The sequence below is a fragment of the Mustela nivalis genome (assembly GCF_964662115.1).
Source record: "Mustela nivalis genome assembly, chromosome: 16".
NCBI lineage: Eukaryota > Metazoa > Chordata > Mammalia > Carnivora > Mustelidae > Mustela > Mustela nivalis.
In genome coordinates this window covers 24,449,680-24,521,768 of record NC_139035.1, presented here as the reverse complement: position 1 = coordinate 24,521,768, position 72,089 = coordinate 24,449,680, and the positions used below count along the sequence as shown (strand labels likewise).

The following is a 72,089-nucleotide window of genomic DNA, read 5'->3' as shown; positions in this document are numbered from 1 at the left end:
AAAAACTAAAACCACATGCACACAAAACAAAAATAAGCATTTTTATAAGAACACACATGTGCTCGACTCTGTCCCTGTAACAACAAAGGAGCCCCAGAGAGCATGTAAAGAACAAGCATGGGTGTGTTCCAATAAAATTTTATTTACCAAAACAGGTGGTGAGCAGGATTTGGCTCATGGACTATAGTTTGCTGCATTAAAGGATTCTTTGTTATGAAGACTTTGTTTACAGATACAAAAATCTTGTTATGTGGCCTGAAAAATTCCAGTGTACTTTAGTGAGCAAGAGAATAAAGAACAAAAACCATCTCAAAAAATCCTTGGGTTTAATGTCTCAGACTCCAGGCAAGAAGAGGAGATAGAGTTGAAATGATCGCTAGGTAGAGTTATTCTTACTGAAACTCCACTAGTTTTTTAAATTGCTACTTCCATGGGAGCTACCAAATCCAAAAAAGAGGCAGAAGCTGGTCAGAGTTCTATTATTAGAATTCTTATATAAGCAGAAAATGACAGATACCAGGATTCCATATTATAGTCCTACAATCCTATAAATACCATTTTCTTCTTCTGGGAAGCATGTCTGACCAAAACATATGAAACAATGTGACAGGCTAGTAAAAGAGAATAGAGGTTTAAATGTCAGCTAAAACAATGTTCATTTCCATAACAAATATAAAATAAAATCATTTGCACAACTCTTTGAGCCACCAAGTGAACCTCTTACAGGTTGAAGTTCATCCAGAAAATACTGTTGCAAAATATTTGCTTAAACACTGTAATATAGGAATTGTAAGATATTAAGGTTTGTTTGGTTCCTCCTCCCTGACACCTTCCCTGAACCAACTTCCACAGCCTGGTAAATCCATGTGTCTGAGGCCCAGATTTCCAAAATCAACATAACACTTTCCCACTCCCACCAAAAACTAAAATGTTACTGAAATGTCTGTCTTATAACTACAGTCTGCTTCGGTGAGGGGCATCTGGGTGGTTCAGTTGGTTAAGCGCCTGCCTTCGGCTCAGGTCATGATCCCAGGGCCCTGGGATCAAGTCCCACATCAGGCTTCCTGCTCAGTGGGGAGCCAACTTCTCCCTCTCTCTCTCCCTGCCAACCCCCGTGCTTGTGCCCTGTCAAATAAACAGGTAAAATCTTTTAAAAAAAATAGTAATAAAATAAAATAAAATCTGCTTCAATGAGTAGACTATAGGTCTGGCAATTCCGTTCGCCCCCAAACACTCCCAACAGATCCTCTTTTGTCCTTCACTTGTTCTGATATCTGTGAGATCCCTGCACTGTAGTGTTTCAAACACAGTATGTAGCCGGCCCTCAAATCACCACCGAGCTCAGCCACTGGGGCTCACAGAGGGAACAGCTGTGTGGCAATGACCCCCACATACAATGGTTCAAAGAGGGGAGGAACGAGTGCGGATGGCAGTGGTCTGGGGACATTCCTGGAAGAAGCCCACCTTTCTGTGGACAGAACGTCCTGGAACAAAGGCATCAAAGTATGAGTAGACGTCTGGCAGGGAAAAAATGGAATGATGGTTTCATTTTAACTACAACAAATTAGAAGGTGCACATTACCCCTGTTTAGGACAAAGAATTTTAAAAGTCTTCAGGATTTCTCACCAGCTACTTACTAACTTTTGTTTTTATCCACTTTTCTCACAACAGAAACCCCTGTCACAAGCATAGATGTTGCAATCATATTATTTACCAGTCAGGTATTTTAAAAGTAAAAAGGATTTCAGCTTTCTTAAACTGCCATGTCATCAAATTTTACAGCCTCACCCCAGCCACTGGATTCCCACTGACACTTATCCTATGTGAAACACAGCTGGGTCTTAAAATATATAAACCAAATCTTCTCTACTTCATCCCTTTTGCCTCGGCCACATTGTTTTCCACAAAACTTTTCTCAAATACATATAATGTATAATGGAGTACCTTTAATGTATAATAGAAACTGCATTCAAATACGCCAAGTCTTGAATTAGATAATGAGTCTACAAACCCAAGTTTTTCCATCCCTGTAACTAGACTTGAAGGTTGCCTCGTGAGAACAGTAGCCATTCATGTGAATATGAATGTGTTGCATGAATGTCTGTGTAACAATATGTAGAATAAGATTCTGCCTTCCTTAATCATCGCCTCAGCCACCCAGATGCCACCTCCATGTCCCAACTGTCTATGAAAGTGGACAACCACGAGGGTAAGTGTGGGAGCAGAGAGAACCACCAGAAACATAGCATGGACACTAACATGGTGGTCACTTGTGCAATCAGTGGAGCATTTCTGGATCTTCTCCCTTTCGGGCATACAGTATGTTTGCACGTCCTGACTCTGTAATCAGGGCAGGACCATGGGACTAGTTGTAGATTATATGGCACTTCTAGGTCAGAGTGGAAAATGGCCAGTGGGGGGCCTCCCAGAGTTTGTTCTCCTCTCTCTAACACAGCAGCCAGCACCATTCAGAGGGTACCTTCTACTCACCAATGATAAACGTCCCTACCAACTAGCAATGGACAAGTAAGTTAAACAAGATTTTTTCTGTGTTGTTTTTAGCTCTCAAGACTTAGGGGAATTTGTTACCGCCAAAATGTAGCACATCCTATTACAGTAGAGGAAGGAGTACACTATTTTCTCACTTCCATCTTATGTTCCTATCATCCTCCAAGCCAAAAGTGGGGGCTCAAAGAGAAGTATTTTTAGAGACTGAGGATACTAGCAAAAAGGGAGAATGGCCTCTTTTTCTCTGTTAGATTAACTGCGTATGTAACAGATTTGATGCCCATTTGACCAAGTGAAAAAATGAATGAGAAGTAGACAACAAGGAGGAGTAGAAGTTCAGTAGACTAAACAGCCACAGTAATTCCAAGGATGGGAGAGGTTCCTACTGTTGGGCCAAAGAGAAGACCTTCCAAGTTACCTGGGCTTTCTCTACCTAAGTGCAGAATGTCAAGACCACTGCATAAGCAACTGTTCATCTGGGTGTTCACATATGATGCCAGCTGTCCCTGCATGCAGACTCTCCCAGTTTCTATAATTGATTATTTGGGGCCCTCTCCTCCACTGTCACCAAAATAACTTCATTTGGCTGCATGGGATGGTAAGCAATAGTTAAAAAGGAGACATGTGTGTCCATTTGTTAATCTTGGCCATCTTTCTAACACGCTAGAAGATAAAAGGAATGCTGAAGAGAACCCTGCCTCTTCCTCACAGTAGATCCCTCCACCATGGTCAGTCCAGGAAATGGGACTAGCAAATTAAATAAGAATGTACTGGACCTTAATAATTGAAAGTGACCAAAAAGCTACAGGAAAACATCTATGATATCATTCTAAGAGAGGGAAGTTGGACAATATTGTCAAAAGCAGTAAGCAGAGAAAGGAAAATTGCTTCATGCTTGTACTGCAATGAGTCTGGAATGTTCACTAATAATTACATATTTAGCTGAAAATGATTAATTTTTTCCTAAAGCACTCAAGAACCCATACACCCAAATGAGTACTGTCATTCAAAGTAATCTGCAAGGCTACAACTCTTCATCCAGTAATGTTGCCATTGCTCAAAACATTTTTGAAATTGCCTTCAGAGTCAGTTTATGAACCAAAGAATAAAATATCTCTTTATAGCCACAGCTCAGCCCTCCTTGGGTTATTTCTTTATTTGCCCTCTCTCCCTCTCTTCTGACTTTATGCAGCCTAACTCCACAGTTCTCTCTCCTACTCCATCAAATAAGGCAAGTAAATTTCATGCTTACTCTACAAGAGTCATAGGTTGGGGGGATATAAAGGGTTAGAGAGATGAAGCAAGGAAGCAGAGGCAGTTTTATGAGGAGCAGCCCATTTGGATGTTGCCCACAGGAAAGCAGTAAATTGCTAACAAGGGCATTGCTGGCTGACCATCACAAATGTGATCCCAAAAGTTTAATTCCTCTGATTTTAAAAAAGCATCCATAGCCATAAAACAAGTCTCAATAAATTTAAAGGGATTCAAATCATACAGAGTATGTTCCACGACCACAGTGGAATTAAATTACAAATCAACAACAGAAAGACATATAGAAAATATCCCCCAAACATTTGGATACTAAATAACAGAGTTCTAAACAACCCATGGGAAAAATAAGAAATTAAAAGGGAAATTAGAAAGAATCCTGAACAGAATGAAAATGAAAACCCAACATACCAGAATTTGTGGGATTCTTCTAATATAATATTTAAAGGGATATTTATGGCAATAAACAAACACCTATATTAGAAAAGAAGAAAAGACATATATCAATGACCTCAGTTTTGAATTCAACAATCTAGAAAGAAAAGAGCAAATTAAGCCCAAAGTAAGCAGAAGAAAGTAAATAATAAAGTGAAAACAGGAATCAATGAAATAGGAAACAGGAAAACAACAGAAAAAAAAAAAAGCAATGAAACCAAAGACTGGGTCTTTGAAAAAAAAGAATCAATAACATTGATAAAACTCTCATAACACTGATCAGGAAAAAAAAAAAAGAAAGGAAACACTAACTGCCATATTGGGTATGAGAGGTGACATCACTATAAATTATACAGATAACCAAAAAATGATAAGAATATTATCAACATCTGTATGTCCATAAATCAACAAGTTAGATGAAATGGACAAAATCTTGAAAGATGCAAACTGTGAATCTCACTCAAGAGTAAATATGTAGAGTATAATTCATTAGAATAAAAATGATAAAGCATAAATAAATATGTAACCTGAATAGACATATTATTTTTAAGATTTTATTTATTTATTTGACAGACGGAGATCACAAGTAGGCAGACCAACAGCAGAGAGAGGAGGAAGCAGGCTCTCAGCAGGCTCCCCGCTGAGCAGAGAGCCTAATGTGGGGCTCAATCCCAGGACCCAGGGATTATGACCTGAGCCAAAGGTAGAGGCTTTAACCCACCCTTAGACCTATTTCTATTAAAGAAATTGAGTTTATACTTGAAAACCTTCCTACAAAGAAAATTCCAGGCTCAGATAACTCCACTGGTAAATTCTAACAAACACTAAAGAAAGAAATAACATCAATTCTAAGACAAACTTCCTCCAAAAAATTGCAGAAAGGAAATTCTTCTCAATTCAGGCTTATGAATCCCAGGATTTTGGCCTTTAAAAAAAAAAAAAGTGTCAAATGTCACTAGAAATTCCAACAAAAGAGACATCAGCCTAGCCATTTAGGTTTGATATTCAGGAGATCATTCATAGATTTTCGTAACACTTTCAGTAGATGGATGGGGATAATAGAGCTGATGGGTCAAGAGGGAAACATCACCCAGGAGTAAGAGATCACTGCTATTTCTACACAATCCCCAGCCCCAACCACAATCTGTGACAGAAGAGGAATATTTCTACCCCATTTCCTATCTGGATATAAACCACAGCAGATAAAATATTCTGAGCTTTGAGCCTATATAAATTCAGTCTTGGTCCTACATAAACCTCACCTATACTTATAAAGTAGCTTACTGAAAAATATGCTAAAGAAAGTCTCAGCCACAAATGGTCTCTCAGAACCTAGAGATTAGGGGAAAAGAAAATGTGGTGGTCAGGCAGTAGATGCTAAAAAGACTTAATTGACAAATTTAGAAACAAATAAATTACGGGGAGTAGATGGCACCCACCCAAGGGTCTGATGGAACTCAAGGATGAAATTGTGAAGCTGTTGGCCTCGCAGTTACAAATGGCCACATGCCATAGGAGTGGCAGACTGCCAGAGTGACTTCTCTCCAAGACAGAGGCTGCAGGGAGGGCAGGGCAGGCCTCCCAGCCTCTGAGGGGACAGAGTGTGGCCCAGGGAAACAAGCAACAGCTAGAAAGTGGGAGAATCATTGTGCTGTCTGTTCTGCCACTACCAAGACTTGTAATAAACCTGTGTCTCATTTTCAACTGCAAAAATGGGGATAAAATCTAACCACAGAAAACTGTTAGGAAGTTGAGAGGTAGGAACAGAAATTATTACACTTTATGTTGAAAAAAAAAAAAAAGACTGTGTCCACCTGTGGCATTCGTGTATTAAGAAGGATAATAACAAGTATTCTGTACCACTAAATGCCTACAGGAAAGGTGCATCTATCTCCAGTGAGTGCTCCTCTGTCACAACACTGTTAGCCATCTGCTTCTGTCTCTCCTCTCCCCCTGATTTTCATTACCTTGCATGTATCACCCTCCACCCCCGGCTACTCTTTGAGATACCTGTTTTCTACCTGAGACTCAATCCTATGCTCTTCGGTTTTATTCCCAACTTTGTGTCTCCACCACATTTCCTTGTTTCTGCTAGAGGTACAGCAGACTTACCCATGACCCAGACCTTGGACCTTCTTTTCTCCTCCACTAAACTCACAAGTGTGCACACACATGCACACACGCATACACACACACACACACACACACACACACACACACACACTAAACATTTTGCTAATTCTTGTCAATTCACTATCAAGGTGCCTCTGGAAACTACACCTTCGTATGATTCCTCCTGGGGCTAAACTCATTCAGCTCCTGCTCTCTCAGTCATTCTCTGAGAATTTACTGAGACCCTTCCATACGCCAGGTATCACAAAAGATGCTGAGGTTTTGACAGTGAATAAGATGTAAGTCTTGCTCAAAACTCATAGTTGAGAGCTGTTGGTTGAGGCTTTCTATAAAAAGGAGATTGATCACATTATGTGGCAAGTGTAGTGACCAAGGTAAGAAGAGGGAACTGAGGATAACAGAGGACATAGGAGAGCCGAGACATCTCCTCCAACACGAAGTGGTCAGAAGTCTCCTAGAGGAGGAGCTTCCTGAGCAGAAATCTTCCAAGTGGAGGATGTGGGGCCATAGGTATGCAGAGGAGACAGGAAGGGGTGTATGATGGAAAGAATTCCTGTCAGAAACTGCAGAAAACAGCATCAGTAAGGACGAATACCCACCATTTGCATCAACATGGGTGGAACTGGAGGAGAACACGCTGAGTGAGGTAAGTCAAGCAGAGAAAGACAATTGTCAATGGTTTCACTTATTTGTGGAACATGAAGAATAATAGCATGGAGGACACTAGGAAAAGGAAGGGGAAAACAAAGGGAGAAAAATTGGGGAGGAGGGAGCCAAATCATAAGAGACTATGGACTCCAGGTAACAAACTGAGGGTTGGGGGGGGATGGGTGAGCCTGGTGGTGGGCATTAAGGAGGGCACCGATTGCATGGAGCACTGGGTGTTACGCACAAACAATGAATGATGGAACACTACATCAAAAACTAATGATGTACTCTATAGTGACTAACATAACATAATAAAGAAAGGGAAAAAAATAAAAACTGCAGAAAAAGAATAAGTAAATACATAAATAAGAAGCAAAAAAAAAAAAAAAAACCCAAAACTATAGAAAACATTCAGGAAACCATAAGCATCTGAGGATGGTTGAAACACACCTTGTGAAGGAAGAGGCAAGACAGAAGTGTTAAGAGGGAAGCAGGAGCCAAATGTCTGGAGGGCTTGTACACTGTGGTATAGTACTTTCACTTTAGAAAGAAGGGAGAGGTTCTGTGCTGGAATGTGGCGTGCATTTTTTAATTTTTATTTTTTTAGTGCACTCACCCTGTCAGAGCCAAGCCCCACATCTCGGGGCCTGGAATCCTGCCTCAAATGCTCAGAGCATGTCGCCCACCCATCTCTGTCTCTGCATCCAGAGCATCCCAGCCTGCTGAATGCCTCTCCACCCTGTTGCTGCCCAGAGATAGAGCCTCTCTTTCAGGCCACAGATGAGTCCTGGGGTCCGAGATGCCCCTCTCCCTTTAGCAGACTGTCAGGACCTCTTGCCTTGGCAACTGTGCAGCCATATGACTCTACCTTCCTCAGTTGAGGGCCTTAAGATGGTTCATCCTCTTCTTTTCCTGTATTTCCAAGCAACTCGGTGTTGCTTCTCCCCTGATCCAGCTTCTGGCACTCCCATTTCTCCTAAATCCTTGCCCCATGTCTCTGGAAGTTCCATTCCTTCGATTTCCCTTGCACCCTCAATTTCATCAAATATCCCTTTACTCCCTTATCTTGACATGCTTGTCTCCTGAGAACAGTATTTCCCTTGTAACCATCTCAAGGGGAGGCTTCTTGTTTGTCCAACACCCCATGCCATTCAAGATTGGTAGCCAGGTCCAAATCCCTGTAACCAGCAAGTCCCAGATCATCACTCCATCCTCTTACATAATTCAGCCCAGCTCCCTTCCCTGAGGCAGCTAAGCGGTCCTTAGACTGGTCATCCACTGCCCTCATGGACACTGCATTTCATTCACTGAAATCTGTAGGTCCTCCCCCAAGTCTGCCACCAACCTAACCAGCCCCAAACACCCTGACTCCTGAGTAGTTCTTTGACTTTCTAACCTCCCAAGAACTTCCCTATCTAGTTTCTTATCTCCCACCAGAAACTTTATTTCCAGAGAGAGTACCCTATAATCATACAGCATGCCATCCGCCCAGTTCCTCATGCAGCAACTCCCATTCTACCAGTTCTTCTCCCTCACTGGGACGTCTAGTCCATGGACCTTGCTAATCTCTCAACTCCTCCCCACTTCCCATGCATGTTATACTCCATAATCCATTACGTGACTCATTCTTTGGCTGGCATGCTATTTTGAGTCTTTGTCGAACCAATTCTGTTAGCATTCCCATTTTCAGAAACCCACGCCAAAATGCCAAATGGGTTATTTCTCTATTATCAAAAGACTCCTAACCAGTATCTTCTTATCCTAATATTCTTCCCACCCTAAAACATCTAGTACCTCATTTCCTAAATCACTTGTCAATGGCTGAGCTTTGCTTACTCTACTATTCCGCTCACAAATTGTCAAGTGACACCCATTGCCTAGCAAAGTAACTTTACCCATCTGAGACCCATATTCTAGAACCTCCCCCAACCCCCCCCTCCTCTCTGGTCTTCTCCTTCTCCGCTGCTACCCATTTTTAGTATCCTCTAATCACCCTGATCTCCAACACACCACACTTTTCCTCCAAAGGCAGGGGCGTGTGTGTGCACGTATGTGTGTGTGTGTGTGTGTGTGTGTGTGTGCACGTGCATGTGTGTGCATGTGTGTGTATGTGTGTGTGTGTGTGTGTGTGTATGTGTCCTGAATTACTGCCATGCAGCCAGCTCAGTGCCATGCCTCCAAAGTCTTTCCAGCTTCCCCTGGAAGAGCCCAGGGGTACCACGACACCACATGGTACAGCCAGTGCCTAGTCTGCTGTCCTGCCCCAGTTCTGCCCACAATGTTGGCAACGTGCACCACATGCTGACACCTCCCCCAGCGACACAGCCATTTACCCTGTGTGATCCCACCCAGAGACTTCTTCTGCCTGTACCACTCTGAGCTGCTTCCTCAGCTTCCCTTCTCCCAACATACCCCAGGGAACTGTGATCCAAATTTGTAATCTTAAAAGAGAGTTTTTGGGTATTCCCAACATTTCACAGAATGTTTGTGTGAAATCCACATTTCACTTTCTGCTTGCAATCTCTCTTCATAGGAATCAGCCATAAGGCCATGGAGACTGGCTGACAGAGAAAATCCACACCAAGTTTTTCTCTGAGCCTTTTCCCCACCCCCACTCCCTATCTCTGTCACCACATCTTCCCTGGAGTTGATCACACACCCAGTCAGTAAATGGCTTTCTTTTCACGGTGAAGTTTTCTGTGAGGTTTGGCAGAAAACTCTAGTCAGTAATCCAAAGGCCAGGCTTCACCACTGGGGATCTCAAGAGAGCCACTTGGCTATTCGGAGGGGCCGGCCTCCACTGCCTTGTCTAGACCAGAGCTGTTGTGAGAACCATCCATATGACAGAGTGAAAATAAAGCTGTAAATCGTCAAATGTTACAGAAACGCAAGCCTCTCGAAGGCAGAGATCTTGGTGTCTAGCCTAGAGCAAATTAACTTTCCATACCTCGTTTTTTCCATCTATAAAATGGGCTAATAATGACCGTCCCATAAAGACCACTTTGAGAATGAAATGTACAGGAGAGGACTAATAGCGTATCATAAATCTAGATATGGTGTGATGGCCATGGTCATGGTGCTATTCCGTGAGAGAAGATAAAGATGGTAGCCCTACTGCACACCTAATGTAACACCGTATGTTAACCAGACTGGAATTAAAATTAAAAACCTAATTTTAAAAAAGATGATAGCTCTATCTTGAAACTTGAAGGTTTTAGTCTGGCTCTTCACTGATTTGCTGATCTTACCCAAAAGAAACAAAATACCAATTAGACTAGAAATCCTCCAAAGGGAGATTTCTTGTTACTTAGAAAACATGTGAAGACTTCCTAGTAAAGGAGTTTTACAATTCATCTACATTGTAATATTATCCAATATCCATAAAATATCATTATATGTAATGGCATATGTAATTTGAATGTTTCAAAATCTATTTAAGATATTACAAAAATTATATTGCTATTAAAAATATATCTGCAATGTTGTCGTATTATACAGACATACTTTTATAACATCAGTATAATTGTTCAGGACCAAGTTTAACTCCTTTTTTGTCTGGTATATTTTTGCCCAAGATTTAATTTGGGGAGGAACAGTCTGATATAAACAGAGCAGAAAAGGCACCACGTGGTAATTTCATATTTTCAGCACATTGTGTCTGGCCATACATTTTTAATATGATAAAATTGGCTTGTTCTGTAATATTTTGATTGGAGATTTATTCATACTGTTGCCATATTCTTTAAACAGATGTGCAGTAAATTTGATGAAAAAAACAAATCTCTTCCTCCTGCAACTAGGGCACTTGCTCATTTAAATAATATAGAACAATAGTCACTGTGGATGTTTCAGAAATACAGGGCATTCTACAAAGTTGAAGGCTTCAAAATGTGTGGTCACGGTTTTATTCCCAATTCACTGCAGGTCTTCGAAACATCCAACTGATGTATACTGCTCTATTTTCTACCGTAGTCACTCCTACTTGTATGGTCTCATGGTCAGTAGCAATACAAAATATCAGGAAGCAAGAACACTGGTCCTCTTAGTCAGTAATGGCAGCCCCACAGAGAGGGCTAAACAGACCATGCCCAGGGCCTAATCGAGGCTGCACAGAACAATGGAGAGGGCCCAGGCTTTGGAATTAGACATCAAGGTTCTGACCCCAGTCCTAGAACTCACTGCCTATGGAGCTCTGTTCTCCTTCAGTTTCCTCAGCTGGAAATAAAACCTACTCTGCTTCATGCTGTAAGAGTTTGATGAATCTGCCATAACGCCTCCAACAATGCAGGGCACACAACAGATTCTCTGTAAATTGTATTCAGTATACTTGGTATTTTGTTACCATTATCTTGCTAGTAGGTGTCCCTGATCTAAATGAGCCTCAAGAGAAAGGTGAAAGGATCTTTACAAATCCCCACCAGGTACTAGAAAAACAACAGTAACCACCACCACAACACGATGCCCATTCCTTAATGGCAACAGATCTTACATGCAGAACAATAACTGTATTAAAAAAGTCTCCCCAAAGGGATGAACCATGAGAGACTGTGGACTCTGAAAAACAATCTGAGGGGTTTGAAGGGGTGGGGGGTGGGAAGTTGGGTCAGCCTGGTGTTAGGTCTTATGGAAGGCACGTATTGCATGGAGCACTGGGTGTGGTGCATAAACAAGGAATTCTGGTACGCTGAAAAGAAATTTAAAAAATTAAAAGTTAAAATAAATAAATAAATAAAAGTCTCCCCAAACCCACCACTGTCATGAAATTTTCTTGCAAGATATGGTTGTAAGTGGGCTTTGCACACCATTCTGAACAACCTTCCTAATTCGAGACCATACACTCTAAAATACTTGAACTAATTTGTATATTCTGTATGATGTTTTTATTCAATGCTCTATCTGTATTAATCCACAACTAATCCCAAACCTCATTTAAATGAGTTGTTTCCAACTCCTCCCCAACTGAGGCTTTTAGTAAATTATTTCTACAACTATCCAAAGGGACTGATTCAAGTTCTTTCTCCTCTGGTGAAGATGTTAATAAACACCGACAGTCAGATGCCAAAACACCAAAGGGAAACCAGGGAGTTTGGATTATCTGCTAAGGATAGATAATTAAGCACAAACTATATTTTAATTTTATATATTACTTGGCCTTAGCAAACTTTACATCTGGAGTTACTCTGTCAATCAAACCCTCCTTTATCTCACACCCCCTCCAGTGACCACTCCATTCCTCTGCCCGCTTTGTAAGCAAAACTCCAGAGTCCTCTGTCTTTATTATTTTCACTTTCCCCTTCCCTTTCACTCTCAAACCCACTTCAATCTGCTTGCCCAATAAATGCTTCACTGAAAATGCTTTTGTCCTAGTCACAAATGACTTAACATATTGACAAATTCAGCAGTTAAATTGTTTTTCTTTTCATTTAGAATTTCTTAGGCAATATTTACACTACGCAAAAAATATAAATAATTCAGTGATTATCTGTGTACCTACTACCCACCTTAAAAAGCAAAATATTACCGATATTGCTGAATGCCTCCTGTGCCTCCCTCCTGAATCACTTTCTCTTCTCTCACTCTTAAAATAACTAGTATCCTAAATTTCCTACATTTTATTTCCATGTATTTCTTTGTACTTTGACTACTTAAGCTCCTCTAAGCAATGTTTGTTCTGGATACTTTAAAGTCTAAGTAGCATTGAACTGCTCATATTCCTCAACATCTTTCCTCACTACCATGTTCATGGGATTCATCCACATGACTCTAGCTCATTCATTTTTCAGCAGAATAAAATTCCACTGTGCAAACATAGCACAGTGTGTTTACTCATTCTCCTGTTGATAGACATTTGGGAATGCTTCCAATATTTTGCTAAAAATAAACAGTGCTTCTGTGAGCACTCTTGTATGGTTCTTGTATTGACCCCAATAGTCAATTCTCATTGCTCTCCTTACTTGACCTCCTAGAGACATGTGATGTGGAGATCACTCCCTCCTTAAAATGGACTTCTAGGGGCGACTGAGTGGCTCAGTGGGTTAAAAGCCTCTGCCTTCAGCTCAGGTCACGATCTCAGGGTCCTGGGATCAAGCCCCGCATCAGGCTCTCTGCTTAGGGGGGCGCCTGCTTCCCTCCCTCTCTGCCTGCCTCTCTGCCTGCTTGTGATCTCTCTCACTGTCAAATAAATAAATAAAATATTTTTTAAAAAATGTATTTCTAACATAATTTGACCTTAACTTGACTTTTAATTTGACACCACATTCTTTTCTTCCAACATCACTGCCATTTCTTAGTCTCCTTCATTGGCTCCATCTCTTTCCAACCTCTAAACACTGAGGTGCCTCAGGACTGAGGCTTTATCACTCTTCCTTTCTTTTCACTCTCTAATCACATCCACTCCTACTGCTTTAAATCCCATTTCTGGATGATGATTCCAAAATGTAGATCATTATCTCTGTCCTCCTCCATGACCCACAGGCTTCTTTATTCAACTTCTTATTCAATACCTTGGGGTATTCATTACCTTGAGATATCTGAATTTAACATATCCAAAATTGATGGATTTCTATCAGTTGTCTCCTCAAACCTTTTTCCTTTCTGGGTTTTCTCCATTTCACTGAATTAAATCATTCAATCAGTTGCTGCAGTAGAGGAGAAGAAAAGCTCTCTTCTTTTCTTCCTGGACACCATTTCAAACACTTCAAATCCACCCAAAACTCCTATGGAATCTACCATCAAAATATAAACCAGTTCTAATCACTGCCACCTCTACCAAACCACCATACCCTTTTACCCAGACTATTTAATAGCTTCCTGCTCTGCCTACTTTCACTTGGGTCACCCTGCAAGCCACAAAAAAGCTTTAAGAAAATTAAATGATCTTTAAGAAAAGTAAATGATATAAATCGTGTCTTTCCTGTGCTTGGAACTCCCCAGCGACTGCCCATAATCCAAAAGCCCTGCCATAGTGGAGTTCTAGGAGATCTGGCCCCCTAAATTCTTAGCTTCTAATCGCCAACCACTTCCCTTGGCTCCTATCACCCGGGCCTCTTCGCTGTTTTTCAAACATACTTAACATTCCATACCTCAGTCCTTTGCATTTGCTATTCCTTCTACCTGGCTGCTTTTCCTCCACGTGGATTAGCAAAACTTGGTTTCCCATATTCACATCTCTACTCAAATGACTCTCTCTGATCATCCTATAGAATATTTCTCCTCTATTACTCTCTATTCTCTTATCCACACCACTCTTGTGAATATAGTCTAGATTCTTTTGGAATTCCAAGTGCTCTGACTGCATTTCAGGTGTTTGGGAATCTAGGTCAAAGCAGAATTTTTCAGTATTTCATTTGACATTTGCATTACTATGATTCTTCTCATTGGTAAAAAAAAAAAAAAAAAAAAAAAAAAAAATGCCTGACAAGAGCTTGAAGGAATGTGCAGAGGGATACATTTTTACTCTGTTTTCAGGCCACTTGCACTACTGTTTCCCAACCCAAGATTCCCTAGAATATTGGTGTAGACAAAAACTGCCAAGTCTGTCAGCTGGAACTTGCCTCAGACTTTCACGGAAGCATGATGGAAGATCTGGCGACACAGAGCTCTCCTGTGGGAGCTGTGGGAATAAATTCATTTAAATACTGAACAACCATAAGACACAAAGCACCACTATCATGCTATTCAAGAATACAAAAGTGTAAGTCATGTTTTCTATCCATCCCCACTCCCTAGACGCCCATCATGGGGTCAGTGACATACTGTGGTATCTGAGGAGTGATATACTGGGTAGAGGAAGGAAGATCAGCAAGGAACAACAGCAAGCATTTGTTGAGCAATTAGTGTCCAAGGCTCAAAGCTAAATGATATACATATATTATTTTGGTTCAACTTAAAAATAATTCTGGGAAATAGACATTTCCCGTTATCCCCATTATGCAGACAGAAAAACTGAAGTCTAACATCACATCAGTAGGAAGACCTGAGTCTGTTCCACAGCAAAGCCTTGAGTTCCTGACCCCTATCCCTAAAAGAGAGGGTGAGTTCAATGTCTCCCAACAAAACTTCTGCCCTCTGAGCCTTCAGGGTGTACCTCAGTCACAGTAGAGCTTGGAAAAGGAGAGAACTAGAATGCATTCTATTCACGAACATGTATTTAGTATCAGCATTGTGCCACAAACTGGGGGGATAAAGATGGAGAAGGGGAGCCACCATCTGCATAGAGATCAAAGCTGAGTCAGGAAACAGGCATCATTAAAGGCTGTGTTGTGGGATTAGGTCATCCAGACTAAAATTCTGGCTCTTTGACTTACTTACTGAGTGGCTTAGACAAGTTACATCACCTCTCTATGCTTCAATCTCCTACTCTATAAAATGTTGCCTTGTTTGGTGCTTTGGTGAGTGCTGTGAAGTGTGTAAACCTGGCGATTCACAGACCTGAACCCCTGGGGATAAAAATATAGGTTTATAAAAAATAAAAAAAATTTTAAAAATAAAATAAAATAAAATAAATTTAAAAGATTGTTGCCTTGTTCGTGCATTCATTTGGCAAATCATTTTCGAGTGTATATTATTTGTTCGAGCTGTTGGGAAACAAAACTGAGCAAGACCAACAAAATCCAAGCTTTGTGGATCCTTCCATCTAGAAAAAGATCAGATTCTACCCCATAGGTTTTAACAAATATAAAAGGAAACAGTAAGCATTTAATTTATGTTACCTATTAATATGTTTTCAACACATTCATTTATTCAACAAATGTTTCTTGGTTGCCTCTAATGTGCCAGCCCCTGATTTAGGTGCTGAGAATATAAAGGTGACCAAAACAGATGACATCTCTTGCCCCCATGAAGTTTACCCTCTAGATGAAGAAACAGAAAATGAATAGATAAATGCACAATACAGTGTCAGGTGAGAATCTTGAAGAAATACAAAACAGAGTAATAAACCAGAGGATGACATGGACAAGGAGGATTAATAATGTAGGAGAAGAAATAGAACAGGGAAGACCTCCCTGAGGAGGTGTCATTTGAATATGGACATCTGAGAGGAGAGCATTCCTCTTCTCACTCTCTAGAGCAGAGAAATGGGTTGAGGTACAGGGATGCGCCATCCATGTTTAAAGAACATCAAGGAGGTCAGAATGGTTGGAACACAGGGACAGAGAAGAGAGACAGTCAGAGACTATTCATTCATGTAGGACCAAGTGGAAACATGAGGAGAACCAAGTGACATGACCTGATGATTAATTTAATCTGTCAAGTTGGAGGGTGTTTTTGGATTAGTGAATTAGTGAATGCTGAGTAAGCAGACTGCCCTCCATAATGTGAGTGGGCCTCATCCAATCAGTTGAAAGTCTGACGAGAACAAGAAGACCAGCCTCCACAAGCAAGAGGGAATTCTCCAGCAGCGTGCCTTCAGACTTCTTCTGTCATCTCTCCTGGGTCTCTGGGCCTTCGGGATGGAACTGCTCCATCAACTCTCTTTGGTCTCCAGAGCACAGGCCCACACTGCAAATTCTGGACTTGCCAGCCTCTATAATCATGTGAGCCATCCCTTATGATGAATCTTCTTCTACACACAGATACATCCTATTGGTTCTGTTACTCTGAAGAATCCTAATACACATGGGAAGCACTAAGGGTTGTGAGCAAAGAACTATACAATTTAATTCATCTTTCATATCTAGCTTCTGTGTGGAAGATACACTGCACTGAGGCAAACATGGAAGCAAGGAGACGAGGTCAAACAGAGCTCAGTAATCATGATGAGAAATGACAGTGGTCTGCACTGGAGTGGTAGAGGTGGATGTGGTGGGAAGTAATCGAACTTGGGATATATTCTGAAGATAGTGCTGACAGGATTTGCTGATGGAATAATTATTATAATCATTGTAGAAATAAATTATGACAGAATGTGGTAAGAGCCATAATTAAGGGACACAGAAGGTTATGTAGGATCAAAGATTAAGGAGAAATCAGTTCCTCTAGGAAGGTGAAGGTTACTGGTCAGAGGAGCACTGAGACACTTTAAAGTGACCTTTGGGGTGAGCTTTGAAGAGCAAGTCCCATGTACAGGGTGGGGCAAAGGGACATTCCAGGCTGACAGAGAGACATACCCAGAAGCAGGTGGGCAAGAACACACAGGGCATATCCAGAGAAAGTCCAAGTAGCCTCATGAGACCTGAGCAGAGGTTCTAATGGGGAAATGCCTGGAAAGGAGTTTGAATGGGAGATTGGGAAGGTAGAGAGGGTGTCAGCAGGCACTTTATCCTATTCTAATCAAATGATGGTACATGAGAAGATGCCTTTGAAGAGGTTGATAATGGACTTCTGGGGCCTCCCAGGCCAATGGAAGAAACTGAAATGCATCTCCAAGCTCATGAAAGTGGCCAGTGACCTGAGCAGCTCACACTGCCTAGGTACCCTCCGCAAGACCACTTTCAAAATTAAGTCCACAGGAATAGATTTATATTCATCGTCCAATGCCTAAGAAAAAGTTATTTCAGTCTAAGATGAGAAAAGCAGCTGGGCTGTTCATTCCTACAGCTTAAATTTGCCTTCCGCTCCAGCTAAACACATTTTTTACAATCTGGCAGCAACCTTTGCCTATTAAGCATCTCTGACCACAAAGAAGTGATATTGATTTATTTTATTTTTATGGCCAGAGGTATTTATTCCCATTTGCACCCATGCTTCATTATTCCAGCTTTAAAAATATCTATGGTGGTGGCAGATCCTAAAGCTGATGATTCATAACTAGGGATATTTGGAGGAAGAGACACCGAAGAAGAACGGGTGTTCATCATGACTTCTACCTAGAGACAAAGCAAGCATGCTCTGGTCTGGCTAGACAAAGTTGAAAAGGACTCAAAATCAGTGCAAAAAGAAGGGTCCCATGGATTCCAACCAGTTATCTCATTCTTCTAGATCCAACATAATGCCAATTGCTGTGCTCAGAGCTGAAGATACAGAGGTGGAGGTAGGCAGGGCCTCTGGCCACAGAGTTTACAGCGGGAGTCAGATGTGCCAATAAAGCAAACCGTTATGACAGAAGATGGGCATTGCTTTAATGGATATGCGAACACTATTAAGGGTAATAGGAACCCCAAAGAAAGAGCACTCAGATCATGCCAGGGAGGTGAACAATGGGCTCACTAGGAGGTGACCTGCCGCTTAGATGTGAGGATAGCACTCATGAGACACAAAGGAGAAGGGCTTTCTGAACACAGACAACCATGGTAGAGCAAAGGATTGCTTCGAATATAGTCTAACAAGAAAATCCCTGCAGTCATTCTGCTCAGTAAAACTTTACCAAGGACAAAAGTGCAGCCGCTCATTTCACACTTGCTTTCACATCTTTGAAAAGATGTTAGGACATTGGTTTTGTAAATAAATATACAGCAAACACTTTGTATTTTCAGTTTTAATCAAAATACATCCACAATTATCTTAAATTCTGCCAGTGCTGGGACTGTGGCCCTCCCTCCTTCCATGATGCTCTCACTGGGATCAGAAATTACTTCAATGGCACCAGCGAAGTGGGGCAGGTCTAGGGAAGCCACTGGCTACTCCACTGACAGACAAAACCACAGGGAAGAGAGAGAGTAAAAGAAAAGGGATGAAAAGAAGCAGAACAGGAGAAAGACAAATAGGGAGGAAGACGGGCCAAGAGAAAAGAGGCAGCTTCATTTGAGAGCTGGGGAAAGGTCTCACCAACAATTGCCAAAGGTTACTACCCTGGCACAGGACCTAAATCTACCATGGTGTGGCTCACTCATAGTCTTTAGGGGTCCTCAAGTTTGAGACAAAGGGGTGGGAGCTAGGAGCTGGCCAGAGGAAGATGCCTGCTGCTGCCCCAAGGGGCCTCCCATCTGAAAGCTTCCCAGGTATCTTACAAATATCTTAGACCTAAAAAAACAAAAACAAAAACAAAACAAAACAACAACAACAAAAAAAGGAAGTGGCTTCAAATAAAAAAAAGTGTAGAACTGAAATTAAGTGTTTAATTGAATGTCTACAAGATGTAATACTATGTCGACTCCATTAATTGTTCAATTTAGTATTCATCAAAAAAGTCATTATATTAGAAAATCATTTAATACTTCTCATCCCATGAGAATTCTTGAATATGGATATAATTTCTAAAAATCCCCCATTGTAAATAATTTTAAAACCAAAATTGGAAAATAATTTTAAATTTAATAACAAAAAAGAGAGAGATAAATTTGCAGGGGTCTATGGAGGCATTTCAGGTGCTATCATATACTTGGGATGTTTCAGAAGATCTGGGCTGTGTCTTCATGGGTAAGAGGGCCCAGGGCCTACAAAATCCTCAGAAGAGCTCTAACTATCTACAGGGTCCCTCTTGATCCTCTTCTGGGACTTCCTACCAGTATCTTTCACCAAGACAACAAAAACTCTCTGGAACCACTTTTGAATGATTCCGAATATCCTCTAGTAATAAATAATGCTCACTTGCAGCTGTGTGTGATTAGACTGCCAGCGTAGGCTCAGATTCTTGGAATGTTTTCTGGACTTCCCAATAAGTAACAGAATGCCTTTCCAAGATGTCACTTTTCCTGAGGGTAGGATTTACTTGAAGAGTAAATAACTTGATGAATGCCTATCACAGGGTTTAGCACATAGTTTGTGCTTAATAAATATTTATCTAATGGGCAAAATGTCCTTCTAGGACTCCACAATGCTTTAAAAATCTCCACCTCCAACGCAGCATATGTCTACTGCACTGTGATTCTGAGTGCGTTTTTCTTCTTTGGGCATGAGTGTCTCCTCTGCTTAGCTGCACACTCCGAGTGGATAGGGACTATACTTTGTTCACACCTGGAGCGAGCACCTAACACAGTGCATCCTAGGTGCTCAGAAAGTAGCTGTTGAGTGAATGAGAAGTTAAAGGGTAGAGAGATAATAAATTTAAAAGATAGAGCTAGGTTCTCTCCTAATGGGTCAGCTCGGGCTAATTCCAGTTCCAATAATTCCACCTGCCAGTTTTTGAATGGTTAGTGCACCCCTGCATGCCACACTCTTTTCAGTGCACGTGTACGAAGGCAGTGGTAAGATAAGGAGACAGAGAGTCAGGAAGCAAGTCACCGCGGTCACATACCTAGAAGCAGTGAAGACAGCATTCGAACTGGTAACACTGACATCCGCATGAAAAACAAGCTCTCTTTTTCTCTATTCTATACTATCACTTGCACTTTCCAGAAGACTCAAGATCTCATGGACACGAAGTGGGTCAGAATTCCTGCCCTGAACAAACATACTCGGATGGAACAGCTCCCCACATTGATTGTCCTGATTTCCCAGGCCCAGATTCTGACCACACCCTTCAGGAGGGGGTCACCGCCCACTAACCGTGCAGCGAGCAAGGACGGGAATGGAGAAGAAGGCAGAAACGAGAGTCCGCAGCAACCTTCTGAATGCCGCTGGAGGGGTGGCCACACACTGTGAGGGAGAGGGCGGGGGCTCAGGGCTCCACCTCAACGTGGCTGTGTGACCTTAGTCAAGCCCCCTACCTTCCCTGGATCAGCACGGCCTCCTCTGCGCTACTGTCTTCTCTGTCTACAGGCCCAATCTCACCTCCACTTTTTTTTGCATCCCAGGGGATGTGGCTCTTCTCAACCTGGCCGTCATGTCATGTCGTACCGCAGAGGATGAATTACCTCAGGACCTGCAGGCTTAACCAGTGTAACTGCCAAAACGGCTGTTATTCTTCCAGCCATCGGAAAGCCCAGCTAACGGCTTGCCTCAGTTAATAGCGAGCAGGTTGGGTTCCTTCGCAGGTTAATTACACATTGAGTGGAGAGCGCTTCCTTTCATCAGTTCTAAATTTGCTCCCTTTTAATTTTGTCAAGTGCGGCCTCTTTCTCCTCTTAGGGGAAAGGGCAAGAGGAGCCTGCAATTGGCTTGCTGCCCCCATTCATTACACTTGCCACCTCAGGAAGTGCTCACCCCTTTCCTCTGCTCCTTTCAGAAGGAAATGTGTCATCTTTCTTGGTGTGAAGTTGCCCCGTCCCCCATATCCATCTGTTCTGCCCTTCCGGGGACCTTTTCTATTTCTGCTGTGTCCTATCCGAGATGAGGTGAGCCACAAAGTGAAGCTGGTAGTCAAGGTGAGGAGAGAGTGCAAATTTACCGGATGGAATAACAATTCTTTCCCAGTTGTGCTCTGGTTCTTTCTTAATGCCGACTAATGCCTCACTCACCTTTTGACTTACTCTTTCCCTTTAGAAAAGAAATCCAATAGCGTATTCAAGATAACTAGTAGATCCTTTTTTACCCAAAAGGGTGCCAGTAATTTAAGACTCAAACACAGAAGTTTAAATTTCTCTCTCTAGCGGTACCTGGGACCTTTGCTACTTTGTTCTTTGTCAATACATATGGTCATCTTGCCAAGGAAGAGAAAAGTTTGTTCCTTGAAGTAAAACACATTCTACTCTCAGGCCCAGGGATCCCAGGCCCAGAAGGCATCTGTGCAATTGGCACAGATTCCCTCTATCTGGATCTGGATGTGGCATTCAAGGCCATCTAGCAGCACCCCCTCATTACGGGTATCAAGCCCAAAAAGTTTAGTGGGTTGTCCCAAGTGTGCCATTCTCCATTTGACTACTTGATATTTCTTGAGCACTCACTATAAACGGACACCATCATAGGAACTGAAAACACAGAGATGAATAAAACAGATCTAATCATAACAGCTACCAGTTTCTGAGAACTTGCCAGGCATTCTATAAATCACTTCATATGGTATCACATGTCATCCTATGCACAGCCATGAGGAGAACACGGCTATTCTCATGCTCATTTTTCATGTCAAGACACCAAGGCTTAGAAAGGTTACAAGCTTTGTCCAAGGTCCCACAGCCAGAAAGTTGTGAAGCCAAGAGTCAAACCAAGAAGATGTGACATCAGATCGTTGCCCTGACTTGGCAGGCTCGGCCTGCTATCCAGGAGCCTGCCGCGGCCTTCCTTTAAAGCTGGGCTGGGATCTTTCCTCTCACTGTGGGATACTAGTTATTTTTTCCAGCTCTCATCACTCCACCATGTCTCAGCCCATCAAGGGCTTTTTGGCTATACCTAAGTCCCACATTAATATCCCAGCCCTGGATTATACCCAAGCAGAGGTCTTCAGGCTTCACAAATGACACCAATAGTTCCAAGGTTCAGGACTTCACTCCACCCTAGCCTGACTCACAATGCTATTCCCAAAGCAGATGCTAGAACCCAGAGCAGGGAGCATCGGGACATTCCCGAAGGAGGGTGCTTACCAGCCCTGCTCCTGGAAGGAGCTTCTGCTGGGCTGCTTGAGGCACATGGGAGAGGAGTGACAGTCATACGTGTATGCGTATGTCTGGGTTCTGGATGATGGTGATGAGAATGGGTAACATCCAGTGAGCGGCCACTACAGGTCTGGCACTGTGCCAAGTACTTCCCCCACATTACCTCATTTAAGACCCACAGCTGCCCTATGGAGTAAGTACTATTACTTTCTTTAATAGAAAAGGCTGAGACACAGAAAGGTTAATTAACTTGCCCAAGGTTGCGCAGCTGGGTAGGATTCAAATCTGAGCTGTCTGATTCCAACAGAGGAATTCAGAGGGAAATTCAAGTGACGCTTGAAGAAAAAGAAACTCATAGATAACCATGGAGGTCAGTGGCCCATCAACACAGGCTCTTGGCTCTCCTACCAGAACCAGCATACGGATTTTCTCTCCTGAGCTCAGGCCAGCCATGTGACTGGAATCCAGGAGCGGAAAGAGAAGCCTCTGCCCTTCCCCAGTAGCTTATTTCTGCTTAAAGCTGTGGCTGTTTATTACTGACATCTCCTGATCTAATGGGAGTTGAAATTTCCATTAATTAAGAATATAAATAAATAAATGGGTAGGAAAGAAAGCGAGATAGTGGCGTGGTGCCCAGAAGGCTCTGCTGAAAGCAGCCAGTTCACGCTTCATTAGCATCTTTGCTTCCTCTCCAAACCTGCTAGCGCAGCCTTTCTCCGAGACACACTCCAGGAGCTCCAGTTTGGAGGGAATGCTTGGGTTTCAGCCTTTGGAGCTCCTGTGCATTTCTCATTGGCCTTTCATGGTCTTTAAAGATCAGCCTGCCCCAATCCCAGGGTACCTCTTCTGCTCAGTTTCCCTCTTTCCCACAGTGCCTTCAACATGAAAGCGATTTCTACAGGTCCCCCCATGGGGTCCTCAATGTAGTCACAATGGAATGTTGTGACGGCGACTAGCTGGTTATTAACGTTTTCTTGGTCAACGTTCCCCCTCAGCTAGGTCTTTATGCTCCTCGGGTTAAATCTCTTCTCACCAGTTTGAGGGGAAACAGCATTGCTAGAAATGAGTATTTTATTATCAGGCTGCTGCTGATAAAACCAGAAGCAAGAGGGAGAATTGAAGAAGGTGGGACAATGTGGGAAGTCCATTCCACCAGCGAACATGTCCAGCTCAGCTGATTACCCTGGGCTTTTGGTCCGAAAGAGGTTGGAGCAAGTTCTCTGCCCTCCTCGTGCGGCCACTGCAGGAAAAAGACACAATAAGACAGCAGACAGCACTTAACAAGGACAAAACCATGTGCTGTAGACTTCATACAATGGAGTTCAGGAGAGACAATGGGAGTGGCAGAGGTAGGAAGAAGCTCCAGAATGTCTACATGGCAGAATGCATGGGGGAAGGACCTAGGCTATGACTTGCTTCACAGCTGCCTTGCCAGCATGAGTGCACTGCCATCCTTTGCTACAGCAGAAATGGAGATCCTGGAGAGAAGGGTGCCATCAGCACCTCCCAACAAGTTGTCCCATGGTGTTGCTACTCCCATTGAGGGCTGTGCCATCCTGGAAGCTGGGGCTCACGCTCAGCCAAGAAAGCATTCTGCTTCTTCAGGAAAAATAGGATTAGCAGCTAAAATGGGGGAGTGGAGCTGGAATCAATGGAGAATTGTTTCCGAGGCAGAGTCAGAGAACTCAGTCACATGCCAAACAATGCAAGAGTACCGCTGTCTTACCCCATCCACAAAAATTAACTCAAAATGAAAAGGCAGCCTACTGAATGGGAGAAAATATTTGTAAATCATATATCTGATGAAGAGCTTATATCAAAATTATATAAAGAACTCACAGAACTCAATAGCAAACAATCTGACTAGAAAAGGAGGCAGAGGATCTGAAAAGACATTTTTCCAAAGAAGACATATGTATGGGCCAGCACGTAGAGGAGAAGATGCTCAACATCACTCATCCTCAGGGAAATGCAAATAAAACCACCATGAGACATTATTTCACACCCATTAGAATGGTCACTACCAAAAAGACGACAGTAATAATTTTTGGTGAAGATGTGAAGAAAAGTGAACACTTGTACACTATTGGTTGGAATGTAAATTGGTCCAGTCACTACTGGGAAATAGTATGGAGGTTTCTCAAAAAACTAGAAATAAACTTGATCTCAGGGTCCTGGGATCCAGCCCCAGATCGGACTCCCTCTTTGGCAGGGAGTCTGCTTCTACCTCTGCCCCTCTCTACTGCTCATGTGCTATTTTAAATAAATAATTTTTTTTTAAACTACCATATGATCCAGCAATTCCACTTCTGGGCATTTACCTAAAGAAAAAAAAAATTCAAAACAATATATGCACTCCCATGTTCACTGGAGCATGATTTACAATAGCCAAAATATGAAACTAACTTATAAAAATATGAAACTAACTTAAGTGTCTACCACAGATGAACACATAAAGAAAACAGGGCATATATACACAACGGAATTCAGCCATAAAAAATAATGAAATCTTGCCATTTACAACAACGTGGATGGACCTCGAGGGCACAATGCAAAGTGAAGTAAGTCATAGAGAGGCAAATATCATACAATCTCACCTATATACGGAATCTTAAAAAACAAAAAAAAAAACCACACAAGCTCACAGACAAACAACAGACTAGTGTTTGCCCAAGGGTGGGGAGTGGGAGAAATGAGTGAAGTAAGTCAACAGGAACAAATTTCCAGTTATAAAATAAATAAGTCATGGGATGTAACACACAGCATGACAACTGTAGTTAATAATGTCGTAATGCACACTTGAAAGTTGCTAAGAGATTATGTCCTACAAGTTCTCATCATGTGAGGGATCGAGCACAGATCTGAGAGTGACTTACCCACAGCCCTGTCTTGGTAACAAGAAGGAGAGAACAGTGAACCCAAAGCGTTCAGGGGGCGCCTTGCCTGTATGTCTTGTCCCCAAGACCATTCGTAGCCAGCTTCAGATCCCACTCTTCATGGACAAAAACTGTTAAAAGAGGAGGAAACAATTCAGGTGATACAAACAAACTTTAACACTTGCCGAAGTGAAGTCTCCTTTAAGAGAACTGCAAAATCGGAGGTGGAAGGAAAAGAAGCTTTTATGGGATCAAAAATTTAAAAGGAAGAGAAAAATAGGCATATAAAAAAAAATACTCGACTGGCTGGGGCCACACAGTCAATCTTGTTTGGGATGAGAAGCCCCAGAGTTGGCTCGGCATTTGGGGACTGACTGCTGGATACACAGCGTTTCCAGTTACGCAGAGCATTTATAGGAACAAGAAAGTTACGAAATTCCTATCTGCTGAGATGGCACCCTGGGCAGGAGCGGCTCCATCTTGGACCAGAAATGTATTTCAATAGACCCCAACCCTGCTCTTATCCCTGCCTTCCATACTTTGCTTAGCTTCCTTACTTTTTTTCCTAAAAGGAAAGGTTAAGGCAGCAGCTGCTGGTCCACTGGACCTGTCTCTGGCTCCTCCAGAGTTTGGACGGCACCGACCCAGGGACGCCCCTTCTTCCCGCCTCCCACCAGCCTCCAACCTCTTCCCCAGGCTCAGCCTCCAGAACCCCCTTCTCCGCCATCCTCTGCCCCCCGCGAGCAGCCAGCAGAGCGTCTTGAGCTTCCGCCTCGTCGCCATAGACCACGAGCTCCCGGGCTCACCGGAAGGGCCCCACCGCCCGCTCCCAGCACCTGCGGGCCTCGCACCCACCTGTCTCAGGGCTTCCACTCGACCGCAGCGACGAGGTGGCTCCCGAGGGCATGGGTCACACCCTGCAGGCCGGAGCAAGCGCGGCCCCGGGGCAGGACTGAACCAGATCCTCTGGACCTGCAGGCCCCGAGCCGCCGACTTCCGGAAGGCACGAGCAGGTGCTGCTCATCAGGAAGATGACCCACACCTGACCCCTCTTCCGCCTGCGTGGGCGGGTTTCTCCTCCAGAGGCCCCCTTCCAGCACGGCTAGGAGCCCCAGAGCCCAGCAGCCTCGGGGCGGGGGAGGGGAGTCTCTTTCCCGGAGCCAGGGCTTCTGCCCGAGCCTCTCCCTGTCCCCGCTGGGCAGCTGTGTGACCACCCTGCACCCTCTCCCATGCGTGGGCCAAATGGAAACAAACAAGCTTTTTGCACGAATTTAAAAAAAAAAAAAAAGTAACAGATTTCCCACAGTTGGCCTGCTTCATAGGTTAGCCTCATCAAAAGAGGTTCACAGTGTAATTATTATATAAATATTGTCCCATTTTCGATTCTTGGAGGTTAGGTTTAAACTTCAGAGTCATTAACTTAGTAATTTGGGGGATGTTGGGTGTAAATAAGGACAGGGACACATGTTAGGGCATTAGAAAGAGCTCATCCAGCATTTCTAGCTTTCTTCCAAATTAAAGTGCAAATCATGTCCTGTTTCATTTCTACTGCCTCTCAGTCCCTGCCTAGTCCTCTCAGAGTTTCCAGAGAATAAGCTCACCCACCTTGATTGTTTAAATGAGAAAGGAACTGCTATTCTTAGCCAGGGAGATTCACTTGTGTTGCTCTAACAACCTGCCTTTCTATCCTTTCCCCTGAGAGCCGGTGTCTTTCTCTAATGCAGGGGTTCTCAGCCCAGTTACAATTAGAATCACCTGGGGGTGCTCTTGAAAAACATACCAATACCTAGGCACCACCCCCAGTGATTCTGACTTAATTGCTCTGCAGAATGTTTCTAATATTCAGCCAGGTTGAGGATAATTGCTGTAACTGTATGAAATAAATTTATCATCCATTTTCCTACCCTCATCAAACAATGGGCTTTCCCCTCCTCTGTTAGGGTGAGAGCCTGATTCTACTTATGACTTGCGTAGCTTTGCATGGATTGAGATTTTTTACATTAGTTTTTGGGAAGGTTCTTAGTGAATTAGAGAATTAAGATCTTTGTCTTTTGGAGAACCATGAGGATATTACATGAACAAACTCACCCCTCCTTTGGCCAAAATGAAAGAGGACAAAAATTTTTTTTTTGACAAAAATATTTTTAAAATAAGACTCTATGGGGGCACCTGGGTGGCTCAGTGGGGAAGCCTCAGCCTTCAGCTCGGGTCATGATCTCAGGGCCCTGGGATTGAGTCCCACATTGGGCTCTCTGCTCTGCAGGGAGCCTGCTTCCTCCTCTCTCTCTCTCTGCTTGCCTCTCTGCCCACTTGTAATCTTTCTCTGTCAAATAAATAAAAAATCTTTAAAATAAAAAAAATAAGACTCTATGATGGGCGTTAAGTAGGCACATGATGTGATGAGCACTGGGTATTACACACAACTGATAAATTGTGGAACGTTACATCTGATACTAATGATGTACTGTATGTTGGCTAATTGAATTTAAAGAATAATAATAATAAAGACTCCGTGAGACTTCTGATTCAGTATAACACTTTGACAGATACCAGGATCACTTAGTCCTGTATTTCTCAACTACAGGATGCCTCCAAATCACCTGTGCCTTACTCAATGCCCCTATTTTATTCCAAATACCAGGCCCCACGCACAGTAATTCTGATTCAGGACATATGAAGTAGGGACCAGGAATCTGAAGTTAAAACTAGTTCCCCAGAATATTCTGATATATCACTAATTTGGGGAAGCACTTATTTTGACAATTTGTCTCTTGCGTCAATTGATGTGAAGGCTTTAGTTTCTACTATTGTATCCTTCAACTATCCACTTTCAAAATGGTGTCCAAACTTTGAACTGTTGATGCCTCATCCCTAGCATCCCTCTTAGTGGTATATGTAGCATGTCCTGTTTACAGTTAGAGAAAATTTGTGTTCAAGATTCTGATAATTTAGGGCTTGGGCTGTGGTTGAATTAGGATCACAGAACTCCCTTGGGAAATAACACCAGACACTGCAGTGAAAACACACTTGAATCTGGAATAAAGTGGAAGGAGAAAAAACATTTGAATAAGAACTTGGCTTTCTCCCTATTCAAAGACCATGAAAGAGTCCTTTCCTGGGTGTTGATAAGGATCTATCCCTTCTGCCAACCCTGTGCATACTCTTCAATGCAAAGGAAATGAAATAGGAGACTTAGAAGAGAAACTAGAAAAACGCTAATATAGAAGGCAGTATGGGCAAGGAGGGAAAAGATCCTGTAAGTAACAGTATTGGGAAGCCTCCAAGTAGAGTTTGACAATGGGGGAGAAAAAACTCAGAGAGGGAGAAAACTGGATATGCCACATACTTAAAGCGCAGACACTCTGACTCCAAGTCTTCAGGACGTCCACGGATCACTCCCATCTCTGGACACACAAAACCTGTTGTGGCACCATTTTTCCACAGGGCAGTATCCACCATACTGATGTGAAATGGGGCTCCAGCTTTTCCACCATACTTCTTTATCAAATTACAACATCGCTATATTGCTTCCTGCCTGCAGGAATCTTGGAAAAGTGGAGGGGAGCCAGCCTGCAGGTGGAGTTACACAAATACAAGTTGAAGTTGAGACCCAGGGAGGCAGTGCTTTGGGCACAAGTTATCAAATCTCTTTGACTTTCTCTTTTTTAAAAAGAATCATTGAGTATTTATTAGGTATCCTGCATTTACCCACACATGATCTCATTTAATCTTCAGTAGGGCCCTAAGAAGCAGGACTACCATTTACATTTTACAGAGAAGGAAAATGAAGCTTTAGGAAGTGGCATGAAGCATGACTGATTCAAAGAAGTAGAGCCAAGTTCAAACCCAGATCTTCCATTACCAAGAACGGTGTTCTTTCCACTGTCCCCAGCTGCTCCAGGTTTTGGCCCAATAGAACTAGAATGTTTTTATTTTTTTTTTCCTATTAACGGCTACATTTGGAATATGAAAAAGCTGTTCATGTTAGGGGAATCAGTAAAATTAAGGAGACAAATGAATCAGAGGGAAACACTTTGTTACTTTCTGATCTTTTCCCTAAATTTTCCTCACTCTGTTGATTTCCTCACAATTTCCCCCTGCTTGTCCCCATCTTGCATTCATAACAGTTCTCCAGGATTCTTCTCATCCAGCTATGTTCAGGGTCATCTGTAAATGGAAGAATAGTTATTATAACCATCATTTATTTATTTTATTTTTAGCCATCATTTATTTTTAGTGAGTGCTCACCATGTCAAGAAAGTAAACTAAGAACTTCATAGACATTATCTCACTTAATCCATACATAAACTCTTGTGACCAATTCATTTAGTATCTCCATTTTATACATGACATAACTAAAGCGTAGAACTCATGTAATTTACCCAAGATTTCATAGCCATTAAGTGGTTACTCAAGAGATTCAGACTCATGCCAGACTACAGAGTTCACATGACTAAACCAACCTAGATGAGCCAAGAGAACCATGAAGCTCTCAGGCCAGATCATTCAGAAGAAATGTAAAGCCCACACCAGAATTTCACAAATGGAATGAGCATGATATTAAAATAGTAAGCAATAATTTGAATCCTAAAGTTAATAGGGAACTACAAAAGACTCCAAAAAGCCAAAGCAATCTTGAGAAAGAACAACAAAGCTAGAGACATCATGTTTCCTGCTTTCAAACTGTATTATAAAGCATAATAATAAAAACAATATGATATTGGCATAAAAACAAACACATAGATTAATGAAACAGAATAAGGAACCCAGAAATAAACCCATGCACATATGGTCAATTGATTTATGACAAAGGAAGCAAGAATACACAATAGGAAGAGGATAATGCCGTCAATAAGTGGTGTTGGGAAAATTGGGCAGACATGCAAAAGAGTGAAACTGGACCTCATATCATACACAAAAAATAAATCGAAACAGATTAAAGACATGACCATAAGACCTGAAACCATAAAATTCTTACAAGAAAATATAAGCACTAAGCTACATCAGTCTTGACAGTAATGATTTTCTGGATTTGACACCAAAAGTAAAGGCAACAAAAACAAAAATAACCAAGTGGGATTACATCAAACTAAAAAGCTTCTACACAGCAAAAAGAAACCTTTAACAAAGCAAAAAAAACACTCAACCTATGAGTGGAAGAAAATATTTGCAAATCATATATATGATGAGGGGTTAATATCCAATTTATATAAAGACTCATACAACTCAATAGCAAATAAGTAATATGATTTTTAAAAAGGATAGAGGGGGGTGCCTGGGTAGCTCAGTGGGTTAAGCCTCTGCCTTTGGCTCAGGTCATGATCCCAGGGTAATGAGATCAAGCCCCGCATCAGGCTCTCTGCTCAGCGGAGAGCCTGCCTCCCCCCGCCCTTTCTGCCTGCCTCTCTGCCTACTTGTGAACTGTGTCAAATAAATAAATAAGATCTTTTAAAAAAACAAAACAAACCAAAAAAAGAACTTTGTACAGCTTTAAAAAAAAAAAATGGACAGAGGATCTGTAGAGACAGATTTCCAAAGAAAACCTACATACTGGCCAATAGGTACATGAGAAAATGTTCAACATCACTCATCATTGGGGAAATGCAAATCAAAACCACAAGAAGATATCACCATTAGAATGGCCATTATCAAAAAGACAAGAAACAACAATTTTTGGTAAAGATATGGAGAAAAAGGAACACTTGTGCACTGTTGGTTGGAATGTAAATTGGTGCAACCACTCGTGGAAACAATTCCACTTCTGGGTATTTATGTGAAGAAAATGAAAACCCCACTTTGAAAATATATGCACCCCCATTTTCATTGCATTATTTACGTTAGCCAAAATACAGAAACAGCCTAAATGTCCATCAATAGATAAATGGATGAAGAAATGTGGTATATACATAAAATGAAATATTATTCAGCTATAAAAAAGAAAGAAATCCTGTCATTTATGACAGCATGGATGACAAATACTGTATGATGTTACTTACATGTGGAAACTAAAAAAAAAAAAAGAAGAAGAAGAAGAATTCATAGAAGAATTCATAGAACAAACTTCTTGTTGCCAGAAGCAGTTGGCGGGGGGTGGGGGAGACAGAGAAATGGATGAAAGAATCAAAAGGCATAAACTTCCAGTTATAAATAACTTCTGGAGATGTAGTGTGACATTGTGACTACAGCTAATAATACTGAACTGTGTATTTGAAAAATTTTTTAAATATTTCATTTATTTATTTGACAGAGAGAGAGAGAGATCACAAGTAGGCAGAGAGGTAGGCGGGGGTGGGGGAGCAGGCTCCCCGCTGAGCAGAGAGCCCGATGCGGGACTCGATCCCAGGACCCTGAGATCATGACCTGAGCCAAAGGCAGAGGCTTAACCCACTGAGCCACACAGGCACCCCTGTATTTGAAAATTTCTAAAAAAGTAAAACTTCTCATAACAAGAAAAAAGAATTTGTAACTTTGTGTGGTGACAGATATTAACTAGACTTGCTCTGGCAATAAAAATTAAATTTAAAAGCAGCTAATAAATATAGAGAATGGAACAAGAGATTTCTTTCTTTAAAAAAAAGGGGGGGGGTATTTTTTTATTTTAGAGAGAGAAAGTGCATGAGCCAGGGCCGGGGACAGAAGGAGAAAGAGAGAATCTCAAGCAGACTCCCTGCTGAGCACAGAGCCCAACACGGGGGCTGGATCTCATTACCCTGAGATCATGACCCAAGCCAAAATCAAGACCTGGATGCTTAACCGACTGAGCTACCAAGCACTCCTGGAATGAGAGATTTCTAATGCTGTTCCAGAAGAGATAAGAACCAAGAATTTTCCAAAATGAGTAATACAAGAATCACCAAGTCAAGACTGCCCTCTGACTGCTAAACAAGAAAAATAAAGATAAATCCATATCTGACACTAGTAAGCCTGACAACATCAGGGAGAAAAGAGAAAAATACTTCAAAGCTACAAGAAGAAAAGCCAGATTGCCTACAAAGGAATGACATTTGGAATGACAGAAGACTTTTCCAAGCAACAAAGAAGATAGATGACAATGGGGTTATGTCTTTGAAAAGTTGAGGAAAAAAATGTTAGCCTAGAATTACAGACCCAGTTAAGATACTGTTCAAGAGTGGGAACAAAACAAAAGCAAGTTTAGTCACAAAAAGGCAAAAAATATATTATCTAAATCTCCTTACTAAAAGATACACAAAAGGATGTACTTCAGCAAAAAGAGAAATGAATACAGAAGAGAATCATGGCAGCACAGGAAACCATTTAAGCCAATAAATTTAATTAGCTACTGGCCAAAAACATTGATAACATTTTTCTGTTTAAATAATAAAACAAAACAGGTAAAATCACACTTTAAACAATAATGAGATGGGAATGTAAGAGTTGTACCCATTGGAAAAGAGCACTAGGTCCACATTGTGTTCAAAAAAAGGAAAAAATTACTTAGCAACTTGAAATTATTTATAAATACTTATAATCAAAGTGTATTTTCTAAAGGGCAGGGAAAGCTACCAATTTAAAAAAGTAATACCACAGTCTTTATCTTCCAAGCCAACAGAAGAAATGTAAGAGGTCTGTGGTGGAAATACAGAAAATTGATCAATCCACAGAAGGCCAGAAGGGAAAAAATAAAAGAAGGGGGAAAGATGATAAAAACACAAAACAAAAATATTGAAATAAGTCCAAATATACCACTATATGTGTATACAGATTAAATTTTCAACAAAACATCAAATAAAACATATTGAAATTTGTTTTAAATATATCTGTTATTGCTTCAAAGGAACACACCTAAAGCAAAACACCCAGAAAATTTAAAATAAAGAGTATATCACTTAGCAGAACAAGTTATCAATATCTAGGTAAAGTCCAAGATGACCAAAAGTCTCACTTCTTGGTAATGTATCACAGACCAGTGTTTTCCAAACTGCATTCTGTGACCCATTCTCCGTCACGGAATCAATTTTGTAAGACACGCATATGCATGTGTGCACATGTCCAAGCACACACATGCATATGCGCACATACATAGAGTAGGAAAAGGAATAATAAATTAGAAAGGATAGGCTATGACAAAAGGATAGATATCCATGTATATATCACAATGCTTCATTGATATAAGGATGTATTGTTTTCATAAAACTTTTACTTGTAGTGTGTGTGTACGATTATGCAAATACGTATGTTACCACATTGCAACATAAAATGCAACATAAAACACTTCCTTTTTTAAGTTTGAGAAACCCCAGCCTAGAGAAATTCTTGCAAGTGTATACAAGAAAACATATATAGGGAGGTTTACTGCGGTATTGTTTGTAATCAGGAAAAACTGAAAATATCTTGAAAGTTCAACAGGCGAATGGACATATTGAGGCAAATATGTGTACAAGAAAGAAAATAAATTAAACCTGATTATGTCAACATGGAAAAATCTCAAAAATAAAATACTGCATAAATAAAGGAAGTTGCAGACATATATATACTATATGCTAAAATTTATACAAAGCTTGGGAGCAAGCAATACCTTGCACTGCTAGGAATGCATGCATGTGGTATGTAGAAAAATGGTATAAAAACCGGTAAGGGCAGATAAATACCAAATTCAGGAGAGTAGTTAACTCTTGAGAATGAGGTGGGGGCAGGAAGTGGCGTAGGGAGGATTACATAAGAGGCTTCAACTATATCCATAATGTTAAGCAAAAAATGGAAGCAAATATAGGAGAAATGTTAAAATTTGATAAGGCTGGGAGGGTAGAGAACTGTTAACAATTTACTTCTCATATTTTTCTCTATAATTGAAAAATTTTAGATCCAAAATTTACAAAGTTTATAAAATCTGTGATTTTAGTCTCTGAGCTAATCCCAGGGTCTGACATGAGCTTCCACCCTCCCAAACCTAACATTTGGTTCATTGATATTCCAAATATTGACCCACTATCTTACTCCTAAGCATGCAGACGTGTTTAGTTTCCCCATGATCACATGAAGTAAAGGAAACTTCTCTACACTGAGTGTGAACCTCACACATTTATTTTGACCTGCAACAGGAGCAGAGTTAGAACTCAGCTCTATGTATAAAGAAGAGGCTGCCACCTTAACCTTGAGTGCAACACAGGTCCCATTGTGCTTCTGATGAGCGAAAGATGACTGTATCACTTTACTCCACCTAATGAACATTTCAATCTTCTAATAAACACCCTAATAAAGAAAAATTGAGACTTAACTCACTTTTATTATCCCAACTGACATGTCGCAAGGTCTTAATTGGGCTGAAAACAGCTTCCAATAATAATACTCTCCTTAATTGATTCATTAAAGGGGCCCCTACTGAGACAGAAGTGCTAGTTCCAGGAAAAGGAATGAAACAGAGCCCCAATTTCCCACTGAGTGGCTATGATCCCTCTGCCATCAACTCCCCAGGCTACTGAAGAGGATGTTAAGTGTCCAATGCCTGGAATCATTCTTCTAGTCCCAAAGTGGGCACACACTCACTACTCCCTTAGTGAGATAACAAAAGAAAGCAATGGAATTTCATGGAATTCTTAGTATCAGATGAATTGGCACATTTTAAAAACCAGGTAATGGTAACTACACCCACCATGGTGAAAACTGAGTATAGAATTGTCAAATCACTATGCCATACATCAAACTAATATAATGTTGTATGCCAACTGCAATATTAAAAAAAAAAAATTTTAATTGGGGCGCCTGGGTGGCTCAGTGGGTTAAGCCGCTGCCATCGGCTCAGGTCATGATCTCAGGGTCCTGGGATTGAGTCCCGCATCAGGCTCTCTCTCTCTGCCTGCCTCTCCATCTACTTGTGATCTCTGTCAAATAAATAAATTTTAAAAAATTTAATTAAAAAAATAGACAAGGGGATGCATTAATAGCAAGAGATTAAAGCCTTTTACAAGACTGAACCAAAAATTACCATAGCCCAAAATGGCTAGGCAAGGAGAGGAGGGACAGATGTAGCAGAGAGAAGACATGAGAATTAAAAGAAAATTACCTGTTTGCAAGAAAAAGTGGTTTTGATCATATTAACAGATAAGACAGTCCAGTCATTAAAGGCATGGGATTTGAGGTCAGGCAGACTTGGGGGGTATGTCCTGTTCTTCCTTCCACTTACGAGCTCTGTCACCCTGGACAGGTTACCAAGCCCATCTACATCCCCATTTCCTCAACTGTAAAACAGGAATGATTAACTAAGAACCCACCCCAACAGCCAGAATAAGTCATAGCATAACATTCTTTTGCTCACAGTCTCCAATGGCTCCTCATTGCATTCTCACACTATCTGTGCCCTCCGTCACCTCTCCCACACCATCTTCTACTCCCCCCATTCACTTCCTAGTGCTCTGCCCTCCACCCACCCACCCACCCTCATTCCTTGAAAGTACCCAGCAGATTCTCATCTCTGGCCTCTGCTAGAGGTGCCCTCCCCTCCAGCTCTCTGTACCGCTCACTCTTTCACTTATGTCAAGTCTTTGATCCAACATGACCATTCTATTTAAAATCGAAAACTGTCCCTCTGCTTATTCCAATATACCTTTCTCTGTTCTACTTTTTTTTTTTTTTTGCATAGCACTTATCACCAAACTCATTTGTTATGTCTATTGTTTATTCTCTCCTGCTGTTTTGTTCACTGATCTATCCCAAATGCCTAAAATACTAAAGAGCATATAGCAGGTGCTTAATTTTTGTTACATGAAAACCTCATAAGATTGTTTTGATGACTAAATTAGATAATGCATGCAAAGCACTTAGCTCTATGTAGGCATAGAGAAGCATTCAGTAAATATTACTTCTTATTTCCATAGTGGTTACTATTATTGTGATTATTCTTATTTCCCATTCAACGGGAGGGATATTATTAACAAATGGGGTCATGGTTCTTTCAGCCATTGGTTCCTGGAGATGGAAGTCCTAGATTAATTTAATTAAGTACAGTTTTCTGACACTATATGCCATCTTGTTATATATACATCACTGGCCAAGGATTAAAGGTGTCAGGTCACCTATAGACACCACCCCATCCTATCCACTCTGCCAGCACACATAGGGCTGAGGGTAGCTGCTAAGCCAAGAATGTATATCAAAGTATATCTAGGAACTCTTGTCCTTTTATGACTATACTGCATATAAATACCAACTTGACAGCAGGAGGGTAGAAAAGGTTTTATTTTACATTTAGCAAAGGGTAAGAAAGGAAACAGGGAAAGGGGTTATCTCACTGGCTTGCTGAGCCCCCAGAATTTACGCTTCTTTCACACTCTCTGAGACATTTGTGCTTCTGCCCAAGAAAAGAAGAAAACAGTAACCATCTGCCTACCTCATAACCTCCTAGGCACTAATGAGATGCTTTATTCTTTGTCAAACACTTAGGAGCTTCCATGATAAAATGGTGTTCTGGGAAAATAATGAATGGAACGGACCCATTAGCTCAAAGTTCAACTGCATCTTCTGTTTCCTGAACATGAAGGAAGACAGGAGCAGCCTAGTCAATGAGCCGTTCAGCACTCAAGAGCCAAATCTCGCTCTCCAGTTCTGAACTGATAAACCATGTGACGAGTACACACCAGCCAAGATGTCAAATGCAGGTTTCTGTGTGTTTTCTTTCCCATAATGCCCAGCTCCCTAGGCATGCTGCAGATGGCACCTGCAAAGGAAACACAGTTGGTGCACGCTAGCGTGCTGATGGAGCCATCAGCTTGGCCATCTATGCAGACACAAATGGGGTCATGGTTCTTTCAGCCATTGGTTCCTGGAGATGGAAGTCCTAGATTAATTTAATTAAGTACAGTTTTCTGACACTATATGCCATCTTGTTATATATACATCACTGGCCAAGGATTAAAGGTGTCAGGTCACCTATAGACACCACCCCATCCTATCCACTCTGCCAGCACACATAGGGCTGAGGGGGGAGGGACAGGGCAGCAGTTCAACAGCACAAACACCTGAACACACAGTATTCAATTCTGAATCCGTCAATTAGCATCTGTATGACTTCCCACCAGTTACTTTATCCTTTGGAACCTCAGTTTCCCCATCTGTAAAATGTGATGTCAGCAAACTCATAAAGTTTGTAAAGGACTAAATCATCCATTAACGTTGAGTTTGGAAGATATTAAGTGTTCAGTAAATACTACCCTTTCTATGGAAGGCAGAGGGTCTGCAAGGAAAAAAAGATTATGCCAATCAACTATTCATTCAACAAATATTTATTGGGGAGCCTAGGTGGCTCAGTTGGTTAAGCAACTGCCTTTGGCTCAGGTCATGATCCTGGGGTCCTAGGATCAGGCCCACATCAGGCTCCATGCTCAGTGGGGAGCCTGCTTCTCCCTCTCCCTCTGCTGCTCTGCCTGCTTGTGCTCTCCCACTCTCTCTGTCCAATAAATAAAGAAAATCTTTAAAACACACACTCACACACACACACACACACACAAAAAAAATATTTATTGAGTATTTACAAGTTCAGTCAAATATATACTGAATGCCTGCTGGTACCAAGTCCTAAGTCCAACTCCCAAAGACACAGCAGTGAGCAAAGCAGAGAAGATACTCTGATCTCACAGAGCCTATAGCTCAGTGGATAATATGGCCACACAAAAGAGGTACTTACTATGTGCCAGGCAGTGTTCTAAATGCTTTAGCTGTATGAACTTATTTAATACTTACAACCACCCTATGAAGTACATTAACTCTTATTATCTCTATATGACAGAAGAAGCAACAGAGGCACAAATCTTTGAAATAAATTGCGCAAGGTCATAAGGCTACTAAGCATCAAAGTCAGGGCTTGAAGCCAATTAGACGGACTCTCATGGCCCACTCTCTTAAGCATTATATATACTGCCTTCTCGCAACTGCTAGATAGTGAGCTCTTCATAGATAGGAAACATGTCCCACTCATTTCTGTATCCCCAATGAAGCCCCTGGTTTGTGGGAGTGCTCAGTAAGTGCTCGCTGAAGGAAGGAAGAATGGTTCTTCTTTGAGACACCAGAGCCACTCTTTTTGCCAGTCTCATGACATCTCCCTATAAACCTGAATATGTAATGAAAATATACTATTCTTCCTCTGAATAGAGAACATTATTGATCTTCTGTCCATGGGCTATTAAATGTAAGGCTGTTTTTCCAGAAATGGTGATGAATTTTCTTTGAACCACCTACATGCATTTGAGAGGGGTCTGGCAGGGAGTGAGCTGTATTTTAAAAGTCCAGAAAATGTGGTGCCAACAGAACAGAATATTTAACATTTCTCCTTTATTTTGGAAACCAGTTAAATACCCCAACCACACTCAACACATATTGCTCAAGGCCTGAGATCTCCCACTCAAACACCTCTAACTCTTCACTCTTCTCAGGATTATTTATGAACATACTAGTTGAAATCTGAGTGGGCCACAACTGAAGGAGATGACAGAAGTAACTACTACTACATTGCGGGGGTTGGAGGCAGAAAAAAGAGGAGCTCCCAGGGACTAAGATTGATAGTTCAAGAGAGCTAGCTAACCTACACTGAATATGGCCAGTACTTGATCAATAATAATTATAATAAGTATTATCATATTCTATGAATTTAATTGAATTGACTGTCCTATATTACATTAATGCTTATGTTTTGTATCAATTATACTACTAACATAGTATATTATTACTATTATAATTATCATTACAAGTGCCATTTATTCAGAAAGTCTGCTAGGTTCCTTCTTTTTTTATGCTATCTCACTTAATCCCTTCAACAACCATCACTAGTAGCAGTATAATCTCTGTGAAGGAACAAAGTAAGTTCCTTTAACAAAGACACCCAAAAAGCAGTGGTTTAAACACAGCTTTCCCTCTATTGTGTAAAAATCTAGACAAAGTATTGTGTACACTCTAAGTTGCTGTAACAAAGATAGAAAAAACATGATTTAAACAAGATCAAAGTTTCTCTTCCACATAACAATCCAGGAGTAGGAAGGCAGCCGGCCCTCACCAACACATGGCTTCCATTTTGGGGATCCAAGTGGCTCCCTGACGGCCCCTGTCACGTTCCAGCATAGGTGGAAGAAGTGGTGGGAGAGCACGTCCATTTATTTTACGGGTAAATCCAGAAGTAGCACACATCACTGGCATCTCATTGGCTAGAATTTGGTCACAAAGTTGTGGTGAGGAGGAAATCGAAAAACCAGATGCCTTGAGTAAGGAATTGGATAAACATCTACTTCTTTTCCTTGTCTTTTAAACATCAGTTATCTTGAAAGGGAATCCTACTATGATCATTTGATTGTTACTCAGCGAAAAGCTCACTTCCTTCCCCTCTCCACTGAGGACAGTGTATACTTCCCTGCTCCGCTAACCTTAGGCTTGGCACATAATTTGCTCTGTCCACTGGAAAATCAGTAAATATGAAATAAGCACAAGCTTTAAGTGTGTTGTGTGATTCAACTTAGAGTGCTATACTGATATGCTATAAGAGGGGCTTATGCCCAACGTAATCCTGAACTGAAAGCAAACTCCTATGAAAAAAACCTGAACCCTGAACAGCCTGGACCCAATCCCAATTACATGCAAACTGAAACAAGACCCCTTGCTGAACTCAGGATGGCAATCCAACAGCAGACCTTCAAAGGTGAGATTAAGTGCTTGTGTTCGCAAGTCATGAGTTTTGGGCTAGTTTATGACAAAGCATTATTGCAGCAATAGCTGGCCAACAGAGAAATTGGTTATCAGAAGTGGAGTACTGTCATAACGAGAACCTAAAATATGTGACTACGGTTTGGTGATTAGGCAGCAGATGATGAGGAAAGCGTTCTAGAAAGCTGGAAACATGCCACTCATATTATGTAGTGACGATGCACTTGGCCAAACTCATCTGTGGTAACGTGGAGGACAGAAATCTGCCTAATAACTTGAAGCACTGGACAAGAAAGTGTCCAGGCAGAATGCTGATAAGGCAATTTGATTGTTAGATAGATAAGGTATTGCAAGACAAAGTTGTTTGTAGAGGAAGCTGACCAGTATGCAAGCAATACTGAGAGAAAATATAGAAAGCCCAGAAATTCCAAGACTTGTAGGTTTGAAAAGTTAAACTATCTTTATCTTACCATATTATCAGCCTCAGGACAAAGACCAAATCAACATGTGATTGTCACATCCTTTGTCACAACTTCTTTTGAAAGGACTGAAGTGGTGCCTATCAGTACTTTTCAGCTGGACAAAATGCTCCTAGAAATATAAAAGGCATGATCCCGCAGAGGCCTGATAAATCCTAGGTAGCCAAAATTAAGTCTTAAGAGAAAGATTTCTCTCAAAATGAATCCTAGATGTAACAAACACGGAGTTGACTGAAATCAAATGTAGGAAACTCATAAAAATTTTGATATACCTGTATTGGTAAAATGCCATCAACCTGAGACAATAACTGTCTGACATGTAAAAAGATCTCTGGCTGCCAGATTTCTATAAGCAGAAAGCAGTTTGAAAAAGTTGCTGATCCAGAAACAAAGGCTTACTCTTTAAAGTTCTCTTCAGAAGTGGCCATGCTTGGTGCTGAAAAACACTGGAGCCAAAGACATGAAGAACAATGGATCAGTGAGCTGTACCCCAGAGCGATCTAGGGCCGCCTAGTCCAAGGGGTCAGTGAAGCATGGCCCAGAGATTAAACCCTATATCACCCAATTTAAATAAAATTTTACTGGAACACAACCCTACCTGTATATTTTTATATTGTCTACTGATGCTTTTGCCATAATACAAAATTGAGATATTGCAACACATAAATGGTCTGCAAAGCCTAAAATATTTAGTATCTGGCCCTGTACAGTTGCCAGTCCCTGGTCTTTGTGAAAGAAGACTTTATACCTAGACAATAAGGAAATCTGGTTATACTATACACAGCTAGGTTTCAGAATGGCTGGAGTCAGTGACTGCAATCTGCTACCATTCTTACTTCTTTTCATATTTTATTTATTCATTTTATGAGAGAGAGAGAGAGAGGGCAGGGGGAAGGGCAGAGGGGGTGAAGGGAGCGGATGCCAAGCAGACTCCACCCTCAGGAAAGCCCAATGCAGGGCTGGATCCCATATCCCTGAGATCATGATCTGAGCCAAAACCAAGAGTTGGTGGCTTAACTGTCTGCATCACCCAGGTGCCTCTCTTCCCTTTTGCAATTAAGAGTATTTATTTCAGTTATTCTGTCCCTATTAATATTTATATCAGGTGGTTGGAAAGCAAATAATTTGTCTCTTTATTTTGTAAGTGAATAGAAGCCATATCAAGATTTGCTTTAATTTCAAGATCTTAGACATCAAGCCTGATACTGACTGGACAACACTGAAGGGTACTGATATGGGAGTAAATATATTTGCCATGCACAAAACAATGAATTAAAAACCAGATTGTGATGGCTTATATCATTATTTACTCCCCTTCCCCTCCCATTAGGTAGTATACCCTTCTTCATTGCATGGGTGTGGCCACGTGACTTGCTCCAGCCAATGGAACTTCCCCAGGTATGGTGGGAAGAGGGACTTTCCCTATGTGCTTATGTGGTTCATCATAGATCTCGTATTCCAGGGACTGGCCATGAGAAGAGCATCCTCTTCTATCTGGTCTTCAGAATAAAAGAATAAATACACATGAAATAAATGGATCCAGCTGGATCCAGCCTGCCTGAAACCTGAAACAAGACCACCCAGTTGAGGCCTGGCTAGATGAGCTAACTTCAGTCTATCTGTGGACCCACGGGTGAGAGCATGAAGACTTGTTGTGAGCTACTGAATTTTGGTTCATTATAGAGCATTACTGTAACTGACCAATCACTGATTGATACACAGGGCTCCCATAAAATGATAAGGTGGCTGGAACCTGGTAAATTACACTTTAGTTCTGAAAACCAAAGACCTCAGTTCAAGTCCCAACTCTGCCACATAGATGTTATTTAATTGGAGGAAGTCACTATACCTTTCTGAATCTCAGTTTTGGATTCTTTTTAAATTACAAATGAGAGCATTCACAACCTAAATGAGAAGATCATTAAAGATTAAATAAGATGATATATCTTAAATGTTTTATAAACATAATATGGTATCTAAAGGCAAGATATTTTCATTATTAACTTCAGTTCACATAAAGGAGCCCTAGTTATTTTTTTTAAGATTTTATTTTTAAGGATATCTCTACATCCAATGTGGGGCTTGAACTCACAACCCTGAGATCAGGAGCTGCATGTTCTTTTGACTAACCCAGCCCCAGCCCTGGTTATTTTTAATTGTTGATGGAGAAGGAGTTATGCCACTTCTATCCTCTGACCCTGAAAGCTGGACATGCTAAGTCTGGAAAGCTAAACATCTGTAAGCTGTTAGCCTTGCTTCGGTGTTTTAATGATTCTTTCTTGATTTTGTTTAATCTGACTGCCAAATTTTTTTTCTCTAATAAACATGTACAATCTCATGATAAAAATCCAAAACAATATAAGGGTTATTCTTTTTATAACTGATTATGCTACCCAAGCCTGACACTTCCCTGCACTTTCTGCTTCCCCAAACCTCCCACATGAGGAGCACACAGTGCCCCCGAGAGTAGTAACCTAAGTACTAGAGTGAAAAGAAAATTCTCTGAGCCTGCATTCCTCTCTCATTGCAGAATAAAAGAAAAATCAGAATGTTCCCCTTCCTATACCACCCACAAATCACTGAAAAGCCCAGCCAGTTAGCTGGATTCCCAGCAGACAAGGAACCTCCATTAGAAATAAAAGCCCACATTACTCCACCAAAGTATTTTCCATGCACCCCAGTGTACCACACAACCAGAGTTGTGTCTGGGGCATTGCAACACCATTATTTTGTGCTCATGTCAAAAATCTTTTTTCATGTTATACACATGAAACTAATATAATATGGTATGTTGATTATACTTCCAAAAAAAATGTTTTTCTTTCTCCAAAATGCCAAAGGGAAGAGTGGGTTTCCTAGAAATGGTTCTAAATTGTCTCGCTGCACCCAAGAGAATGGAGCAGTGAGGGCATAGACACTGCCCACCAGGAGAGGGGAAAAGGTCAGATCAATAACACTGATGATACCCATTTTTTCCACAAAGTCAGCCAACACAAATTTCTAGGGAAGGTTATTTGAGGAATAAATCTACCCACACAGTTCATCTCAATCCTGCAGCCAAAGTAGCAGAACCCACTAGAAATCAGATCACACCTCTCAGCTTGCTTCCTAACGGAGCAGCCAAGCTGGGCAATAACATGACAAAATGGAATCACTGATCAGATTAGCGTAGTCCTGAGCACAGTGGGCATGGGGTGCAGGACACAAGGGCTTTGGTGGAAAGGAGGGAGGGGCCCCTGGGGAGACGTCAGATATTTTGGAGTACAGTCCTCCCTAAGGCAGAGCAATTATAGTGCCCACCGCAGGTCTAACTTCTGAGGAGTGCTGCCCTGCTGTGGGCCCCCCCAGGCACAGAACAAGAAAGCAACAAGCAGCAGAAGAAGGAGAAACAGAGACAGGGGTGCGGGTGCTGCCAAATAGTCCTCATGATGACCTCTAGACTAACAAAAGAAGATAAAACCCCAGTCACTCATTCTCCCTAGGAATATCTGATGCCTACCTATCACACGCTTGCACTATTCTAGGTGCTGGGTATGCAAAGATACATCAGAGACCATTCCTGCTCTCACATTGTGTATGCCCCGTCACACCTAGCACATAACAAGACCCCACTATGTGCTCACTGTTACCCTACCATTCAGCTTTATGGGGCCTCTTTTCTCTGCCTTCCATGGCACTTTTGTGAATCCTTATTTAATGACTACTTACAGTGCTCTGAATTTTAGTTATTGGTGCATATTTTATTTCCCCTAAAAGACAGCAGGATTGCTCTGTATAGGATCTGTGTGCTCTTGTCACTACGTTTGCTCAATAAATATTTACTGAATGAGTGACTGTAATTGTAACTACTGTGTCACGACCTACTACCATCATCAAAACAGGATGGGAGGTCTAGGGTCTGCAACTGAGGGAAAAAGCAAGCTGGGTGAGGAGTCAGGAGACCTGCCTTCTAACAGAAGCTGTCGGCTTCCACTGGTGGCGTGACTGTGGACGCTCCTGAGTGCCTCATGCTCAGCTGTAAGAGGAAGGAGTGGGTAGATGATCATTGAGGTACCTTCCAGCCTTATGATTCATCATTTTAATTGTACATTACAGATGACATTCTCTGAGCACTTGGTTTAGTTAGGCACTGGGTTAAGAACTTTGCCTGTGTTATCTCACGTGATCCTCAGAATAACTTTTTGAGGTATGATGACTATGCCTATTTTACATAAAGAAAGGAGGCCTAGAGAGGCTGAGAAACTTTCCTGACGCCACACAGGCCAACTTGCAAACCCATACTCTCAACTACTGAGCCGTATGATGTCTCTCGCTCTGCCACACGTTGGGTACCTTTTGAACCATCACTTCTCCTGAAGAGCCTCAGTTTCCATCATAGAAAATTTTTTTTATTTGAAAGAGAGAGAGTGAGAGAGATCATGAGCAGATGGGGGGGGGGAGAAGCAAGGGGAAGAAAGAGAGAGGAGGAAGCAGGCTCCCTGCTGAGAAAGGAGCCTGATGCAGGACTCAATCCCAGGACTCTGGGATCATGACCTGAGGCTAAGGCAGACACTTAACTGACTGAGCCACCCAGGCACCTCCATTACAGCCAATTTTTAAAAAATTGTTAGAAAAGCCTTTATCAGAGAAGCACAACAGTCAAGCTGTGCAAACGTCACTGAGCTGGGTGGGGAGTTTTCTTACATTTTTTTTGAGGCTCTGGAGCACCAGTCAAATTGCAAGGATCCCTACAACAGCAAGAGAAATTCAACAATGAGTCACAGGGGGTACCAGCCATGGCCGAGGCATAAGGCAGTTTGAGCCTCATTGAGAAACCATCTGAGAAGGCAAGAAAAAGAAAAGCAAGGTAATATTTTGTTCAAGGAGCTTTGGGGGACTATAAAGGCTTTGACCATATTCCAGATCCAGCTGACAGATGCTTCTATTCATTCTCCCCCCATATTTAAAGCATAGAGGGGAGAGATGTTTACTCTCCAACAGACAACTGGCAGAATCTGCTGGGAATCCAACAGCCAGCACTTCAAGGCTCTCACTGGTTTCAGGAGAACAGGGCAACTCACACATGGGCCTCAAAACACCCAGAGGTGGCAGAGCTCAATGACACTGATGAAACAATTTGGGGCAATATAGGGAAAAAGAAAAAAAGATTTCTCCAAGGGAACATGTTTATATATAAGGAGATAGAAAATTCAAGTAAGGCTCTAAACCTCTTAGAGTTATATCCAAAATTTTTTAAAAAATGATAAAAACCTACAGTGAATTCTTTAGAACTGAAGGATAAATGCATGGCCCCCAAAAGTGAGGGTCATAAACACGTGCTTCTTGAAGGAGAAAAGAATGGAAAACACGGCTCCTGTTTAGAAAGCAAAGATATTGAGAAATTTGGCAGGAGGAAAGGGTCTGATTAATTAGCCACATGCAAGTGAAAAGACCTCCCTTCCAAATCAAATGACCTTGAACCCAAGGCAGGGACAGAATACGAGTATGGAATTTGGAGGAGGATGAATGCATTTTGTCTCAAAGAGAAATGTGTGAGTAGAAATCCAGGAGTTCTTTGTTTTATGAGTGTGTGTGTGTGTGTGTGTGTGTGTGTGTGTGTGTGAGAGAGAGAGAGAGAGAGAGAGAAATAGAGAGTTTCTCTTGGTGACAGAAAAATAGAAACCAGCAGTGCTAGGGGGCTGCTGCTCTCACAGTGAGAGGAGGTCCCATTACATCTCATAACAAACGAGCACAGTGAGCCTTCCTATTAGTATTGGGCAAATGATCTTCCAGATATGCCTAAATCCAAACCACACAAAAGGAGTCAGGGCAAAGAAAGGCAGTTTGCTCTGAGGCAAAATGACATTTTTCATGCTTAAATTACCAATTCCCTCCTCCACCATCTTCCTTTAAAATGCTGAATTGTTAGAGCAGTGGGCATTCTGGAAAAATAGGCAGGTGGAAATTTAGATTTGTTACCAGAGAGCAAAACCCGACTGCATTCCCCTGCCTTTGTGGGAGCCCGCTGTGTCCACCCTGCTTGGCCCTGCCGCCCTCTCCATCCCTCTCTCCTCGTAGTGGGCTCCCAGCAAACTTAGCCACCCTCCTCCTCCTGAGTGGAATGAAAACATCCCCTGTTGATGCAGCCTCTCATCCCCTCCCTAAACCTGGTCGACAAGTCAGTTTTCAGCCCTGCGCCCCAAAGCCAAGTGCTCGAGGCTGAGCCCCGACACCCAGAAAGATAGGTCCAGGAGTAGAGATAGATAGGCAGATGGGCCATGAGGCCATTTTGAATTATTTACTTGGCTTCTGCTAAAAGCAACTGGTTCCTATCTCCCCTTCTCTGAAGATCATAATCCCCACACCTCCAAAGTTTGAACGGGATCTATTAGAAACATTAAAATTTACAATTCTACACGAAGGGTATGAGGGAGAAGGCATGGTCTCCAGCCAGCCTTGTAGGTTTTCCTCAGGGCTTACAATTATGTTTTGGTGTTTTTAAAAAATCTGTGAAGAGAGTTAATAGAGGAAGAGAAACAGAGGCGGGACGAGGGGGCGGGGAGAAGAAAGGAGAAAGTGAGGGTAAAAGGGAGGATGAAAAGACGGAGGGAGGAAGAGGAGACAGGAAGGCAGGTATCCTAGCGGACTGATACAATTTCCTGGCCAACAGAGCAACTCCCTCCCTTTGAGCACAGTAACACTGCCACCTAGAGGCTAAAAGTGCCTTCCTGAACTTGTACAATCGTGCGCAAGATACATTTGTGTAACTCAGCTGTTAAGGATCTTTGAAAAGGGGGTGGTAGATGATGGTGGGAGTGCTATCAAGAACTATAACATTTCATGGGGCACCTGGGTGGCTCAGTGGGTTAAGCCTCCACCTTCGGCTCCGGTCGTTATCCCAGGGTCCTGGGATCGAGCCCCGTATCAGGCTCTCTGCTAAGCAGGGAGATTGCTTCCCGCCCTCTCCTGCCTACTTGTAATCTCACTCTCTCTCTGTCAAATAAATAAAATATTTTTTAAAAAAAAAAGAACTATAACATTTCAAAGTGGTTAATATTTATCAGGTGCCTACTATGAGCCAGGGACTGAGCCAAGGGCTGAGAACACAAACACAGGCAAGACGTCCCTCTACTCAAAGACCTCAGTGTGTGGGAGGGTGGGGGGTACAAAGGTACAAAGAATGCAGGTGGTGATAATAACCATAACATGCGAAAACACTGTGTTCACAGTACGACTAAGATCTGGACTAGATCTGAATTCTGACTAGATCTGGAAAGAATTCAGGGATGAGATGTAGGTGAGCTGGGTCACAAGAAATCTGGACAGGGGAGCAGAGCTCCAGGTGATGGTAACCACACAACTAGGCATGAAGAAAGGACACTGAGAGTGCTCAGTATGACTGGACAACAAGGAATGTGGGTTATCACCCACAGATGTGCAGAAATACCAAAAAGGCCAGAAAAATGAGTTACGCCAAAGTATAGATGACATTGAATTTTGGCTGAAGAGCGTGTGCTTTTAAGTGGTTCTGTAACTGCTTTGTTCACTCGGGGATGCCCAGCAAGTAGAATAGTGCTTGGCACTTAGCAGTTGCTCAGTTAGCATCAGAGGAAGGAATGACTGTAACAGAAAGAGGATGAAGATTTTAGAGAAAGGGAACAATTGGATAAAACCAATGTTTCTGGACAATATAACTTGAGATAATCTGTAGGAATAGAAGAGGAGTGGAAAGTCTCAGACAGACACCGCCAAAGTCAGGTTGTGTGGGTCTGATCTAAGGCACAGTAGTGGGGGAACTGAAAGGCTGGAATGGCCATGAGCAGTCTTGTTGAAGTCCAGTCTAGAAGTCTTCAATACTGACACACCCTATATGAGTTGAGCCGAAGTCACGGTACTGGGACAAGATAGAGAGTGCAAAAGGAGGCACAGTGCTAGGAAGGAGACTTGGAATTTAGTTTAAGAGGGAGCATTTCAGTTTCCAGGAATATAACCGAAGGGAGATGACCAGGAGGCAGTTAGAGATGCAGTGTGGAGCTCTGGGTGGGCTCTTGGCACCCACATTCTCTGCGTTCACCCAGACATGCACATCCTCCCATGTTAAATGCTACTGACATTTTTTTCATCCTATTGTCAAAGATATTGTAAGCCTGTAACAATCTTGAGATTCAATTGTAGTCTATGTTTTGGTAGCTCTAGAAGCTAGAGAAAACATTCTCAGCTTCCAAATCTGGAAAATGGAGTGCTGTAACCCATGTAAAGTGCTTAGTGCAAAGTCTGACATAAGAGAAAAATACACAATACGTGCTGGTTTACAATCTAACCTCTCATTATGATGTGATAGTGAGACTGTAAGGTTAAAGTTCAAAGTCCAGCTTATCCACCTAGGACCTGCATGGCCTTGGACAGGAAACACTGCATCTCCAAGTCTTAGTTTGCTCATCTGGTCAATGGGAAAAGTATTACTTACCACAACTGCCTCACAAGATAAAATTAGATAATGCACATAAAAGAGTCTATAAACTTAAAATCAATTTATAAATATTATGTCTGATTTATCAAATGGAAGAACAAAGCAGAAAAACCTGAATTCCTTCAAGATACTGGGGTTCTAGATAAGCATGTATCTTTTTAACACCCTTCAGGCCAAAGAGAGAGATTCTTTTCTGCCCCCATTAAGAAATTTCTCATTTGACACCTTTCTATGTTCCAGACATGCTTTCATCACAGCACATTTCCTTCATCCCATCTTCAATTGAGATTTAAAAAGAAATCTTTGAAATTCCCTAGCTGGTAGAACCACTAGGGAATCAAAGCACATTTGTTCTCTCTTCTACGTTTTCCGCACATGGTTGACCAATCAAACTCATGCTGTTAATCTCAACTGACAGAAGTAGAGTATTATTTAAAGAAGACAAAGATGACCATAGCAGAGGAATAGAAACAAATAAGATTATTCAACTTCTGACCTACAAAGCGTTTATTTTTTTGTTCTTTGTGCTGTTGAGTCCCTCTAGAACATACCTGGAATGAAAGGCCAAGAATCTGGACAGCTGCTGCTTTTAGCCTTGTGGCCATCATCCACCCACCTCTGTTCCTGTGTTGAGGCAAGAGGAAAATCATAGAATCACTGGGCTGGAACTAAAGGAAATAGAATATGATGTGACTTTCGTCAGCCCAATTTACAGCACAATGCAGGAAGTCTTTTTATAGTCAGTGACCAGCAAGCATTTAACTTCAACTTAATCCCATTCAGGACGAGGCATTCATCACTCGGTAAGAAGCTCATCCCACCAATAGGCAGATGGAAACAAGCGTCAGCCGCTGTCTCCATCATCAGTTGAAGCCTATTCCTTGCCTCCTCCACTCATGGCTCTCGAGCTGCCCTCTGGTGTGGCACAGAATGAACCTCCTTTTCTCCTCAGCTTCTCTTCTCTAAGTAGCCTTCATTCCTTCACATTGTCCTTGTATGATGTGTTTTACCACCTCAACTCCTTGCTAAATAAAAACCATGAGTGCAAGAGGAAAATCTCCTTGTCCAGCTCCCCCCCAGGTGGTCACTTCCGCTTCCCCCATCCTGTTGTTCAATTCCAATGGGAAACCTCGGGGCCAGGGAGTCCCTGTGATGGAACCACAGAAGTCAGCTTCCTGGGGCACAGAGCAGGGATGAGAAAGGTAAAGAATAGATAGATATCAGGGGCATCTAGAGAATAACCCAGAAGTTCCCGCCCTATATGGCCCTATCCCGCCGTATCCTATCTTCTGTCAAATGCACAAGCTCACTATTTCCTAATCACATACACAATTTCCTGATCTTACGACTTTGTTCCCACCGCCTCCTCTCTTTGCAATGCCCTTCCCCTGCAGGAGAGATTTGCTCGGGGTCATCTGTGAGCCACGGAGGGTAACACATTCACTCAGGGGATCCTTGCTGCAAGCCTGGTTCACAATAATACAGCTAGTAGAATGAAGGATAGAGGAGGGGGGCAGTACTTGCAGGCAAAGCCCCAAAGGTGGGGTTCATCAGCTAGGAGGGGTGCTCAAACGAATCTCGGTAGGCCCTCAATATACTCTGTTCATTAAAAAAGGGGGGGGGCACCTGTGTGGCTCAGTGGGTTAAAGCCTCTGCCTTCGGCTCAGGTCATGATCCCGGAGTCCTAGGATCGAGCCCCACGTCGGGCTCTCTGCTCAGTGGGGAGCCTGCTTCCTTCCTCTTTCTCTGCCTGCTTGTGATCTCTGTCAAATAAATGAATAAAATCTTTAAAAGAGAGAGAGAGAGAAGCAGGTACTGGAAGTGAAAATGCGGACCTCTGCGTGATGACATCTGTCATTGGCAACTGGAAAGCAAAGCCTATCTCTCTGCAGCACCTCTTACTCCCCAGGTCAGGTGCTGATGGCAGGACCACTGGCTTCAGATCCTGGGTCTTCTTAAGCCCAGCCCCCTGCCCCAGCTGCCAGGCTCCTGAGTTCCCTGAATTGCTCCATAAAATAGTACGGCTGGTCCTGCAGTTAGCAATTCTTTTCAGAGTAAAGGTTTTCCTTCCTGCATAGTTCTTGCCTTTTGTCAAGGAAAAGAAAAGAAGAATCAGCCAGAGTGAATTCCTTGTAGCTGGATGTTTGTAGGCAGCAGATGCTGCCAGAAGCACACACAGCGTATTTGTCTGAAACTGGCTCCCGCTGCACAAAGATGGGAGGCCCCTGCCTCCATCTCATCAAGGCCACCCTGGGGGTTAGAGCTCAGTTTCTAGCCTTCAGGGGGCCAAAGAAGCCACACTTCCCTCCAAGTAGGGTAAGTGGGGCAAGGTGGGGGGTATCTAGGCATTCTAGATAGATCTGGAAAGCTGTCAAGCTCTTCTGCTATCATGCAGAACACTAAAAGAAAAATCAGGAAAGCAGAAGAGGAAGGTTCTCATTTATGTACTCAATGAACATTTGATCTTAGCCTGGCAAGGCAGTAAAGAGCATGGGCTCCGAAGCCAAACTGAATGGGTTCAAATTGTGTCTACACCATTAACAAGCTGTGTGCCCTTGGGCAATTTAGGTAATCTCTCTGTGCCCCTCTGCTGGGAGGCCTAAATCAATCCATGTTAAATAATTAGCACAGTATCAGGCATCAAGTAATAGCTCTCAAGAAAAACATCTCCATTTTCAGATGAGGTTATTTGGGTGAAAGTTGGTTATATAATTTGCCTAAGGTCATTTAGCCAGTAAGTGCCACACCTTAGATTTGACGAGTAGCAATGAACCAAAAAGTAAATTCGTAATTAGAGCTGGTAAGAAATGCTATGAAGAAAATGTAAAGCAAACAGTGATAGAGCACAGGGAAGGACCCACTAGTGAGGTTGGTCACATGAGTATCCCATGCTGAGACCTGGAGAGAAAGAAGAAACCAGCTGTGTAAAAAGCAGAGAGAGAATTCTAGGCACAGGGAATGGCAGCGAGGAGAAACTCAGTGGGGAAGAGATCAGAATCTAAAAGAATAAGGCGGAAGAAGGCTGACATGGCTGGAATGGGGTGATTAAAAAAGAAAGGGAAGTGGGATGTGTCTGGAATGGAGGGCAGGATCCAGATTACAGCAAGAACTCATAGATTATTACAGAGACTTCAGATCCAAATGCAGCTGGAAACTGCTGGAGGGCCTTAAAATGAAGAGGAACCTGATCTGAATGTTTCCATGGCATGAGCCAAGAAGGAAAGTATGGGGAGTCTTAGAAGGAAACTGTGATCAGGTTTAGTGATTCAGACTGGGGACATGTCAAGGCTATTATGAATAAAGGAAGTGCCTTGTGACCAGTATAGAATAAAGACATCACTCACATCCTCAGCCTGGACTAGATACAAATCAAACATTTTATGCATGTTTTTCCATCATTACTATTAAATCATGGGTGGATTTTGGAGGGAAGATGGCAGCAGGGAAAGAGGACCCTAGGCTCATCATGTCCCAGGAGCACAACTATCAAATCATGGGCAAAGATCAAAATGGCCCCGAGCTAGTGAGGACTCCATTCAGGCTCCAGGCATGGGGTCTCCCCTCTGGGATGACCGCAGACTGCACTGTGCCCACCTGCTATGCATATGCAAGCACTGAAGAAAACTGGAAACATAAAAAGCCCAGAAAAAGAGTATGTGCCATCAGCCTCAAGCACACACGGAAGGACAAAGACTTAGGGCAATCATGGGAGTTGCCTGTCAGATACAACTGTCCTTTTGGCTGTATCACCAATGAGGGGCCATAAGTGCCTACCACCCCATTTGCTCAGTGACTATTTGATACACTTCTGCAAAATATTAGGATGCTTATGCATTCATTCATACACCAAAAATGATTGAAAAAAACATGCTGTACCCCCTATACTAGGTGTTGGGAAAATACTAAGACACCATCTTTTGCCCTCAAGAATCATTAAGTTTCCTTACTCCACAGACAAGTAAAAGGGCAACTATAGGGAAATATGACTGGAGCTAAGATGAGGGGAAGGACAGGACACATTCCTGTGGAAGTACTTAAGATGGCCATTAACCCAGGGACAGGAGCAGAGTCTCAGAGAAGGGTACAGGGAAGACAAAAGAGGGGTTGGGCAGCATGCAGGAGACTGGAGGCTCCCCCGGGACACAGAGGGACGGAGGCACTTAATGTGATTTAAGCCTAACATCCAAGAGGTGATAAAGGGACATGGGAAGAGCCTTTAGGTTATGTTCAGAAATTGGGACTTTTTCTAGATACTATGGGAAGCCATTAAACATCTTAAAGGAATGCACAATAGTTGCATTTCCTTCTGTGTGTGATATGAAGAATAATGTAGAGGGGAAAGGACCCGAGGCAGGAAAACCAGGAACAAGTCTTCTGTCATAATTCCATAATCAAGAGGGTGTGAGTTAAGGCAGGAGCAAAGAAAGTGGACAGAAAGAGGGCCAGTCAGTGGCATAAAAGCAGGGTGAATCAACAGGAGCCTGTGACTAATTGGATTTGGTGAGAAGACAGAAAGAGAAGGGTTAAAGTTTCCTCCCTCATATGTGAAATGAGGCCATACCTAAAGGTTCTACCTGCCAGCCTAGGATGTCTGGGTTTGACATGGTGGGCAGTGAGAAGACACTAAATGCTTTTCAGCAGAGGAGTGAGAGATCATGGCTATTACTTAATATGATTAATAGGCCAATAATATGTTAAAAACAGGCTGGAGGAGAAACACCGGAGGAGAGACGATAAGTAAGAACTCTTCTTATGACAATCTACTACTAAGTGGGAGGAATCAAAGGTCATGAACTAAAAGGCATGCACAGGGACAGGAAAAACTAAGTAGTAACTTTTTATCAACAAGGAGGGGACTGGAAGAGATTATGCTGAGTGAAATAAGTCAAGCAGAGAAAGTCAGTTATCATATGGTTTCACTTACTTGTGGAGCATAAGGAATAACAGGGAGGACATGGGGAGATGGAGAGGAGAAGTGAGTTGGGGGAAATCGGAGGGGGAGACAAACAAAGACAGACTGTGGACTCTGAGAAACAAACTGATGATGTTGGAGGGGAGTTGGGAGGGGGGTTGGGTGAGCCTGTGGTAAGTATTAAGGAGGGCACATACTGCAAGGAGCATGGGGTGTGGTGCATAAACAATGAATCTTGGAACACTGGAAAAAATAAAATAAAATTAAGATGTTAAAAAAAAGAAAAAAGGGGGGAGGAGTCAAGATGGCGGAGAAGTAGGAGGCTGAGACTACTTCAGCTAGCAGGAGATCAGCTAGATAGCTTATCTAAAGATTGCAAACACCTGCAAATCCATCGGCACATCGAAGAGAAGAACAGCAATTCTAGAAATAGAGAAAACAACCCCTTTCTGAAAGGTAGGACTGGCGGAGAAGTGAATCCAAAGCGACGGGAAGATAGACCCCAGGGGGAGGGGCCAGCTCCCGGCAAGTGGGGGAGCAACAGAGCACAAAATCAGGACTTTTAAAAGTCTGTTCCGCTGAGGGACATCGCTCCAGAGGCTAAACTGGGGCGAAGCCCATGCGGGGTCACGTGGCCTCAGGTCCCGCAGGGTCACAGAATGATCAGGGGTGTCTGAGTGTCGCAGAGCTTGCGGGTATTCAACGGGAAAGCCGGCTACAGAGACAGAGCTGACAGTAAGCGCACACCTTGGGGTTACCTTGAACCAGCCGCAGGCTGGGTGAGCTCTGAGCGCAGCTGGAGGTCAGGCAGACGGGAGTTACTGGGCGTTGTTCTCTGAGGGCGCACTGAGGAGTAGGGCCCTGGGCTCGCAGCTCCTCCAGGCTGGAGACCAGGAGGCCGCCATTTGTATTCCCGTCCTCCAGAACTCTACGGAAAGCGCTCAGGGAACAAAAGCTCCTGAAAGCAAACCCAAGCGGATTACTCAGCCCGGCCAGTGCAATTCCGCCTTGGGCAAAGACACTTGAGAATCACTACACCAGGCCCTCCCCCAGAAGATCAACAAGAAATCCAGCCAAGAACAAGTTCACCTACCAAGGAGTGCAGTTTCAATACCAAGGAGAGCAGCAGAGTTCCAGAGGAGGAGAAAGCAAAGCACAAACTCATGGCTTTCTCCCTGTGATTTTTTAGTCTTGCAGTTAATTTAATTTTTTTTCTTTTTCATTTTTTTCTCTTCTTCTGCTAAAATTTTTTTTAACTTTGACCCTTTTCTTTTTTAATGTTTTTAAACTAGTTTATCTAATATATATATTTTTTCTTTTTTATACTTTTCTTTATTCATTTTCTTTTTTTTAATTCTTTTCTTTTCTTTATTTATTTTTTTATTTTTCTTTCTTTCTTTCTGAACCTCTTTTTATCCCCTTTCTCCCCCCTCACGATTTGGGATCTCTTCTGATTTGGTTAAAGCATATTTTCCTGGGGTTGTTGCCACCCTTTTAATATTTTACTTGCTCCTTCATATACTCTTATCTGGACAAAATGACAAGACAGAAAAATTCACCACAAAAAAAAGAACAAGAGGCAGTACCGAAGGCTAGGGACCTAATCAATACAGACATTGGTAATATGTCAGATCTAGAGTTCAGAATGACAATTCTTAAGGTTCTAGCCGGGCTCGAAAAAGGCATGGAAGATATTAGAGAAACCCTCTTGGGAGATATAAAAGCCCTTTGTGAAGAAATAAAAGAACAAAAATCTAACCAAGTTGAAATCAAAAAAGCTATTAATGAGGTGCAATCAAAAATGGTAGCTCTCACTGCTAGGATAAATGAGGCAGAAGAAAGAATTAGCGATATAGAAAACCAAATGAGAGAGAATAAAGAAGCTGAACAAAAGAGGGACAAACAGCTACTGGACCACGAGGGGAGAATTCGAGAGATAAGTGACACCATAAGACTAAAGAACATTAGAATAATTGGGATTCCAGAAGAAGAAGAAAGAGAGAGGGGAGCAGAAGGTATACTGGAGAGAATTATTGGGGAGAATTTCCCCAATATGGCAAAGGGAATGAGCATCAATATTCAGGAGGTTCAGATAACGCCCCTCAAAATCAGTAAGAATAGGCCCACACCCCTTCACCTAATAGTAAATTTACAAGTCTTAGTGACAAAGAGAAAATCCTGAAAGCAACCCCGGGAAAAGAAGTCTGTAACATACAATGGAAAAAATATTAGATGGGCAGCAGACTTGTCCACAGAGACCTGGCAGGCCAGAAAGAGCTGTCATGATATTTTCAGAGCACTAAATGAGAAAAACGTGCAGCCAAGAATACTATATCCAGCGAGGCTATCATTGAAAATAGAAGGAGAGATTAAAAGCTTCCAGGACAAACGAAAACAAAGAATTTGCAAACACCAAACCAGCTCTACCAGAAACATTGAAAGGGGTCCTCTAAGCAAAGAGAGAGCCTACAAGTGGTAGATCAGAAAGGAACAGAGACCATATACAGTAACAGTCACCTTACAGGCAATACAATGGCACTAAATTCATATCTTCAATAGTTACCCTGAATGTTAATGGGCTAAATGCCCCAATCAAAAGAAACAGGGTATCAGAATGGATAAAAAAACAAAACCAATCTATATATTGCCTCCAAGAAACTCATTTTAAGCCTGAAGACACCTCCAGATTTAAAGTGAGGGATGGAAAAGAATTTACCATGCTAATGGACATCAGAAGAAAGCAGGAGTGGCAATCCTTCTGTCAGATCAATTAGATTTTAAGCCAAAGACTATAATAAGAGATGAGGAAGGACACTATATCATACTCAAAGGGTCTGTCCAACAAGAAGATCTAACAATTTTAAATATCTATGCCCCCAATGTGGGAACAGCCAACTATATAAACCAATTAATAACAAAATCAAAGAAACACATCAACAATAATACAATAATAGTAGGGAACTTTAACACTCCCCTCACTGAAATGCACAGATCATCCAAGCAAAAGATCAACAAGGAAATAAAGGCCTTAAACGACACACTGGACCAGATGGACATCACAGATATATTCAGAACATTTCATCCCAAAGCAACAGAATACACATTCTTCTCTAGTGCACATGGAACATTCTCCAGAATAGATCACATCCTCGGTCCTAAATCAGGACTCAACCGGTATCAAAAGATTGGGATCATTCCCTGCATATTTTCAGACCACAATGCTCTGAAGCTAGAACTCAACCACAAGAGGAAGTTTGGAAAGAACCCAAATACATAGAGATTAAACAGCATCCTTCTAAAGAATGAATGGGTCAACCGGGAACTTAAAGAAGAATTGAAAAAAATCATGGAAACAAATAATAATGAAAATACAACGGTTCAAAATCTGTGGGACACAACAAAGGCAGTCCTGAGAGGAAAATACATAGCGGTACAAGCCTTTCTCAAGAAACAAGAAAGGTCTCAGGTACATAACCTAACCCTACACCTAAAGGAGCTGGAGAAAGAACAAGAAAGAAACCCTAAGCCCAGCAGGAGAAGAGAAATCATAAAGATCAGAGCAGAAATCAATGAAATAAAAACAAAAAAAAAAAAAATAGAACAAATCAACAAAACTAGGAGCTGGTTCTTTGAAAGAATTAATAAAATTGATAAACCCCTGGCCAGTCTTATCAAAAAGAAAAGAGAAAGGACCCAAATTAATAAAATCATGAATGAAATAGGAGAAATCACAACTAACACCAAAGAAATACAAACTATTATAAGAACATACTATGAGCAACTCTATGCCAACAAATTTGACAATCTGGAAGAAATGGATGCATTCCTAGAAACATATAAACTACCACAACTGAACCAGGAAGAAATTGAATGCCTGAACAGACCCATAACCAGTAAGGAGATTGAAACAGTCATTAAAAATCTCCAAACAAACAAAAGCCCAGGGCCAGACGGCTTCCCGGGGGAATTCTACCAAACATTTAAAGAAGAACTAATTCCTATTCTCCTGAAACTGTTCCAAAAAATAGAAATGGAAGGAAAACTTCCAAACTCATTTTATGAGGCCAGCATCACCTTGATCCCAAAACCAGACAAGGATCCAATGAAAAAAGAGAGCTATAGACCAATATCCTTGATGAACATAGATGCGAAAATACTCACCAAAATACTAGCCAATAGGATTCAACAGTACATTAAAAGGATTATTCACCACGACCAAGTGGGATTTATTCCAGGGCTGCAAGGTTGGTTCAACATCCGCAAATCAGTCAATGTGACAACACATCAATAAAAGAAAGAACAAGAACCATATGATACTCTCAATAGATGCTGAAAAAGCATTTGACAAAATACAGCATCCCTTCCTGATCAAAACTCTTCAAAGTGTAGGGATAGAGGGCACATACCTTAATATTATCAAAGCCATCTATGAAAAACCCACCGCAAATATCATTCTCAATGGAGAAACACTGAAAGCTTTTCCGCTAAGGTCAGGAACACGGCAGGGATGTCCATTATTACCATTGCTATTAAACATAGTACTAGAAGTCCTAGCCTCAGCAATCAGACAAAAAAAGGAAATTAAAGGCATCCAAATCAGCAAAGAAGAAGTCAAACTATCACTCTTCGCAGATGATATGATAGTATATGTGGAAAACCCAAAAGACTCCACTCCAAAACTGCTAGAACTTGTACAGGAATTCAGTAAAGTGTCAGGATATAAAATCAATGCACAGAAATCAGTTGCATTTCTCTACACCAACCACAAGACAGAAGAAAGAGAAATTAAGGAGTCCATACCATTTACAATTGCACCCCAAACCATAAGATACCTAGGAATAAACCTAACCAAAGAGTCACAGAATCTATACTCAGAAAACTATAAAGTACTCATGAAAGAAATGAGGAAGACACAAAGAAATGGAAAAATGTTCCATGCTCCTGGATTGGAAGAATAAATATTGTTAAAATGTCTATGCTACCTAAAGCAATCTACACATTTAATGCAATTCCTATCAAAGTACCACCCATCTTTTTCAAAGAAATGGAACAAATAATTCTAAAATTTATATGGAACCAGAAAAGACCTCAAATAGCCAAAGGGATATTGAAAAAGAAAGTCAAAGTTGGTGGCATCACAATTCCGGACTTCAAGCTCTATTACAAAGCTGTCATCATCAAGACAGCATGGTACTGGCACAAAAACAGACACATAGATCAATGGAACAGAATAGAAAGTCCAGAAATAGACCCTCAACTCTATGGTCAACTAATCTTTGACAAAGCAGGAAAGAATGCCCAATGGAAAAAAGACAGCCTCTTCAATAAATGGTGTTGGGAAAATTGGACAGCCACATGCAGAAAAATGAAATTGGACCATTTCCTTACACCACACACGAAAATAGACTCATAATGGATGAAGGACCTCAATGTGAGAAAGGAATCCATCAAAATCCTTGAGGAGAACACAGGCAGCAACCTCTTCGACCTCAGCCGCAGCAACATCTTCCTAGGAACATCGCCAAAGGCAAGGGAAGCAAGGGCAAAAATGAACTATTGGGATTTTATCAAGACCAAAAGCTTTTGCACAGCAAAGGAAACAGTTAACAAAACCACAAGACAACTGAGAGAATGGGAGAGGATATTTGCAAACGACGTATCAGATAAAGGGCTAGTGTTCAAAATCTATAAAGAACTTAGCAAACTCAACACCCAAAGAACAAATAATCCAATCAAGAAATGGGCAGAGGCATGAACAGACATTTCTGCAAAGAAGACATCCAGATGGCCAACAGACACATGAAAAAGTGCTCCATATCACTCGGCATCAGGGAAATACAAATCAAAACCACAATGAGATATCACCTCACACCAGTCAGAATGGCTAAAATCAACAAGTCAGGAAATGACAGATGCTGGCGAGGATGCGGAGAAAGGGGAACCCTCCTCCACTGTTGGTGGGAATGCAAGCTGGTGCAGCCACTCTGGAAAACAGCATGGAGGTTCCTCAAAATGTTGAAAATAGAACTGCCCTATGACCCAGCAATTGCACTACTGGGTATTTACCCTAAAGATACAAACGTAGTGATCCGAAGGGGACGAGCACCCAAATGTTTATAGCAGCAATATCCACAATAGCCAAACTATGGAAAGAACCTAGATGTCCATCAACAGATGAATGGATCAAGAAGATGTGGTATATATACACAATAGAATACTATGCAGCCATCAAAAGAAATGAAATCTTGCCATTTGCAACAACGTGGATGGAACTAGAGCGTATCATGCTTAGCGAAATAAGTCAAGCGGAGAAAGACAACTATCATATGATCTCCCTGATATGAGGAAGTGGTGATGCAACATGGGGACTTAAGTGGGTAGGAGAAGAATCAATGAAACAAGATGGGATTGGGAGGGAGACAAACCATAAGTGACTCTTAATCTCACAAAACAAACTGAGGGTTGCTGGGGGGAGGGGGGTTGGGAGAAGGGGGGTGGGGTTATGGACATTGGAGAGGGTATGTGCTTTGGTGAGTGCTGTGAAGTGTGTAAACCTGGCGATTCACAGACCTGTACCCCTGGGGATAAAAATATATTATAAGTTTATAAAAAATTAAAAATTTTTAAAAAATGAAAATCTAAGTGGTAAAGGCAAGGCCAAGCAAGTTTCTTGAAGGGAAGGCAATCAAGAGCAAGGGTGGAAACACTTGCCTTGACAAGGACATAGGACTCATCAAACCCTGAGATGGGACAAAGCAGAGGGAGGGAGGTTCCACACAGAGAAGAGCAAAGCTGGTGAAACTGTATCTGCCCCCATGCTTCTCAGGGGCATCGACAGCCAGGAAGAACCAGCTAAGAGTGCTGGGTATATGTTAAAAGTTATGCTGAAGGCAAATATTGAAGACATATAAAAATATTCAGAATTTACGGGTGGCTCAGTGGGTTAAGCCTCTGCATTTGGCTCAGGTTGTGATCTCAGGGTCCTGGGATCGAGCCCATGTTGGGGCTCTCTGCTCAGCAGAGAGCCTGCTTCCCCCTCTCTCTCTGCCTGCTTCTATGCCTACTTGTGATCTCTCTCTCTCAAATAAATAAATAAAACCTTTTTAAAAAATATTCAGAATTTATTGTTAAGTAAAAAAACAAGTTACAAAATGGCCTAGGTGTTATAATCCTGTTTGTTGGAAGCATATGTGTGGACTGCAAATCTCCATGCCAGAATGTTAACAGTGGTCATTTCTCAGGAGGGGAGATCTAGGTGATTTTTATTTTTTCTTCTAGATGCTTTTTTTTAATATTTTCTACAATGAACAGGCATGACTTTTGTAACCAGAAACCCAGCAGAGTTTAAAATATATTTGTTAAGCTTATATAGCACGGCTGTCTCCTAGAATTGAAGAGAGGGGCCTGTTTGTTAATTCCTTTTTCCAGTGCATTTATGGTTCTTGAGATACAGAGTAACTTAAATGCTCCTGAAAGGAAAATTTGTGAGTTCCATTTATAGCATACAGGGTCCTCCCTCATCCCCCTGAAGGACTCTCGCTGCTCACCAGAGGGTCTTCAAACCTCCCTCTCCCCCAACTCAAAGGGGGAAGGGCTTCAGGCCTCCCTCCCAGGAACTCCATGCTGGAACAGCCAGGCCCAGGAGGCTCCCACCCCTCATCCATAGTCCCCACTCCCCCTGCTTCATCCTTTGGCTGCTTTCTTCCTCCCAAAACACAGTACTGATCTTTTTTTCCCCAAGGCTCAACTCTAAAAGCTCCAATTCTGATGACCAACTTGCTTCTCTCTTCTCCCTGATCCCAAATTCTTTCTTTCTGAAATTATTAAACATGTTATTCCAATCTAAATCCCAATGGGAGCCAGAGACAGAATAAAATAAAGAACTCAAGTTTCTTTGAAGGGGAAGGGAGGGTTGGGGGAATCAGAAACTTCCAGGCTATGTATCCCCACTAAGGCCAACTCTGTTCGCAGAAGCTTCTTAAATATTCTGCATACAGTAGCTCCCCTATCCACAGGGGACACATTCCAAGACCCTTAGTGGGTGCTCGAAACACAGATGGTATTAAACCCTATATGTAATGTGTTTTTCCTTATATATATGTAGCTATAATAAAGTTTAATTTATAAATTAGGCATGGTAAGAAAGTAACAGTAACTAATACCAAAAAAGAACAATTAGAACAATATACTGTAACAAAAGTTATGTGAGTGTGGTCTCTCTCTCTCTCTCTCTCTCTCTCTCTCTCAATCTGTGTACTGTAGTTAACCTCCTCATGATGATGTGAAATGATAAAACACCTACAGTATGAGATGAAATGATGTGAACAACGCAAGCCTTGTGACACAAGCAGGATGCTATTGACCTGACAATTCAGCAAGAGAGAATCATCTGCTTCCAGACCTCAGATGAAGGTGGATAAATGACACCAGAGGAGAGAAACAACAGATAAACAGCACTACTATACCTATGGGTGTCTTGGACCCTGGTGATAAGCAGTTGTTTTTTAGAGGATCTCCAAAGAAATGAAGGCTCAGACCTTTTCAGCAGGATGAATTCTACCTGGTGGTGATGTAGAAATACAGAGGGATGAAAACAGGAATTTTCCCAGAAATTTGCGAGTGCCAGGAACAGGCATGACTGGAGCTTCTCCACACCCCCATGAATGGCAAACAGTAACAATGGTCCCATATCATTTACTCCTCCAGATAGCCTGAGATGAGTGAAAAAGGGGATGTAATCTCTTCTTACACCACCCACTCCTCAAGAGCCGGGGCACTTTGTGTCTTGGGTCCCACCCAGAGCCCAGCCCTGAATTTTCTGAGTTAATGAAATAAGAGATGGGGAAGTGAAACAAGGTGCCCAAGGTCATCCAGTTATTTCTTTTTATTATTCTATTTATTACACTTTCTTTTATTTATTATTAGATATTTGTTATATTTATGAACACAACAGGCAGCAGGGATTCAGTCCAGGTGCTCTCTTGGGAGCTAAAGAAATAGAGCCCTGCCCTCAAGGAGCTTAGAGTCTAATTACGACAGAGCTGGGATGTGAACCCAGGACCTCTGACTCTGGCCTGGTATATTTTCTCCTCCAGGACATCACTTTCCCTGTATTTGATCTCTTACTTATGAAAAAGGAATCATTTTAATTTTACCAAAAATTTTTGAACATCTTATAAAAACTTTTAACTGCAAAAAACATTTATTTATAACTCTAAGTATACAGAATGAAAAAGAATATCTCTAAATTCTGGGGGAAGCATTTCCTAGAGACTCTAAAAACAAACTACTCTTTTGTTACATCAGTGAAATCTTAAAATACTTATAATTATAGCTTAGATTTATAATAACTTTCTTATTGGTTCATGAAACACTCAAAGACTTTCCATTGAAGGTATCCCTTCTCACAAGACTGCTAAGACTTTAACAGAAGATTCTATGAGAGAAATAAATAAGATGTAGAATTTGAAATCATGTGATTAATGAAAATTCTAGCCTATATACCAATCGCCTGATTTCCTGCCTATATATTGTTTTTGGCTCCATGAATCTGAAGTAGAACTTCCTAAAACCAACATTTATAGAATCACAGAAAGTTAGTACCAAAAGGACCAAATGTCTTTTAGAACAGCCTCATGCTTCTGCAGATAGGGAAACTAAGGCCATTCACTAAAGTGGTGATTCCCAGTTCCAAAGTAGCTGCTCAACATCATATCCACCATTAAAATTCGGCCCATACTTGGCTGCTGGAAATCAAGTCACAGAGACCACCTTTAAGTAATTAAAGATAAGAGGGGGTGTCAGAGGTCTATGACAAACTGGGCAGAGGAATTAGGAGTGGAATAGTTCAAAAGAGCACAGTTTTGGGGACTATATTCTCCTGACACTCCCAAGTTCAAAACCCAAGGGAAGGGGATCCACTTAGAAGGGTTACAGAAGCATGGCTGCCAAGCTACCTTCCCAGGCCATAGCTGAAGGTCCAGATAACAAGCAGCAGGGAAACCCACAAGGATTTCTGGCAAAGGAAAGCTTGCACACTCCAAGGAGAATGCTGTATAGCTACAGAGGGTTTTAAAATATAACCAGAATGAGAGGAAATGTTTGACACATTCTGATTTTTAGCCTTGTGTTTTTCTGATTCAGGTCAGCCCAGGGCCACCACCTTGCACAAATCCAGGTCTCCTTACACAAGTGCAAAGCAGTGGTCCTAACTAACATGGCCAAGGGCACCGGGACCTTAGAGAGGTTCCTCTGTCTCTAATGTGGAATGAGGAGCCCCTAGTGGAGGGTCTGTAAAAGGGGGTTGACAGCAAGCCAGAAGGCCCAGAGCTGCTGGCTGGGCTGTCAGGGGGTCTTTCTGTGGCCACAGACCCAGTGGGGCTCAGACAATCGACTCTCATTTATCCATGGTAACCACAAGAAAGGTAGCCCAGCTCATTTAAATCCACGGCTATAATCAAAAAATCTCACTATAGCTAAAAGTCAGCCTCCCCACCTACCAAATCTTTTAAAAAGAGCTGCTAATAAGGAGCAAAACTGAGTAGCTTAAGTTTTATTTCCCTTTACATTTCCTTTCTGGTAGAGGTGTTAATGAGGATGGAAAGGCCCAAAGAGCACAGACAGAAGAGATGAAAATGGTCTGGAAAATATAAACTGTGCAGTCAACCTTCAAATAAGGGTGGGCCGATGCTAACATTAGTAGTGACAGACATTTGCAGACATTTCAAAGAGTTTCCTTATAGATGGCCATGGAGATTGTAATGCAAGGGAGGGGAAACACTGAGGAACAAATGAAACCTGGCCTGGAAGTCACAGTTCACGGCTTCTCTTGTCCTCAACTGTTTCCACCATAAAACAGTAAGTATAGACACAGTGATTTAATGTTCTAAAATCTAGGATATAAATTCTCGCAACTCTGTAATATTGGGTTATCTTTGTAGAATGGCAGTATTATCATACCTACTCTTCAGGGTCTTGTGAAGATAAAATGAGAGCAGACAACATAAATTTATGATGTGCCATGTAATACAAGCACTTAATATGCATTAAGTCATTTATTTCTATCAGCAACATCCCCCAGTAGGAATTAATATGATCCCCATTTCACAAATAAGTGTGTTGGGGCTTGGAAAAGTTAGTGGACATGTCTAACATTACACGTGTACAACTGATAGAACTGGGACTTCAAACAGATTTGCTTGAGTTCAAAGTCCATATTAGTAACCTCCATGCCACACAGCCACTCTGATAATGTGCGTGCAAGCTCCTAAAACATAACAAATTATCAATAAATATTAATAATGCTTAGACTATCACCCAGTATGATGCAGTATTTTAATCTATGTTTATTGAATGGATGAAAAAATGCAAATGCAAATAAACCACGTTTCACATAAGACCATCACACTGAGACCCTGGACTTCCAGTGGCCATCCAACCTCACTGTACAACAAATCCAGTTACTAGGGGAATTCTTGAGCAGTTGTCTTTTCAAAGAGTCAGGGCCAGAGTCAAGGAAGTTTTGTCTATCCAAAGACTAAAGTATGGACGTGTCTCAATAAAACATGCAACCACATTACAGCACAAAAGCACCTAAAATACACTTGGGCACTGTAATTCTGGCTTTTGTTGAATTTTAAGAAGAAACAAACAAGGAAAGAAAGCGTCTTATTTAATGACATTTTCCTGCTCAGCTCATTCAAGAAGGAGGGAAGGAGGTATTAGAATTCCAATAAGGAATTTTCCTATGTTCATACTGTCTTCATGAAGTTCTTCTGACTTTATACAACCGTATGCAAGACAGCCTCTTCAGAACAGAGGTGACATTTAACGATGGTCTGTTGAGCAGTGTATGTGCTCCCGAGCAGACAAAACCTACCTCCAGAGCAGACAAAAACCACAGCTGAGCAAACCCCTCCCAGAGCTATGATTATAAACTTCTTGCTTCATCTCCCCCAAAACCCCCACCAAGGCAATCACAGTCTCTATAGCTAATAAGCAGGTAAGAGTTTGTCTAAAAGAAAAAAGGTGGGCTTCCTGGAAGCAGGCAGCTGTGCAAGCAGCACCCCTGCCTTTCCCTCCTTCCTGTTCAAATCAGCCCCACCTCTCCCTGTTCTCTCATACTTCCATTGCAGAAGACCTGGGCTACTGGGTGCTAAATGGTCGTCCTATCTCAGCTCTCAAAGAACTCTCACAATCACACACACACACATCCTGCCCCAAGAGGTGAATTCTCTCCACTTCGCCAACAAACTTTGAAAAGCAAGAAAGAGGAGAAAATAACATTAGAAGTAAATAAATCACTAGAGCATGAAAGTCTCCTTCTCAAAACACGCAGAAGGACACACAACAGGCAAAAGGAGGTTAGGGAATGAAGAACAATGTGTGCTGTCCTCCACAGCACAGGAGAAACAAAATGTGTGTTGGAGCCCAAAGAATGCATTGTTTCAAATTGCTAATCAATGTTAGACACCAACACCAGCAACTGTTAATAACGAAGGAAGAATCACCTCTCTTCAGCTATAATTATTTCTGACACGGGTCTCCAGGAAGAGTGTCAAGACTCAGGTTAGCAGCTCAGTGTGATAATAACCCAAGATTACCAGCAATCCTCAATGTCTGAAGAAAAGGAGGGCTTGGAGGAAGGGAAGTGGCAATTAGAAATACTTGTCATGATAATTGCATTGTGAATAGCAGGCATCCACTTTTCTTTGCCTGACTTCAGAAATACATCTTCCAAGCAGGTAGAGCAATGAAGGGATACATCAAGTTTTCAGAAATAATAGTGTGAAAAAAAGTATTATTTCTGTCCAAATAATGGTGTGCTGGTGGATAATAATGGTGGATAATAAAAACTCTGAAAATCCATAAGGCTGAGAATTGTATTATTCGAACAGCCAGTGAAGCTGCCTTAAGCCAACTAGCAGCCCCTTAATTTTTTCATTCAGAGTGATCATTTCAGTCTATGTCAACATATTGTCCTCTGCCAAGACCAAGATGGCTCTCTAAGGACAAAGAGTTGAGGCCCTTTGACATTATTCTTCAATCACTCACTTTGTCAAAAGTGGGCATATCAAAAGCTCTCCATGCTGGAGCTGATCTAAGCATTTAAACTGAAAATGGTCAGCAAGGTCTTCAGATGCCATCCCTGTAGGATTCAGAGCAGCTCACTCATGGCTCCAACAAATGAGACCATGTTACTCTTGTATGTGCTCTGAAAAACCATGGAGAATCCAGGAAATACAAATATTCATTGGCGTCTCCAACAGACTCTGTCTGAGCTCTAATACTGAATGATGCAGCTACTACTAAACTTGGAGCTTTTGTGAGCAGTGAGCATTCTAAACATGCTTTTTTTTTTTTTTTAAAGATTTTATTTATTTATTTGACAGAGAGAGAAATCACAAGTAGGCAGAGAGGCAGGCAGAGAGAGAGAGAGAAGCAGGCTCCCGCTGAGCAAAGAGCCCGATGCGGGGCTCGATCCCAGGACACCGAGATCATGACCTGAGCCGAAGGCAGCGGCTTAATCCACTGAGCCACCCAGGCGCCCCAGCAGTGAGCATTCTAAAAAGCTACTCTAACCATGTCAACCTATGCTTAAAATTTATCAATCAGTGGTATCCTGTTGTTTTTTGGACAAACCATGGCCTCGTTAACATGAAATCCTTCATCTATAAGGCTCTCTATGATCAAGCTTCTCTCCAACTCCCATAACTCAGCCCTGATACACTCACATCAAAATTTCAGACTGTAGAGAATTTGTGACAATTCTTTAGGCACACCAGGCTCTCCAAGGCTTCATTCTTTGTATATGTTGTTCACTCTGAGAATCCCTTTCATCTAATTAGCACTCATTGAGCTCACCTCTAGAGTTGCCTCCATTCTGAAGTCTTCCCTAATCTTACCCTTCACCCTCCCTGCCAATCTGATTCCGGTATCTCTTCTATATGTTCTTACTGCATCTAGTGCATTTCTATATAAAAGCAATCACACCCTATACTGTTAACTTGTCCATTTCCCCCACTAAACTATGAGCAGCTTGAGGGCCAGGGCTTGTCCTTCATCGCAATTTTCCCTTGAGCAAATTATCATGAAGAAGTTACTTGCCAGACTCAAAATGAATGGAATCCATGGATCAAGGAAAAAAAGAAGGAATGAAGTTAAATAATGAAGATAATGATAAGTAATATTACTTGGTTCTGTTGGGGAGAAAAATCTCTCTACCCCTCTAGGTTCTTCGGCTGGTCTAATAATTAAATCAACACAAGCCAGATTAACAGGAGAAAAACAAACAAAAGTTTAATAACACATATGCCTCCAATATATATGGGAGAAACCCAAAAAAGCTAACTCCCAAAATGGCTGAAACCATCCCCTTAAATACCATCATCAGCTAAAGAGAAAAGAAGATGTTGGGAGTGTGGAATCAGTTGTGGGAGGCGAGCTGGAAGCACACAGTAAACAACGGCATAGTTGTGAAGATTTAAATTGTTGCCTTCTCCTCTGATAACTGTTTCTAGAGATTGAGTCAGCCCCCTCTTCCTGGTACAGTGATAGAGACACACTTAGAAGGGGAGATTTCCTTTATAAATATAACTGTCTCTTACAAAAGCCTAACTGCTACCCAGTTTCAGAGTTTCACTTGTGTCTGCTGTCTCTTAAAAATACCCAGCTTATAATAATCAATATGCCAGAGAAATATATCTTAGGAGAGCAAAATCTGCTTCCCTTCAGGATATTCAGAAAGAATTCAACTTCTTTCAAGCTCTGCACTCGGCACAAAGTCTGCTCGATATTCTCTCCCTCTCCCTCTGTCCCTCCCACTTGTACACTCTCTCTCAAATAAATAAATATATCTGAAAGAAGGGAAGGAAGGAAGGAAGGAAGGGAAGGAGGGATGGGGGGATGGAGGAAGGAAGGAAAAAAGAATTTAACTTCATTAATAGGAATGGTTTTGCAAAGTCTAGATACCAGAGGCTAAACTATGTTAGTCATGTAGATATCTCTGGCCAGATATCTGTATTTTAACAATACTTAAAGAGTATTTTTTACCATGGAAATTTATTAATGATTTTTTTTTTTTTACAAAAGGATTTATTGAGAATTTATAGAGAAAGGCGGTGACTTCCTATATTCCTTTCCTATACCTCTTCTTTGAATAGTGATGAACAGTAAGTCAGAGACTATCCTGGGCCTGCTTGAGCTCTCTTCTGCGGGCCCACATGGTTCTGCCTAAAAGTTGGAATATAGTTTGAGTCCTGTCTTAGGCATTTGCCCAAAGACTAATCTTTTAAGAACTAAGTCCAGTTAATTTCTAGAAAGCTGCTCCTCTCTTCTCTGCAAAATCCTGGTTATGCCTCTTTAAGCCTACAGCACCAAATTCCCATCCTAAGCTCCATTTCCATGATCCCTCTAACTGGTAGATTCTCTGGGAAGGCTCCATATTATTCTAGGCGAAGGGTGGTTTTAAAGTCTGTTTGGCATGAAAGTCTTTCCCTGCTCTGATTCAAACTTATTTGGACCACATTTGCATAATGCCACATCATTTCCTGCACACCACCAGTAAATATCCCCAAGGCAAGGCAATTTGAGACTTGACATTAGTTGAATTACTTGATGCTAGGTGATTGTGGCCTGTGTGGGGCCAGAGACACTCACAGCCCTCATGTCAGATATTTGCTTGCATGGAGAGAAAGCGGCTTACAAGGAGAGAGAGTTGGAGCTCCAGCTATGGAGAGATAAGGAACGTAAGGAAATAAGATCCTATATATAAGATTTCCAGTTGGGCTTTGCTTAATACAGGCTGGGCCCACAAGCAGAAGTGTAGGAGCTGTTTTCATAGGAATACTTGTAATACTTCACACTAGGGCACAGAGGACAAAGTGCAACCCTGTTGTCGTTTATTAGCATAGTAATGTCAGAAAGTTTGCAGGTAAAAGTATCAGAATATAGCAGCGCAGTTCAGGAAAGCAATTTCCCATGGAGGGTACCAGCCACAGGGTACCCTCCTTGCAGTGTGTTGTGGGTTAAAGACACCATCAGGAGCCTGAATCAGGAGACTATGAAAGGTCCATTCGTGATCAATGATGAAACGCCCCCTGCAAATGTCCAGAAATACCTAGATGAAGGATGGTGATGGGCAAGACTTCAAAGAGGCTTTGATCCTACAAATATAGATGGGGCTAAAGTCTTGCACATGCAAATTAGCGCTCATTAACCTGGAAACAAAATTAACATTATTGTTAAAGCAATTTCTGTTATACCCTTCACGTGCAATATTATCAAAAGCACCTAAAACCATCTCTGGCATAAAGAAGGTACTCAGTAAATGTTATTATATTTAGAGCTGAAGCAGGATCATGGAATATGAGACCAAAGCTTGTGGGTAGCTAGAACACACCCCAGTGGCCAAGAGCTCACCACCAATGTCTGCTCTGAATGGTCTCTGTGCTATTCAGTCCATTGTTTTGGATACTGTCCCTGAGTGGGACCCTAAGAAGACTGGGATGACCCTCTCCTCTGGTGATTGTCAAAGCAGTTCTGGATCAGCTCAAAAGTCTGCATGTCCAGCAACCTTCCCTGAAAGAAGAGACTGGAAGCAGTCCCCTACCACCCTTCTTGTCCCCGCCCTCCCACTTTCCACACCATCCACCATCCACACCATGCACCATCCACACCACACCAGAACCAGGTACCTCCCAAACCAAGTTCTCTACAGTCCTCTCACGGAAAGACTCCACATCTGTGACTTGGGAGTAACACAGCTCATCTTTTGCAGCATTTTGTAAGTTTTGCCCTTAACGTGGGTGCCGACCCATCTGACAGTTGTTTTGTGAGGAGCAGGGAAGGGTGTTTTACAGCTCAGCTGCTGGGAAGCACAGATGTTGCAGGCTGTGTCGTGGTGAGGTGGTAAAGGCTGCAAGGAAGGTGGGAGAGCATTAATTATCTTCCCGCAGCTGTTCATTAGCCCGCAGATGCCTTGTCTTGCCGTCTTCGGGACTGACAACCACATGATTCCAAAGCAAAGCAAACCAGGAAATTAGCAGGAGGAAGGAAAGAACTACCTGAAGGTTAAAATGGAAAGCAACATGCAGAACAGCTTGAGAAGACACCCCCAGTCTCGGCTTCTGGGAGCACCAGTGATCACAGAGGTCTCCCGGATGATTGGGGCTCAGCCCATCAGCGCAGCAGTGGCTGCAGGTAAAGCTCTCTCTCCGGATGCTGGAAGACCAGCCATACAGATGTCAAGAAACAAGACGCAGGGGTAAAGCTTCCCCTTTTAAAATTTAACTTGCAAGTGTTGATGAAAGACAGCTTCACTGGCCTTGTCAACTCAAAAGCTGATCCGGTTCAGTCTGAGCAGGAGCAGAGCTCTTGCCAGCAAGCCGAAGGACAGCATTTCAGACTTCAGTGTATCTTACCTGATGAGATCTCGCCAGAGCTTCATCTCATTTTGCTCCACACAGGGAGGGCACACGTGATAGCCTCAAACTCCAGCGGAGCAATGTTCAAACCAGCACCCGTAAGTTTTTGCCTGCCTGTCCTGTCACCAAGCGCCTGGTTCTGAGATGGCATAATTATGTCAATATCCTCATTCCCCACACATGGTGCTCCCCTGCTCCCAGACCCTCCTCCCAGAGCAGGTGCCTTTCTTGCTTCAAGCAAGAAAGACTTAAGACCCCCATCACTTTGTGAAACCTGGAAGTCAAGGTGGAAAAATGACTACCTCTTCTTGCCTAACGCTGTGCCATATACCTTTGTTCCTCATGTGTCCCACTCAGAAACGAATGAAAAGGATAATGTATGTGGTGCAGATTAGGAGTCTCCCTCTGACCGAGCCAGTTATCACTAAGGTAGAGCATGTAATGTGGTTCCTGCCAAGGTTGGTGGGCAACTGCCGCAAGAGGGGGTCTCAGACAGAATATGTGGGTGAGCGAAGCCCTTCTCTGGCGTTTCATGGGAACTTCTACAGGCTGGGATATGGCCTCCATCTACCAGGCCTTTGCTGGCTCTCAGCTCTAGAGATTACCCACCATGGTCTCTTGTATTGAAGCCCCCTGTGAGAAAGGAGCAAAACTCTATCCTTCCCTTCTCCCTTTCCGCAGGCGATAGTGCTAACCATCCTTTCACTGGAACTGTCACATCACACACAGCCATGTGGGTTTCTATTAGCCACAGAATACCAGTCACGGACAGTATGTCACAGTTATTTCTTTAATGACCTTGGATGTGGTCTTGGTTTAAGTGCTGCCACGTGCCCTGGAAAGATACTAGTATTAGTTTGGAAACTAGGGAGCATCCCAGGCAGGTGTAATCTGAAACCAGCCCTTGTACTCGGGCAGGGAGAAAAGGATGAAAGAGGCAGCCGTGCATGCTGGCAGGTGGCAGGGGTATTCAGCCTCAGCCAGGAAAACTTACAAATGAGGCTTGCCTTGGGTGGCCGCAAGTTA

General features: G+C 42.1%; 1 long non-coding RNA gene across 1 annotated transcript; it reads right to left on the bottom strand.

Moving 5' to 3' along the window:
* Positions 1-25,160: 25,160 nt before the first annotated feature.
* On the bottom strand, positions 25,161-49,354 carry LOC309850198. The gene is made up of 3 exons (XR_014304129.1): positions 49,280-49,354; positions 26,016-29,327; positions 25,161-25,291 (listed from the first exon to the last, which is right to left on the bottom strand). It is a non-coding gene; the product is annotated as an uncharacterized lncRNA (long non-coding RNA).
* Between the last annotated feature and the right edge of the window lie 22,735 nt (positions 49,355-72,089).